General features: G+C 41.2%; 1 protein-coding gene and 1 long non-coding RNA gene across 3 annotated transcripts; one reads left to right on the top strand and one right to left on the bottom strand.

Annotated features, from left to right (window-relative positions):
- Positions 1–29,483: 29,483 nt before the first annotated feature.
- Positions 29,484–40,347, bottom strand: LOC111850274 (filamin A-interacting protein 1-like). Of its 2 annotated transcripts, none has more exons than XM_072700520.1 (2): positions 40,084–40,347; positions 29,484–32,732 (listed from the first exon to the last, which is right to left on the bottom strand). In XM_072700520.1, the coding sequence occupies exon 2, from the start codon at positions 32,491–32,493 to the stop codon at positions 30,007–30,009; it is 2,487 nt and encodes an 828-aa protein (XP_072556621.1). In that variant the 5' UTR covers positions 32,494–32,732; positions 40,084–40,347; the 3' UTR covers positions 29,484–30,006. The 2 variants fall into 2 exon arrangements, with proteins under 2 accessions (XP_072556621.1, XP_023679762.2); XM_023823994.2 differs by lacking the exon at positions 40,084–40,347 and adding an exon at positions 38,645–38,765.
- Positions 40,348–40,501: 154 nt separating this feature from the next.
- LOC111850256 (uncharacterized) lies at positions 40,502–44,258 on the top strand. The gene is made up of 3 exons (XR_002839750.2): positions 40,502–40,581; positions 40,724–40,782; positions 41,646–44,258. It is a non-coding gene; the product is annotated as an uncharacterized lncRNA (long non-coding RNA).
- Positions 44,259–72,089: the final 27,831 nt, after the last annotated feature.

The following is a 72,089-nucleotide window of genomic DNA, read 5'->3' as shown; positions in this document are numbered from 1 at the left end:
TAATACGATCAAACATTACAAATTTGTAACTCTCACCTTTCATGTGAACTTGCTAATACCGGTTGATCCATTGATTAATGTGTTTACAGTCGGTAGGCTGAATTTCCCAGCCACTAACTGTATTAATTTATTATTAATGGTAATCTTATGCACGTATGGTACGCTTTCTCTGTCTCAGGCTGCCGTGCAGTTAACCGTTAGGAGCATACTGGACTGCGAGGTCTAGCTGTGGCTGACGACATTCATTAAAGGGTTTGTAGAAAAGGACTGCTTGTTTTAGTAGTGAAACACTATAGTAGTTTTCTGTGCATCACACAAGTACATTTAGAGACACTAGGGCAGACAGCAGTAATAATTAGCCTACTGACGGGAGAGACTAGGACAGCTAAAGAACAGTTTTAAGTAAAAATTTACAATAATAATTGCAAACAAACAGGAAAGTACTTGGAGATTGCAAAAAAACTTATATGGTTAATGGTGTAGGTTACTGTACTGTAAGTGCAGTGACAGTTTATATAACTAGATAAATTTGATATATTAAAAAAAGTAGTCACTTCGGAGATAGGTACAGTAACTGGGTAAATGTGTCAATTTTTCTAATAACTTGGGACACAGGAAGAAAGATATAATGTAACAATTAATTCTTTTTGACTTATTGCCAACTCTCACATTCTCTTATGTTTTGTATGATGGCTACTCTGCCAGCAATTTCCAAGGATGCAATTACGGCCTTTACATCTAAGGTGAAGCTAAAAGCTTTGAAGTGAATTAACATGCAGTTAAACAGGTTTGTGTGCTGAATGCAGACAGGCTTTTTTCTTGCACACTATGACCAATGAAATGGCATTCAGTAGCCAATGCTGCAGTCCAGGTAGACTCTGTTTAATCAGACCAATGACGTATAGAGATCAGTGCCTACAGCGCAGACGCTCATGCCGGACCTTCGGCTGAACCTTACAATAATTTTATCCGGTGTACCAACATTGCGTTATTTCTGCAGAATTCTACATTCTCCAATAAATTCTCCAATCGGTTGCTTTACTAAATAAACAATTTAGTAGATGTAGCTCAAAATATCCAGATAAAGAGTGCAGAGTGTTCTGGAACTGAATTGTAACAACTGTAACAGGGACTTTTAAAAGTTGAGATGTCATGGCACTTTGCATGTATTTTTGTTGGGCTCTCTCTCTCTCTTTGCTCACTGAGAAACTGAAAGGATGCTTATAAGAGTAAATGTGTGTGTACCAGCATATAACATCTGCAGCTGTCAGTAGCAGCATATGAATCGTTTAGAAACACGCATTGGCAGTGCTATGTGCATGTCTGCTCTGCTGTATGTGCATTCCTGGCTGTTAGGTCCGTGTTTCCATGGAGTTAATAACCAAACAAGGAAAAAAAAAACCTCTCCCCACTTTCTCACTGTCTGTAACAGTTAGGAGAGGCGCTAAATCTTATGCTCTCCCCAAATGTTGGACAGTTATCTTAGCTCTCAAGCTGATTGGAGTTTAACCTTGATAGAATCTACCGGATACATCACCAAGGGCTGAGCACACAGTAATATGACAGTGTTTTTCTTAACAAGAACAAATGAAGGTAAAGTATCAGACAGTTTATTTTAGTGACTGCCGGCCTCATTATTTAAAAGCGATGTATGATATGAATGCATAAGTGGAAGAGGTTATTTTAAATAAACAAAAATGAAATACTTTTTGTACCAGGCCCAGGAACGTCTTGATATGTTAAAATCTGAATTCTCAGCAGCTTCGCTGGTCAGTCGGCTAAAGCACAGATATTTTAGCCACATAATACTTTTGGAAGGTTTTGCAGAAGTGTCAGCAAATCCCTAAACCAACTGGTCTGCACTTGGACGAAATATTACATAAATGGGAAAATAAACTTGGGGCAACAGACAGGCCCCCAGCTACATTATTCTGATGTTACGTAATGACTGAAAGCTGAGTGCGAGTCTCCTTTACCAGATCCTTATTTTTGCACTAGGAAGGTTTGAGTACTGACTGTCAGACGGCTCTACAGTCATTTCCCTGGGCCAAGGGAAATTGAGTGAATCTCTCCCACTCACCGTCATTTAGCATCACCTTATATCTATCATTCAGTTCTCATTTTTAATGTGACACGCACACAAGCTCAACGTGTCCATTAAAGCGCATCCTGTTTATACCCTGACGCTTCATTTAACTGCAGCATTTTCGTGATGTGAAGTGAGATGAAATCTGGTTCTTAGAAGAAACTTTTTCTATCCCCGAAGGGTTCTCTTTATCAGTTCATACCGTTTCTGTCTATCATAATTCCTCATCGGAGCTTCCGGGAACTTCATAGCTGCAGAATATAGAAACATTCAAGGATGGGGACAAAGACTAGATCTTGGTATGATCTTCTTTGTTTGGAAAACAATGTCAAAGTGCTGCACAAAGGTGCAGTCAGATAGGGAACGGAGCAACATAACAGGCGATAAAGGCTGTGCTGAAATCATAAGTTGTTGTGTAACAGTTCTTTCTCTTGAGAAGCTAAGCGGTTCCCAGTTTTCCCCAGAGTCCCATAGTTAGTGGAGGCTTCACCATGCTGAAAACCCCCCTGCAATCCACGGGCTTCCAGACTCAGCCAAGGTGCGTGGGGGATGTCCTCCTCTCGTGAGACTGAGTGATGCTCCAGAAGTTACATCACCACCTACTGGATTGGAGGCGCCATAACACAGGTGGGCGGCAATTTTACTAAGGAGTACATTTTCTAGGAGGGAAATACAGCAAGAGACAGAGAAAGGTGGTTGTACACGGAAAGGCATTTCTCATTAAAACAGCACTTTGTGCTGCAGCTGCCACTTCACCATCGGCAGCATGAAAAATAATTTGCAAGATCTAAAACAAAACACCATGCATGTAGCCTTGGTAAGGAGAAGAAATCGAGGCTGAAATATGAATATTCTTCATAATAAATGCAGTAGTTTATCTCATAAGATCTGGAAAATAAAACAACAAGCTCTAAAATGGCAGAAGACAAGGTTACGCATTCATAGGTTTTGAAGGTTTGCCAGTTAGGGTCTCAGGAGATAACCTGTCCTGACAACCTTTAGCAAGGTACTCTGCCGAAAGAGCTTCAGTAAAACGCCCACTTGGAACAAATTGGGTGCTCTGGATAAATGCAACAGCTATTCAACCTAATGTGATGTTTAAATGTAGGTGCCTTTCTTACTGTTTGAATGAAAGGGCAGTTGTAGGTGCCCTGAATTCTGCAATGACAATTATAAAGGCATCAGGAATATGCCATTAATGCAAAGCATAACCGTATTTTTACCTTGTTCTCAGGAGAGGCTTCCAATAAAAACATAATGCTCGCATGTGCAGTCATTAATCAAATCATTAATCAAAGTCAAACTCTTCCCAAAGACAACACACCATTGTGTGAGTCCAGCTATCGCTGTGCAGTGACACACCACACACACATTTTGCACAGGATGCAGAAGATTTTATTAGCCTGTCACCAGCAGACAGGGAGCCACAGTGGTGGAGAGCAGAGCAGCCCGTCCTCCCGACGCCTCTGGGGAGAGACAGACACGGGGCTGCGGTCCAGGGTGGAGAGCACACACCGATCATCTGCCCACATTCTGGATGGGGTTCTGGCATCATGTTCTAGACTGTGATTACCGCAGGAACACCGCTTCCAGAACACAAGTGCCACTTGGCAGGTGTTTAGTACTGCAACCTTTTCAGCACGAGAATAGAAATGCACGGCCCCTTACGCAGTTCCTGAGTTACACTCACCCCAGACACAGAAGCTGCTTTCAATAGTCTGGCCACTTCATGCATGTATTATGCATATTCAAACTGCATTCTAGCGGCCTCTGGAAATGCCTATTTTTTGTGCAATGCAAAAATAAAGATACATTCCTAATATTTTACAATATGGCTGTTAGGGTTTAGTTACAAATGTTCATTAAATGCATCAATAATCAGAAGATCTCATTTATATAGTGAGTGATTTAAAAAAAAATGGATAAATATGTCCCTATATCTAAGATGTAGGGTAACACTAGACCTGTCTTGGAGATAACGCGGAAAGCAGAGTCCATCCTGTATTGCACACACTGTTTTTATAACATGTTTTTGTTTGTTTGTTTACATATCCCCAGCCAGCTCACAAACAAGCACAAATACAACCAGCTCGAATAACTGGGCTTTTCTGCTCAGCTTTTTATTTTCCTAGCCAAACCAAAAGCATGACTTTTGTTTGTTTAATAGTAATTAATTGGCATCTTGTCTGAGGTCTTCCTCTGCCTTGTGCTGCCTGGTACAGTTTCCAGGTCTCCCCCCTCCCCCCCCCCCCTTGATCCTGCATTGGATACATAGTTGGAAATGGACAGTTGGATAATGATGCTCATATTGAAATGTCTCATTTATGTTTTTTTTTTCCTGGACAACAGCAGGATACTGACACCCCCCCGCATGCAGTATCCCTGCATTTCAATATGCATATATGCACTGGAAGCAAATCACACATGGAAATACAACCTCTGGCAGCTGAAGGGCTTTACACCACATACTGCTGTCCGGCACGGAAATCTTACAAGATATGAAAATGAACATCTGTCAAAGGATGGAGTCCCAAAGATCTGTACTCATAATGTAGTGAATGTGAAGTGAACAAATTAAGTTACTTTATTCAAGTGCAAATGTAAAAAGTCAGCAGTGGGTTTATAAGGTGCATGTGTTAAATAAGCCCTTCAGATTTGTCTCCTTTATTACTTCACATTTTAGTGGGTCAAACTGTGTATTTTAATAATTCTTTTTAAATGTAGATCTCTAATATCCTGCCTCACTCTCACTCCTCGCTGACTTCCACGGTCAGTGTCGCAGGCAGGGATCCACCCAGGGTGGGATACCAGTCTTTCCACGGCAAATACACTCATTCTAGAGGGAATTCAGACATTCCAATTCACTTACCCAGCATGTTTTTGGACCGTGGGAAGAAGCCCACATTAACTCAGGTGGAATAAGCAAACTGCACACTCACAGAGGTAAGGTACAGAGGTGCACTGTACCTGCACACTCACAGAGGTAAGGTACAGAGGTACACTGTACCTGCACACTCACAGAGGTAAGGTACAGAGGTTCACTGTACCTGCACACTCACAGAGGTAAGGTACAGAGGTGCACTGTACCTGCACACTCACAGAGGTAAGGTACAGAGGTACACTGTACCTGCACACTCACAGAGGTAAGGTACAGAGGTTCACTGTACCTGCACACTCACAGAGGTAAGGTACAGAGGTACACTGTACCTGCACACTCACAGAGGTAAGGTACAGAGGTGCACTGTACCTGCACACTCACAGAGGTAAGGTACAGAGGTACACTGTACCTGCACACTCACAGAGGTAAGGTACAGAGGTGCACTGTACCTGCACACTCACAGAGGTAAGGTACAGGGTCAGCACCTGTTTGTCCCAGTCGTTCGTGTCTCCTCCCCATTTGGCCAGCAGCTGTCGCAGGTGTTTCATGTCTCACTCCTCCTGTGTCGTTACCTGGTTCAGTTGTGTATTTAGGTTCCTTCCTTGGTTCAGTTCCTTAGTGAGTCATTCTATGTCAGTGGACTACTTCAGTGTATTCAGAATGTTCCCCTGTGTAGTTTTTTCTCTCTCATGTATTTTGTTCTCCGCCAGCCTGCTCCTTGCTGCCCTGAACTCCCCTTTCTTTTTAGTTTTGACCCCTCTTGGTCCATTTGATTTTGTAAGTGTTTCTAGTTCTCAGTTTAGTTAATATACCCCTGTTGTGTTCTGAGGGCCGCCAGTAGGTTGTCCACCTTCATGCCTGCTCTATGCCTCATCCCAGTGCCTTCTCCGCCCGAGTCCGTGACAGGGTCACCATACTGGATGCCCGACTCCCCTCAGCTGGCTCATTTTGATGCGGAGGAGCACCGGCTCTACTTTGAGCATCTCCTGAATGTCCGAGCTCCTCACCCTGTCTCTAAGGCTGAGCCCAGACATTTTGCAAAGGCAATTTAATTTCTGCTGCTTGTATCTGTGATCTCATTCTTCCGGTCATTACCCAAACCTCATGACCAAAGGTGAGAATATGAATGTGTGTACCAGTCGACTGGTAAATCGATTACGTCATTCCTTCTCCAGAGTATTTTGTGTGTGTATATATAGTGTTGTTTTTGCTGTTCCACTCTGACACTCTGAGCATTTGATGTATTAGGTCCTATTGTGAGAAAATCAGGGGCAATGTTCTTGCTGTATTTTTATTCTTCCCTCAACGCCAAAATGAAAGATATGTTTTGGTTTCCTTCGCAGGTCTTATACTGTCCCATCCCTGCCCTCCTCCGACCTTCTCCCGAACGGGAGACACTTAAAAGGTAGCACATGTCACATGCTTCTGTTCTTCAAGCCCACAAGGTTTTCTCACCATACTGAAATCAAGACCGTGAGGTCACCATAAACATGACACCATAATTACCTAACATTGAGCAAAGGTTTCGCTGAAACTTAGGCCATTTAAAATGTTGAAAACAGAGACACAGAGAAAATAATCTGACCATGCATAGGAATTACATTGACTTCACTGACCTCATTTCAGAAAAGTTTTACTAAGCAATAAAATATAACATCAAGTTATATAGCTGATGTCTGTCTCTTTCTAAACCCAATTTTGCATAGCACACGGCTACTTCTGGAAATGTGATGGAAAACTGATGTTCTATCTAACACTGCAATACTCATACATATGAAATAATCTGTTTATGCTTGCATGTGTAAGTTCACACACAAACATGTCTAGCTTGCATACATCAATCAAAATACATATACTGACACTTCAAGCAGTGAAACAAAAGCCTTATATGATTTTCAGATATTTTGTATTGATTTGAACTTCACAATAATGCACAGCAAATTTATGTTTAACATCTGTCTGTTGTCAGTGGCTTACTGATCCCTTCATCACATACAGTAAGTTCATCATCAAATGTAACATTAAATGAAGTTACAGAATAAAGACAAGCACGTAAAAAGTGGTTTTAGATTATTTATTTATAGCCTATTGAAGCCTGAACAGATCAGTATAAAACTAACATACAGCTAAAGATTTAGAGGGATTAAAACAAAATTATACATTAATATCTATTTTCAAATTTCAAGCATACCAGAATATCTGTATTTAAAGCACCTATCATCATGAAAATGAAAATTGTGCATAACCTTGCATCTTGTTGAAACTCAGTATCAGCAAATTCTCTGTGAGTTATGGTAGCATGTAGCTTACCGTTAATTTCCAAATAACTGATTATAGTCATACATGCCCATTAGTTAACTGTAATGTAACCACATATACTGGGGTCATGGGTGTACCTAGACATTCCTTGAATATTCTTTCTCTGTGACAGGCCCCGAGGGGGTAAACGAAAGCGTTCACTGTTCAGTCATATACTGCCGTGCAACTGCACAAAAGACAAGCACCGTCATGTCTACTACAGTGCATTTCAACTCTACACATTCTGCCTATATACTCCTTTATGCACTTTTCAAAAAAAAATGCTGTTTTCTCATTAATCCATTCTTTCTTTTTGTCGGTTTCCTAGATAAGTTCGAAAACAACAGATAATTTTTCTCAAAATACAAACCCTTCCTTCAACATAGAGAATAGTAAGAGAGTAATCTTAAACAAAATAATGGAATTGTCTAGAAAAAACCCTTAACTTATGGGGAAGCATTCAAACTTTACCCATTGAGAACAGGGGTTCGATTCCCCTACCCAATGAACCACTACAATTCAGTCATTACATATCATATAAGAAATGGTAGGGATCAGTTTATTTTCAAGAGCCAAAACCCAAGTTCTAAAATTACAGCTGTTAAACAGACTAAGGCTGATCTAAGAAATTAAATGAATTTAAGAATTTATATACTATTTAGTTTCCTTTACACAGTGCACTGGCATTGTATAATAACTGGATATTAAAATTGAATATAGGAAGTGTATATTGTGTAGGTAAACAAAGGTGTACATTTTAGGTGTACATTTAATTGTAAACCTGAGCTTGTTGTTGTTGTTCTGGTAGCAGGGAAGTAGGATTGTGGACCGAAGTTGTGGCTGAGATATAGAATGTAATCTTCAGGAGGATGGATCTGCAAGATCAGCATCAGATCCTCTGGAATATCATCATTTTTGCTGCACCATGAGATTTAATTATTCATTCCATCTTTAGGTAGAATTGCTCCCTCTCATTAAATTTTAAAATGATCAAATAAAGCTTAGGCGCAATGTTATGGACAGGAATTTTGTCACGGGTGCTCTGCAGACTTGTTCTCTCTATGTTGCCTGACATGAGTAACACAGAATGATGGATGGATGGATGTTCTGGAACACCTCTGAAGCAATTAAGTTAAATCAGGGTTACACATGTGAATGTTAAAAAATTATAACAAGCAACATTTATCACTATCTTACTAGCTTGTGCCGTGACCAGTCCTGTAATTGGTCTTTTGATCACTTTTACGGCAGTGTGGCATATGACACAATCCATGTTACGGCTTTACAACACAAGGGACTTTGCAAGAAGCAAAAGGAAACCTGAGGACTCTAACAAAAGCAGGAAGAACACAAGAACTAAAGCAGAGAGCAGCACATGGAACAAACACAGCAAAACAGGGCGCAAAGCTCAAAGCAACACCTACAGTACAACAGCAACTACTGGAACAACCACAATGACCGACTGAAGACTGAAGCAAAGGTAGGCACTTAAATACAGACATGACAAGGATTAACGAGGGACAGGTGTGGGCAGTAAAGAAAGGAAGAATTAAGCATTTTCTGTTGACTGGGTACTTGATCTTTCAGTGGAAGCTTGCTGTAGTAGACAATGGCCTCATCAGTGACGGTGACAAGGCTGCCTATACTGTAGGAAGGAGGTAAAAAAATTAACTGTATGATGCCATGACAGCAACATCTCTCTGAACATTGATCAGATAATGGAGATCATCCTTGACTTCAAAAAGACCAGTGGTCTCCACTCCCCAATATTGATCGATGGGTCGATTCGGTTGAGACAGTCAGCAGCTTCTTCCCCAAGAAGACTCAGTAGAGGCTGTTCTTCATGAGGAGGCTAAAGAGCTTTGGGTTGGCGACCAAAACTCTGGGTAACTTCTACTGCTGCCTCACTGAGAGCATCCACACTGGATCACAGTGTGGGTGGATAATCTAACAGCTCAGGACCTCAAATTACTGCAACTTTTTTGCCGAACCCAGGGGGTGCAGAAGCGAAATATTTTGGCCCATACAGTGTATTGAAACCTTCTGAATCCCAGCCGATGCAAGACTAATTCTGTAAAATTTATATCCTAAACTAGATTTATGTGACTACCCTAGAGAACAATATTGGTCAAAATGCTCATTTTAAAATTCCATTCAGTTAATGAATGGATGGATTCTGGGTGACTTGTTGTGCTGTAACACTAATCACAAATGAGTGTCATTTGCTATATTTAACAATCTGATCTAACTGAACTGGACACTGCATCGGGCAATAGGCAGTGAACCAGCTCTATCCATCTTGCAGACTATCAAAAGATGTAAAAACATCTGCATGGATGACACACAGACTGTAACTCCGGTAACAATTTGCATTTAAATATGTACTTTAGACATCTGCCTGCTAAATGGACCCAAATGATTTTTCAAAAGGTCTAGGTAACCAGAGAGCTACATTTATATGCTAATGATTTTTGACTATATATGTATGTTATTGTAATCTAACATCTAAAAAGCAACAGACAATGGACAAAATTCTTGTAAATTCTACATAAAAATAGTGTATTAGTCCTGTGGTTTAAATATTGTCTGTGCTATTCTACATTATTTGGACCCATCTTACATCTCCAATGTAGTTTATATACGGCAAATCCGTTGTGGTTCCTGATATATTTTCATGAATTGCCTCCGAATATCTAACAACACTGCAGTTCCTCCGATGGAATATTACAGCTCACCCTAACTTTGAAGTGGTCATGCTGTTATTGAAAATGGATTGATGGAATATAATATACATCATGCTGTGAGAGAGGGGTTCCAGGCTCCTGCTGGTGTGTCTTTAGCCAAAACGAACCAAAGCTGTAAATGACTCAGCAATTCTGATGATTGATGGTAAAAAGTGGCAGATGGAGGTGAGGAATATGACCCCACAGGGACAAACACATGACCAGAGGTGGCAAAAACAAACCATCTAGCAGGTGTGTTGGCATCTGAACATTTTTTTTTTCAGGTACTGTTTACACACAGCAGAGGGTAATACAGAGAAAATGTTTAAGGATATTCCTGTTTAAGGATATCTATGACTGCTAAAGTCACATAAAAAATCCATATAATTATCAGAGTCAGAATCAGAATCCTTTTTATTAGCCAAGTATGTTTCCATACAAGAAATTTGCCTTGGTGCTTTTACAAGACACTACAAAGAACATTCAAAGAACACAGTACATTGCATAAAAACATAGTACAGTATATAATGTACATATTTACATTGTGGTATAATATGATGAAGCGTGTTTCCAAACAGGAGTCAATAACGTAATCTCAAGTTCTAAATATGGCACATGATGCTTGTGTGCTGAGATCCACTCTGGCTGGTGGTCCAGCTGGTTCTCCTGCACCCTTCTTCCCTACCTGGCCAGTAGTATTAACTGCCCATGTCTGTCCCTTGTTACCCCCTTGTTAGTCGGGTATATAAATGCCTCCCTGTCCTGGGTTCCCTAGTCTGCTCATTATCCCCAGTGCGTGTTGGCTGTGTCCTATCTTGTACTTGCCTGTACCTCAAATAAAGTTCCCCTACAGGGGTGAATTGTTAAGAGCTGGGTCCCGTCTTGCTGTCCTCACCCATCAACATAACAGAATGACCGGACTCTGCAAGCTACTCAGCTCTTCCCCTGTCAACCTATGCACCAGGTATCCGGCCCAGAGAGATCAACTCCCAGCCCTGAGTGAGCCGCCTTGTCCATGTCCTAGATTCCCGGCCCAGTGAAGGCTACCAAGAGGGACCACGCCACCTGCACCCAGTCCCACAGCAGCCTTGCCGCTCGAGCGTGCCCTGAGAAACGCCATTCTACTTATGTCCATCACAATTGAGACCACGCCTCAGACCAAGACACCACTCTGGGCAGTAGCTGTGTCACAGCTGCTGTGTCTTGCCTGCCGTCATGCAGGGAACCCCAGTGGTCGCGAAAGGTGCCCCAGCTTCTTCCTGCTCACTTCCAGGTACCCCTCTTTAGCTTGCCTTGTCTCTTGGCTCCTCACTGGCGCCTGTCTTGTCTCCTGGCTCTTTGCCGGCGTTTACCTTGTCCCCAGGTTCATCACTGCCTGCTGGCTTCCCATCCACGCCTTCCTCATCTGCTCTGGCCGTGCCCTGCTTCGTCCTCCTCGCCTATTGACACCTAACCTGCGCCTTCCTTGCCTGTTGAGTGCCCTCCGTACCTGTTGGTGACTTGCTGGTGCCCGGCTAGTCTCCTGACGTCTTGTCAGAGCCAAACGCTATCTCGTCTCAGCCCACCTAGGCTGACATTCTGCCAGGTCCTCATGGATACCCTTTGGTGGCCTCCTCCCCACCTCCTAGTTCCTCGTTGGTGGCCCCTGGACTACCTCCCGATGGCCCCTTGCCCCTGACCCTGTCCTTCCAGCCGCTAGGAGTTTGGTTTGGTGTTGCATACCATCTTTCCCTGGCCTCCTGTTCCTGCCTGTCTTTGTTCCCCCAGTCTTTAGTTCTGTGTTCCTGGTCCTACCCCTCCTGTCTTGGCTGTAGCGTTGCCTCCACATGCCTGGAGCACACGCTGGTTCTCCTGCACCCTCCTTCCCTACTTGCCCAGTAGTATTAACTGCCCATGCCTGTCCCTCGTTACCCCCTCGTTAGTCAGGTATATGAATGTATCCCTGTCCTGTTTTCCCCAGTCCGGTGATTATCCCCTGTTCATGTTGGCTGTCCTGTGTTCCCCAGTCCAGTGATTATCCCCTGTTCATGTTGGCTGTCTTCCATCATGTACTTTTAGCCGGTTCCCCAAATAAAGTTCCCCCACAGGAGTGAATTGTAAAGAACTGAGTCCCTTCTCGCTGTTCTCGCCCGCCGACATAACATACAGAGAAAAGCTATGCTATATAACACGATTAAAGTAACAGATAAAGCAAAAACCATCAATATTGTGACAAACAGTTGTTGTGTGGGTGTGAATTAGCAAACACAATGCTGTAAAAAATATAAATGAACATCACATGCCTAAAAACCAGATATGCAATGAGTAAGGATTACAAGTTTATTTATATACAGTATATACATATCAGGCTCAGCTGGAGATTTTACAGGTGTGACAATTTTACGGGCGTGACACGCAAATAGTTTTTACTGCCATCTAGTGATGGCTCACACTGGTGTGCAAAATGATTCATGACGGCACAACATTGCGACCCAGAAAAAATAAGGTCCAGGCAATTACAAAGTATATACATGAGATACACCAATATTTTAATACAACACACATGGCAGATTTAGTGTGTAATAATCAGACAAAATCTGGCATCAATGTCACCCTGCAAATGCTAAAGGCTAATAGCTGGTTGCAGGCTTAACCTGTTGTGTGTAGTGAGTGAGTAACACTGTACGTCAATCATGAAATGCAGTGTGCAGCTGGTTTAGAGAGATATTTCAACTTTCTATGAAATATTATAAGCTGACATTATCACAAGTTCGAATCATGAATTAATATTTTTTTTATGCTGAATGTTAGATAGTATATAGTGAAGTTTGCATAGCATATATTTCCAAATGAAAAGGTGAAAAAATACAGTATGCAGTGCAGATAAATTCTGCAGAGCAAATGTTATATATGTAAAGTGGATTTTTATTATTATTTTTATTCATTGCTTGCACAAAGCAAGGGCATAGATTTGGTTTCAGCACTGGTTGGGACCAAATCAACCCCGAACCTCCAGTCCCCCTACACACACGGTACTCCTACAATATTGGTTGGACATGTCCCTACCATAAATACTCAAATGTACTCTCTTGGCTCAAAGTTTTGTTTTTATGTTTTCTCTTTACCAAAATGATTTACTAGGGGAAGCCACTTAGAAGGATCACTGGCGTCTGAGCATTTGACACAGAATGACAGCATGAAAATGTGTAAATATGAAAAAAGAGAATATTTCCTCACTACTATCAGTACATGCAGCTGGTTTAAAATCAACAGCAACAAACAAACCTGACACAGGCAGAGCCTCTGAAGATTACTTGAAGAGTAAGAATATTTATTTTGATACCTTTCAGTGTTATGTAGAGCACATAGAGTATACATTAAGATATATTTTAGTTTTATGCAGAGCCATCAAAGTATACATTACTATATACTACATTCTCGGGGGGGGGGGGGGGGGGGGGGATACCCTGGCAGATGTACACAGGAAATTGGGAATAGGGCAAGGTGGCATTTTGTCGGGGGGCAGTATTTCTAGATATAGTGCATATATTTGAATATTATTTAATTAAATAAATAATTTTATCATTTTATGTGAGTTAATGACTATAGAACCTATTTCAGAAACAAGAATGCTCAGCCCCACATTCCACACACAGTACCGAGCTTTAATTTACATCGTGAACTTTTGGTGAGAATGAGGTAATACATAACAAGCCTCCTGTTGATTAGTCCCACGGCTGACAAATGTTAATTTGCATGCTTAAGTTACCTATGTCAGATCTGGTTAAAATCACAGTGCAGGTGTCTCAGAAGAGATTTTGTAATTTACTTGTTAATTACCTCATTGCAGGTTCAGCGTTAAGGTTATGTTAATTTTCTTATTTATTCATTCATTTGTTCATTCACTCATTGTCATACTTTGCATTTAAATAAACTGTATCATGCTGGAAGATATATGATGTATATCTCTATAAACAGAGCACAGGAAACGATAATTTACTTATTAGGTGTAATTAGAACTGAACATGACATTTTGAGAGCTAATTATCGGAAGATGTCATGGCAATAACAATTCGGGCTGCCTTCTTAATCATGTTTTTTTAGTAACTTGATTTGAAGAAAGCAGTTTTTTAATGCAGTAGTTCTGCAGTTAAAAATATTGTCTGTGCAATTCTCCATCATCATTGCATCGCAGGATAGGATACTCATAATTTATATTTGTATTAGTTTAATTGCAATAAATGCGGCTTCTTGCCTTCATGACTTTGATCATGAAGGCCTGTAACAGAAATCCACAAATTTCTATAGAAGATGTTGCAGTCCATGGTTTCAAAAGGATAACTAATGACTGTAAACATATTTTTTTGAGTTAGCAAGCAGTAATGGTGGTTATCGTGGACTTGAAGGTTTAAAGGAGGCTCCCAGATGGCCGCACTGAGGTTCCCTGCCGGGTATCAACTGAATGGCTTCGGCAGGATAATCATTTGTGGAAATAGTTAAACATTAGTTCCTCTGGATAACAAGAGAGTGTAAATTTGTAATATTACCATTACATTCTTTTACAATGTTGTGTTTCATTTATTGCTATGTGTTAGCTGTAATTAGAACAGTTTTGTGTTGCATGTGATTCATGGAACAAACGCTAGGGAATATAATTTCCGTCTGACAATAAACATTTGAGTTCCCCCTGGTGTTCAACACTGTTACAATTCAATGTTGAATTAGCAGACAATTTAAATAAGGGAAGTGGAGGGATAGAAAACAAGGCTTGTCTGGGCATTACTGTTACTACTGTAGTTACTGTGTAGCAAGATGGTTCAGTGCCCAGTATGGTTGTCTCCCCTCTCTATCTAAGGTTGGAGGATCCTTTTGCCTTGTGTTTATGCCCCCCCCCCCCCCACTACCCACCCCGTGTTGGGTTTCCTTACACCGTCCAAAAACATGTGGCTAAGTGACTGCAAATTACCCATGATGTACGTATGGAGTGAAGAGATGTCCTAGCATCCTCTTCAGGGTGTACCCCAGCCTTGTGTCCTGTGCTGCCAGGGATTCCCCCCCCCCCATAACCCTGACTGAGGTAAGTAGTTAAAAGATGGATGGACTATTCCCAAGCTTCTTTTTCAATGTATGGCTTCCGCCTGTGAATGGGCCGTGAGGTGACTGTACCATAATAACTGAAAGCAATTTGTTCTGTGACTCTGAAAAAATGTAGCTTTTATTTGTAAAGCAAATGGCATTCATTAAAACCTCTGTACTCAATGCAACTCGTGCAATTTAAAACCCATTGTGTTAAATTGAATAATATATTGGGTACTTGCAAAGCTGCTATCATGAAATATAATTCATTTAAGAGTAACATTTGCGATAATGCACTCACCATAATGCATTATATATTACGAATAAAATACTATGACTCTTTATAGCAAAAAATAAAATAACTAATAGCCTTAGTATTCATAAACATACCAGTAAAGTTACCATACAATATTTAATTATAATTCAGCTATAATTTATAAGCATATTTGATGCAAAGTATAACAAAAATGCTTGATTTATTATGGAGTATCTAGAAGTAAATTAGAGCACATTTTTTTGTTTATTTTTTCTAAGCTGTAAAAATAACCTGCCAATTTATGCAGCTGAATTAACCATCCATCCTTCCGTTTTCCATACCAGCTTGTCCTATGTAGAACTGTGGGGGTCCAGTATCTGTTCTGGAAGCTATGGGTGCAAAGCAGGCAATAACCCAGGATGCAGCACCAATCCGTCATAGAAGCTGACTGAAACCCGTGGAAGAGTAAAGATGATTAATTGTTCTAATTAATGTCGTGGTTTATTTATGACATATTTACATCCCTGGAAGAAGATAATGATACAGCACTAGCTTTGAAAGAATAAGAGACACAAAGCAGGGTCCCAAATAAACCACCCCTAATACCCCAGTCTCTCATTCAGTGCCCCTCACTTAACCAGCTGACCTTATTTAAAACCAATATCTCCAACAGGGACCAGTTAGTCTTTATTAACTGGTAAATCTAAGCAGGTGATGATCTAATACCAGTCCTCACTGAAGTTCAGCAATAGAAACACATTATTTCTATTTTATTAAGGTTATCAGGGGAAATTTCCACCATAGAGACAAAGAGGTTTGCCTGAAATTGCTGAAAATGTTGAGGCTTTGGGCACCACCGAAGAGCACTGATGTTTCTTCAAATGGAATATATCCCTAACCCTCAAGGCATGGATAACCCAAGGTTTCACTCATAAGACAACCCTAACCCTCAAGGCATGCATAACCCAAGGTTTAACTCATAAGACAACCCTAACCCTAACCCTCAAGGCATGCATAACCCAAGGTTTAACTCATAAGACAACCCTAAACTAACCCTAACCCTAACCCTCAAGGCATGCATAACCCAAGGTTTCACTTACAGTATAAGATAACCCTAACCCTCAAGGCATGCATAACCCAAGGTTTCACTTATAAGATAACCCTAACCCTAACCCTCAAGGCATGCATAACCCAAGGTTTAACTCATAAGACAACCCTAACCAAACCCTAACCCTAACCCTCATTGGCATGCATAACCCAAGGTTTTACTCATAAGACAACCCTAACCCCAAACCTTAAGGCATTCATAACCTTAACTCTGACCCTAATAACAGCCCTAAACCTGTCCTAAATCCTAATAGCAACACCGTTCTTACCAGGTATGCTATGGTGGAACTGCAGCTCACAACAAGAAGACCACACAGAAGGTTGTAAAGTCTGTATGGATCGCAGGAATTGAACTTCCCTCCATAGACCAGCTTTACCTTTACTGCCACTCTAAGGAGGTTCAGTCTATAACTCATGACCCTTGGTGTCCCAGACACAAACTTGTCACCCCCCTGCAGTCTGGAGGATGGTTTAACAGCATCATTCAAGAACTGCTTCATTTGCCAAGCCATTCACCTTTCCAGCATTTACTGTACATTTCCTGTAACAGTCATATCCATGGCACATACACCATATAACATTATTGCTGCATTTTATCAGCCCCCGGCTGTATATTACCTAGTCTTGTATAGTTTTACATTCTCTTGTCTAGTCTTTAGTAACCAAGTGTGGCAGAATGAACAAGGATTCCAACATACCAGCTGTAAATGGTCAATAAATATCTCGAATATAAAATATATCATTCATAATCTCTGTTAAATACTGCATGTCTGCTTCTTTAGATTCATCCCTAGCAGTGTTGGATCTTGTGTCAGATGCACATTAAAGCTTCTGAATACAATTAATAAAAGAAAGAGAAAATCACCAAAAATAAGCGTTGTTTTAATTGTTTTGGGAGGGACATTTTTAAATGTCATCCAAAAAAAACAACAGACAAAAAACATGAATCTAAAACTATCTTTGTCTCGGTTCAGCTGTTTCTGACACGCAGCCGAAACCCACACTCACCAGAACACCAGAATTCAAACCCCCAACCCTGGAAGTGTGGAATAACAGTGCAACTTATTGAGGAAATATATAATAGAAATATCCATCCATCCATCCATCCCTCCATCCATCCATGTATTTTCTGTAACCACGTTCCCTATTCAGGGTCGCTGGAGGTCCGCAGTCTATCCCGGAGGCTACGGGAATAAGGCAGGAACAACTCAGGATCGGGCTAATAGAAATATACAATTTGAGAATCACATCTGTTTCAGTGATCCAATCATCCACCCATTTCCGTACCTCTTTCCTGGTGAAGGTCATGTTAGGGCTTGAAGCCCATCCCACACAGCACAGGGTACAAGGCTGGGGTACATCCTACATGTGTTACTCTATGAAATTGTAATAAATTTATAGAATAAGAAATAAAAAATATGATAACTGCAGGGAAACAATCATGAAATCAACACAATGATACACAATTGCTAAAAGGACAGATTGTCATCAGGGTTTATTGTCGCTTAATGTCCGGGTTACATTCTGTCCAATAGGACGCTAGGGGACTTGGATGCTGTGTGAACACCCGTATACCTGTATACAAACCAATACGGAATACTGCACCAGTGCTGTACCAGTACTCCATAAAAAGCCAAGGCATTTTAAATAAAAGCGGGAGACTACACATCAAAATGCCAATGAAAAGTACAGTAAAGTAAAAACATAAGTCTGCAAGAAAGGTGTTCATTATTGATGTATATGCCGTTGGACGTTGCATGGAGGGACATTAAGCTAAAATGTTGACATGTCAATCTTCTTTGTGTACTGAGAAATACACTGTAAAGTCATGTTAGATCATGTAAACTCAGAAAGAAAAATGGAAACCACTGAAGAACATTAGAGAAAACTGAATTTAGTTCATCACGCTACTGGCTCATGTTTTATGTCTGAATAGACAAAATCAGAGGTAAATATCTTAATTTCATCAAGGCCTCTTCATTCATTCAGACTCATGACAGATTCATCGCTCCTGACAAAATAGATCCAGTATTTCTCTGCTGATCGCGAGCTGTAGTAAGAGCTGGCAGAGGGGGTGTCACTCTCATAACGACCACACTGGCCCATCAATCACCACGTACCCCATAGGTCACCTTGGTGTTGCTGCGGCGGAGCGTCTCATCAGCGTCAACTGTGGGGCAGAAATATCCTTAATGCTTTCACAGGAAAGAAAGTCTTTCAGAATTAGCATTTAGATACTTTTTACTGTTGATTCATTCGATTTCAAGATTATTAAGTGATTTTTCCTGTGACTGTTTTCATCTTAACCAGAAAAGATACTTTTGTTGAAAAATTTTGTCATGAATGAATCATTAATGATTAATCAGTGCGTATGTTTGTACTTGGCAGATACATGTAGACGGATACATTCCGCACAGATTACAATAACATTAGATACCAAGTAGATTCATAAATTCTCATGCCTAGAAATAGCAAAATCACAGAGGAGTAGATAATGCAAATCATTGAGAGCTTTTTCCCAGTTTAAATCAGGAATTAATCATGATTATGTGAATTCTTTAGAACCTAGTTTATATATAGAGGTGTGTGGTAGTTGTCGTTAGAAAGATAAAATGTCTGTTTATTATAATTTATTCAGACTAAAGATAGCTATGTTTAATTTCATAATTTCATCTCTTATGAATTACAGATAAAAATGCAGATTAATAAACATGATTAATAACCCTAATCCAGCTGATGTAAAAAAGATTTTGAATGTATTCTTAGCATTGCTGGAACATGCACCATGGTTAAGTATACATTTTTCAGATGACATTTGTTGTAAAAGGAGGGAATGTTGTCTTCTATCATTAGTTGTTCCTGAAGTTTTTGTTTATTTCATGCCGTCCTCCCTTGAAATCGCAGATGTATGTGGTGTGCTGACGCAGGGATGTAAGTGGTGACATTACAGATCACATGCCTGTAGGATGGCATCGCATGCTTGTGTGTGTGAGTGTGGCAGGTGTATAGGTCTAGTCCATATTCAGTAAGGATTAGTCAACTTTCCTGTACGGTGCAGCAGTTTATCAACTTGCGTATGTTCTCTCACTGACTTACAGTCTTCTCACTTGTCTTTCTTCCCGTAAGTGAACTATTCATCTTGTAGTTGCATTAATGGATATTTGATGTAGGCTTTGTTTGCACCTTAGTCCCCCCCATTAACAGCAGGATTATAACATCTATCTATCTATCTATCTATCTATCTATCTATCTATCTATCTATCTATCTATCTATCTATCTATCTATCCATCCATCCATCCATCCATCCATCCATCCATCCATCTATCTATCTATCTATCTATCTATCTATCTATCTATCTATCTATCTATCTATCATCCGTCCATTAGTTGGTTCTGAAACAAAAAGGCAGATACAGAAGGTGAATTTCAGTTGTATCTTTAAATGAGTGATATAATGATCATCTGCACACGATCTCCCCGTGAGCTGATTCTCCTGAATATGACTACAGATTCACTACAAGCATGCAACCTCTTCACGGATATTAATAAACAGCATCTTGAAATCCTCCAACACTTTTTGTTGCTCCAGCAGGACGTTTAACTGAGTTTTATACTTATTTTGTTAAAATATAATGATTGCCAGCATTTTCCTTTTTGCTTGCTAGATTTATATGTACAGTATGTCAGTCACACTCTTACGCCATTAAGAAACAACTTGGGATAAAAATCCACCCACCCCACCCCAAAAAGTGAACAGGAAAATATGATTGAATACCAAACACATGCGACATGAGGATCTTGAAGAAGCATTTATCCAGCAAAGTCGAAAAATATATTTAGTCTGTGTACACAAATCTGGCATTTGATCTGCATAACCCATAACCAATCAAACCTATATTATCCAGTCTGAAATGTGTTTTTTTATGTAATTGTATTTACTGATGATCAGTATACTTAATTCAACAGAGCATGCTCCAGAATGTATCCAGGGATTATTTCTTTCTAATTTTATGTATATATTTTTCTGTAAACTAATTTATAGTGATTTGATTGTGAATAATTTGTTACTTGTTACATAAGTACTCGCATTTGTCCATTTCGAAGACTTATTTGATTATTTCAATAATGCACACCCTGTTATGTATGCTCTTCTAAAATGTAATATTCTTGCAGCAGTATGACTTAATTAATAATGTTTATTTTCTGGAAAGTGAAATGGTGCTCAATTATTACTGGATAGCAATTCTCTCTGACTGAAGCAAACAAAATGACAGATTTTCACCACAACTGCTCCCCAGTCAAGCATGAAAACTGCATCAGAGTTCCTCCAGCCAAACGGCACAGATGCCAGGCTATTTTCTGTTGTTTTCTCACCAGAGCAGTGACACAGTACCTTGAAAGGAGAGGAGCAAGACCCATTTCCCTTTCTCCTCATTGATTATTGTGTTGTGGGTGTTAATGACTCATTCACATTTTAGACCCATTTTAGAACCAGCATCACCATTTTCTCACCACTGTTCCCAGTGAGGATTGCAGTGACAGCATGCTGAGCAGGTGAGATCTCAGCACTTTCTCCATGGCCACAGACTCTAGCTCTTTCTGGGGGGATCTTTAGATGTTCCCAAGCCAGCTGGGAGATTTCACCCTTCCAGCCCGCACTGGGTCTTTCCCAGGGCTTACGCCCAGTGAGAAATGCCCGGAACGGTTACCTTGGGAACTGTACAGATGGCATCCATATAAGATTCCTGAACCACCTGAGTCGATCTCTGAACTCCTCACCCTTTCACAAATAGTCAATCCAACAACCCTGATGAGAACGGAACCCCCATTTCAGCAACTTGTACCGTGACCTTGTTCTTTTGGTCATTACTCACAGCTTGGGGGTAACGACTATATCGGTTGACTAGTAAACCATGAGCCTCGTCTTTGCAGAGCTCTTTGCAGCTACGGCAATGATTGAGGCCTTGAACATAATAATTTAATAAACAATGTCCTTGATGTTACTTGGCATGCAGAAGAGGTTTTTCCAGATGTGCAAAATAAATTAATCTCTCTGCCCCTATCTTCACCTAAGTCTCCAAAACAACATGGCTTCCTATCCGATAATACAATTTCAAAGTCAATCACTGACCTTTGGCCTAAAATGCCTTGGCACCTTGTACATTTATGAAAATCTCTGTGCTTGTAAAGGGATTTTCTGTTGCTCGCACAGATGTCCAGTAACAGTTCTCCACTCAGGTTTAGCTCTGAAAAGTCGTTCTTCTCAACCATGCCCTTTCAGGTGTCTCCATGGTTCCCCACATGTACATTAAGGTCTCCTGGCGTGGCAGCAGAGTTCAGAAGAGGTACCCTTATGAGCACCTCGCCCACTTTCTCTCAAAAGATACTCCAAACCTCTGGTTGGTTCTTAAACATGAACATCAGTCAGAGCTTTCCTCTCTGCAGTTTGCTGTCACATCGTGGCAACCCTCTTGTCCGCCGGGAAGAACTCCAGCTGCACAGCTTTCGGGCTGAGACTTGTAAATAAGCCCACGCCCACCAGGCGCCTTTCACTGCGCAGAGCTGCAGAGTAGGAGAGACTCCGCCCCCGATGCAGTGGTCTGGCCGCAGGGCCCACACTGCGTGGAGGTAAGGCTGCCTGTTTCTAACCAACATCTTCTTCCCTGCCCAAGAGGTAACATTTCAGTGTCCATTGTCAAGCTGTTATGCATTTCAGTCCTTTGCGCCTGTTTCCCAAATCACACTGCATCTGATCCACACACTTCATTTAGCGGGAGATGAGCCCACAAGATGGATCCATATAGCCATTTTGAAGTAATCCTGGCTGGGTTATGTGTATGGCCACCAAGCCCTTCCCGACAAACACCACCCTCAGCCTGACTCCAGAGTCGTACCCCGGTAACTATGTTTCAGGCTAGGGTATGCTTAGTACCTTTCTTCCTGATACCTTTGATTGGGGAGGTCTCTGTTCATATCCCCGTTTCTCCAAGGGAGGCTCAATCAGGAGCTGAAGATTCAGATGACAGAGCTCTGTATGTTGTTATCATTAACGCATCATGCAAAGACAATGATTCTTGATGTGGGGGGGAGTTCTCTATCTTCATCTCCTTTATGAGAGGCTGACTGCCAGAATTTAGGTTACTGACCTGTGTTTCTGCATATCATTTGATTAGCTAGTTTATTCTGGGAAGTAGTTAAGTACAACGAGCTGGTCGATCACAGCGAAGCGAGTTTGTTCCTCCTCCTGTCACGCAGCTGAACTGTCAGCATCACATGCTAATTTACTGTAGCTTTTAGCTAAGTGAATCGCAAGCACAATCTGCTTTGCAGTAAATTTCACCTCCCTCAGCGAAGCAAACCATTTGACATGGTCCCACACCAGTCGATATGCATTTAAAATCAGATCTGAAGCAAACAATTTGTTTACAGTGATCCCAATTAGATTGAGTTCTAGGTGCATGCAGAAATATGTTAAGTAAAATTTTTAGTCCCTGGCAAATAGAGTTGGCATTGGTGGCCATGAATAACCACCACACCATGCTCAGCTAGACCTCCCCTCTGAACTGCGGACGAGCCGTGCATCTTGCAAGACAGCAACAGTCTCATAACTTTGAGCATCCATGCGACATCATTTTGATAAATCCCCAGGTCAAATAAAGCAGGTGTTCATGAATAAAGACAGAATTAAAGATGCGTGACGTTGTTAATTACAAGTTTCAAATTCCTTACAAGGTTATGCTTTTCTTGTTTTTTTTCCATTTTTATGAACACATACTCACTTACCCAAGGTGGTCCTAGACACTGATGAATTAAATTTTCATCTGTCTATGAAGAGGACAATTCTGCCTGCCTTTCCCCGAAACACGATCCACATGTTAATTGTCTGATTAGACGCTGAGAATGATTTTATTGATATCCAATGTTTAATTCACCACAACCGAAGTTATTAATGAAAGGAAAGCAAATTTCACTCTTCTCCAATTTGAGTAGTGTTTTTTATCATTACTAGTAGGATATTGATTTTTGAAATCACTTTGTTACCAAAAATTTTTGCTTAAATTCTGTCTGACTTTTTAAAAAGATTGAACAGGAATGAAGAATCCCAGCTGTTGTGCCCTGCATTCCTGCTCCCTCGTTCTCTCTATAATGTGACTCTAATGAGGTAGGTGTGTTGATCATGTCTTGCCTCTCGTTTCAGCCCTTGTGTGGATCACTCCAGCTGGCCCTCGTCTGCTCCCTCGTCAGTCCAGTATAAGAGTGACTCAGTTCTGCTTGACCCCACGCGGCCCGCTTCTGTTTGCCCTGCTTCCGTTCCTTTAATAAACCCCTTATTTGTTTGTCCTCATGCCGTTCCCCTACCTCCTTCATTGCTGGATTGTGACACCAGCAAGTTATAATTTTATTAAAAGCACGAGGGAGGAATTTTGGAGCGCCGAAGAAAATGCCATTTAAAATATTTTTAAAAATTGATTTCTCAGCTGTAGACTGGAATTAATAATTAGAAATGATATAAATAGGCCTATGTTCAATGTAGCATAAGCCTCCCCCTGAAGGCAAAATAATTTTTCAGAAATCATACTTTTACTGGGCATGTGCAGCGTGATTTTTTGAAGAATAACAATAAAACAATTTCCGTGCATTTTTTGTAAAAGTACCAGGAGGCAGGATTCATAATATTATATTCTGTTCTAATTTATCATAATCTATATTACATATATTTTCACTGATATTGAATGCGAAGTGTTTTTATTTCTTATAGAGAGAAGAGTCAATATTATTAAGCTGCACTACTTTTTGTATAATTTACAAATCATAAAGAACCCTTTGCGGTCTCTGTTAGATGAGAGGTATAGAAGATGGAATGATGGATGGATGGATGGATTTTTAACATTTCCACTTATACATGGTGAACTTGTTTTAAAGGTACAGCAGCACGGACTTCCCTTGCAGCCATGGGCTCTTCCCACCTCCATGAAGACAGACATCGGCTGGCCCATCGTGAAGGTGGGAACTTCTTTCCCACAACCAGCACTCGTCATGCATCTCACCAGTGTATTTTTTTCCATACGTCAATTCAATACAATACAAAACATCAAACAGGCCCTCTCCATTGCAGTTCCCAGGTCTTCCCATGTACAGTGATACCCGAAACAATACTTGCAGCTCCCCAAGTTCAGTGCTGTTGGGGAGTCACCAAAAATGTTTAATTCTTCCTCTTGTCTCTCCCTATAAGGAGCAAGAAATGAATCCATTGCTGCTGCAGTTTGCTTTTTATTTCAGGCAGATAGAACCTCCCCAGGCAATTCCACCACCAAGTCGAAGCTCTCCAGAGCTGCTCCCTCTCGGTCAGCGCAGCATGAGCTCCCCCCACCAGCCACAGAGAGAACAGCAGCCATCAGCCAGCCCACCAATGTACACGCTGCCTGAGATTCACAGCAAGACTGCGGCAAAGATCTTCTGCTGTTCTCCTCGATTTAACTCCACAATCATCTCCATAAAAGTCATTGGGCACTGCATATTTCACACTATACTAGCATATACCATGGCTAATGCACTTATGAGCCTATGATGGGAACTAGACCAAAGGTCACTTATGTTTAGTCAAGGGTGGCAGGCTTCTACTGTAAAACATCAAGTGTGAGAATGAGCTACTTATGTTTCTGGATATCACTATTAAAGCTGGGAAGATTTTCCAGTTATTCCGGCGATTATGACAGAGGAGCAATAGGTTATTAAGTATATCTGCTTTAAAACTATCAGAAGGACAAATACAGAGAACAAATGCTTTTTATTTTCTATAAGGAATCACTCTTTGATCATTAGGACATTATTAGTTTCCATTTTGTCCTGGAGTTTTATGAAGACTATACATGAATTTTCAAAGGATATTAAATCAGACTTTCAAAGATAGAGAACTGTACTGTTAGAGCCATTTTTGTGCTGTAACTAAACATGCACATTTGACTATTTTAATTTAATATTTTATTAATAGTTCTAATAGAATTTTGAGTTATATTTTTGGTATCTGAATATTTTTATAGCTTTGTAAGAGTTAGGAACCTTAGTATGTAGTCGCCACGTGATGAGAGTCTTTTGGCTGCTGAGTTTGTTGTAAAAGCACAAGGACACATGACGGCAGAAGCCTTGAGTCTAGAAGCATCACAGTCTTTTGTCCGTCACGTCACGTCACGTCACGTAAAGTATATTCCTATCAATTAGAAATTCATCTTTTGTTTTGTACAGTTTTAAGTTTATAGTAAAGATACAAACATCAGGAAAAGATGGGATTCAAGACCTTTTTATTTATTTTTTGAAATGTGTCGAGTGCAAAAGAACTTTGAGGTCCGAGGCCAGTGACTCTGCACGTTGCACTCACATGTACACTGGGAAGGAACGTGAAAATGCCTCATTTGTTATTTAAGAAAAAGAAATAAATATTTTAGTGTACATTCCTGATGAGATAAAAAAAATAGATAATACGGAAAAAAACCTTTTACATAGATACGTTATTAATCCTGTGCACTGCAATCTAATGATGACTCTCGGAACAAAATAGTGACTCCAATTAAGTTGGAATAGTATTAGAAGACTAAATATCACATTTTTAAATTCTGTTTTAATGTGGCACCCAGGGTCCATATCTCAAGTGTGATATTCCAACAAATGGTTCCCGCTGTTAGTCTGCTGTGGCCGCCCCTTAACCAGTCCATGGAAGTCAATTAAGCAAGAAAATCTTAAGTAGAAACCATGTTCATTGCTATTCAAATAGGCCATATTACTTTCATTTAATGGACTGTTGCAACCAGAATGATTAGCAATAAATTTTGACATGATGATCACTGCTTATCTGTCCATCTGAAAGTGTTTATTGAATGCTTAGTGTATAAAATACACTATAAAAACAGCAGATATGGTGAAACACCATTTAAAGGTGTATTCACTGTCACTGGTGGTTCTCTGCAAAGGCAAAGCCAACGTTTACAAAGGCTGAGGCCCTGACTCTACTACAGCTAGTTAATCATCGTCACTTACCGGCAAACTGGAGGCACTGGCTGAGGGAATTAAGCCCAGGTAAGACCGCATCTGTAACATTGCCATGAAAATTGTTGAAAACGTTTGAACTGAGATGGCAACCTTTCACATAGGGACTGACAGAGCTACTGCTTTGTAGTCAAGATGTCTAGTTACTTACGTCTGTGTGACAGCTACGTCTAAAGGAAATTGTTTCGAATTAACTTAATTTGAACATAAAAAGTAAAAGTAAACCAGACTGCCTGCCCCTCGTGGGTTTAATTCAAACATTTTCATATTTTTAAATGAAATAATGAAGACAACGCATGTTGCAAATGCATAGGTTCTATTTCATATTGTTTATGATTTGCTTATGATCTTGACATGATTTGAGTATTATACGCTTCCACAAGAGGGCAGTACTGTATTCTTAAATTTAGTTATTTTAGCAGTTCAATATAAGAATAATGACTCTTTTATTGATCCCATGGGAAAATCAATGGGCAGCCACCTGCAGCAGCACCCACAGAGCTGGGGGTTAGGGGCCCCTGTTTAAGGGCCCACAGAGCCCCTGTTCAAGGGCCCACAGACATGCGACCATTCTGCCGAAGCCCCTATGTCTACTGATGTTACATTTAGTACAGTTTTAAGGTGTGTGTGTGTGTGTGTGTGCGTGTATTACCAGGCATAATTAAAAGTGATTTAATTTTACTATTCTACAATTTAGAAAATATGCTAATTGGGACACCGAACAAATATCCCGAGGATTCTGTTAAATAAATATTATGGTCATGCTGTACTTTTTTTCTCATTTTGCGATATTAAATCTAAATGTCATAGCCAACCTGATTAGGTAAACAGTCACTGATGTAAAGTTGAATATCTAGGTTTTGACGTTGAAGTTTCTCTGCTACAGAGACTAGATACAAATTTTCAAACAAACCACAAATGTGTCTTCATAGCTACGAAACGATAGGGTGTGGGGTTGTACTGGTACTACTGCTGGTAAACTAGCATGTGGATTACCGACCCGTGTTACCGAGCAACCAAGCGACTCCTGCATCGCCCTGATCGTCTTGCATCCTGCTACTTCTCCTTCTCTCATCAGTAGCTCCTCCCTGATGACACAATCCCAGGACTCCTGGCTCCCAGCTCGCACAGCTGCCCGTGTCTCTTCTCTGCGCTGCCAGCAAATGACCGTAGTGTTTCATACTTTTGATGTGATCTGAGCTTTTAAGGTTGGGCTTCGTATTTGGACCAGAAATTTTTAAGACAGATCAAGCACCAAGCAAAAGCTTTCTTTTAAAACGTATAGTTTTTAAGTATGAAATCAATGTAAATGCCTCTATTGGCAGGGAGGGGAAGTGAGAACAGCATAATCTTTATAATATTTGCCCTCCACCCTTCAGCGTTTGCCTCAGCCGAATCGGCCCCTGTGCCTTTTGTGTGAAAATGAGAATCGTGTGTTGAGAAGAGGAGGCGCACAGTCGTACAAGACCGGCACTCTAACTGCCTGACATGCTGCGTAAGCACACTGGACCGGATCAGCCGCCTCAGCCCAGATATGAGAGCTATCGCTCGCTAAGGAACTCTGCAGGCTGCAGGGTGACTAACATGCAGTGCGGCAAAAACAGGAAACACTGTTTACGTGAGACTATGTTATAATTCCAGTAACAACTGATTATACCTGTAGTAATTCAGTAAACTCTAGGAAATTGGAAATTACTTTCAAACTACTAACACGGGCTGGGGGGAGGGAGCTGCTATGATCTCAGGGTGTATGTAGTTTGTGTCTTTTTTTCTGTGTTGCCCTGTAGGAGGAGAAAAGGCAGAACTTATAAATGAAAGGGGTGAGGTCTGTATCTGTCTGTGTCTTTTTTTAACAGGACATGAGAAAATTTAATATTAAATTACACCCATGTGGTCTGTATTTACTGCTGCCGTTATTTATATTCCAATTTATTCCTCTCTCCTTGCTACGTCTGTCTCCGTGTCTCGCTATCTGAATTTGAGTTGCGGTAATGTCCTAATTTCCATTCAATAGAAAATCAGCTCATCTAATCCCTTGCTCTTGCTCAGATGTTTACAGCTCTGTCAGCTTGAAATGTCATTTAATATTTAGGATTAGCCTGAACTGAAAATAATGTCAGTGTTCAGGCTGGTGTCTGTCTGTTCATCTCCTCTGGGTTGGTTATTTTATGATGAGGAAACAGTCAAGATGGGGAAACGGCTGAACTGGATGCAATGCAACTAAACACAGTGTAATTCAGCAGTGTTCCTAGTCTGTAACTTTTTAATTACTGGAAACAAAAGTGAAGTGTAATATTTAAGTATCATGACAGATTGATTTTGAGAACTCGGCTTCTCAGTTCTGACAATTTGCAAACGTCTGCAGTTCAGATTCTGACCAGGTGAACATGCCCATTGTCTCAAAGCACATGTTTATTGGGAGATGATACTCTGGACATTTTAAGCAGCCATTTTGTCCGGCTGTAAGCATTTCTCTCACTGGGAGTGGCCTGCAGATAAGTCTGCAGCTCTGCACTGTCGCTATAGAAACAAAACACAGGGTTTGTTTTGGCCCTGGACGTGTAAGACACAAAACAGCTTCCGGATCTTTTTTTAAATACGTAATCTGTTTCACATAAGCACTGAAAGTTGATGCAGTTCCTTTCATTATGTTTGAAATAAAAGACAAAGCACTATGTGTATTTCAGGGCAATAAAATTATAGTCATCCTTTTTAAAAAGCGGCACAGCAGAACACAAGGGAAATTTAATGGTGGTACAGTGAGAGTTTATATTTTGTTGGTTGTGATAATGTATTACTGAAAATAACTGTAGGACTTTTTATGCTCCTCTATCAACACATTTTGCCATGCGATACTGCTAGTCTTCACCAAATAATATGTTTACTGAAGTTTATTTGAAACTGCCGATTCAGTGTGATGCCCGTTTAAGCCAAGGAATGGGTCACATTTTTATATAAATAATTACTTATTAGTAATGCAATTTTAACTCTACCATACCATTTGTGGTCTGAAGATACATAAAAATAAAACAGTGAAACATTATTCAACCTTTGCTTTTTAATGATTAGAAAGGAATCATTCACAATTAAACACATATCAGTTTGGCATTAAGCATATACAGTATGTGCACAAGAGTTTACCCAGAGTAAAATGGTTTTTGGTTAGCTGTCCTTCACAGTCTTTTCAGGCATCATTTAAAGATTTTACTGAGTTAAAAAATCATGTATTTTTCTTTGTAATACTTATACTTATTTATTTACTGCATATATAAGGATTATGGTTAATTGCATATGTGTTGTGTCTTTATTACAGCCTCTTTCATGTATCTCAAGTTCGCCACAGGTGATATACGAGTGTTTCAGCAGTAGTCAAAAATCACGATCTTTTTGTTCAGATCTCATTGCTCATAAGTTATAATTCAAAGTATATAAATAAAAGAAATAGAGAAGAAGTGCTTAATTAGATATATAGGGGGACAGCTTTTCTCTGTTCAGACTTGGGGTTTTGTTGCTGTGCAAGGGGAGGGTGATTTGATGCATGTAGGAGAAGTGAAGTCAGTCTTATAGGCTGCTAACTGTGATGTGTGGATGCCTTGAAGTTGGGGAGGTGTTAGGTGTTATAGTGAGGCTACTGGTGATTTTGCTGTCACCTTTGGTGACGGAGTTACCACTGAATATCCCTGAACTTCTATGTCTTTGCTCAGACACATAGCATGGATTTGTGGGATGAGAGGTGTTATTTATTGCCTGAATGTAAGAGTTTCCTAAATGGATGTGGATTTTGTTGTCCTCTGTGGTGATGACACTAGGGGCAGAACTGCTGGATCTCTCCAGCTGCCAATTTTGCCTCTCCTGGGCCAGACGGAACACAGCGTGGCTTCCCACCACTTCCACAAATTCTGTGGACTGGGGACGATCTGGAGATCCGGTTGTAACTGACACGATCTGAATGGGCGACAGTGCTCTCTCTGGCGTTAAGCAGACCGAAGACTCAGGGCTCATCACTCTTGAGAAAGCTGCCATGGAGACAGGTGATGTTGGTCTGTCAGGGGTGCACAACCCATCAGGAGAGGATGGAGTTTTGATTTTGGGAGGGGACACGTTAGCATTCTGAATGATGGTGATTTGTTGCTTAGGCGGGGCACCGCTTGTGGGTATCACAGCTGTGCTGGTGTAGGAGTGAGCATTTTCTGCACCAGGGCTGCTTATCTCCAACATGGCGGTGTTTAGCCCATGGTCGGGAGTCACTTTGATGTGAAGGGGCTGCCCTGGGGCATGTCTCACCACCACATCCCCTTGTTGTACATAATTCCCATTCTGTCGAGTCATTGCCTTACTGCTTACTACTGGTTTTTGCCTTTCTTTAGTTATTGGGAAGGAGTGCCTCATGGTTTTGTTTAGGGTGCTTGCGTTGTTGACAAGAGAGGTTCTGCATTTGGTAAAGGGCAGCTTGCGGTAATTTGAGTCATCCTCCACGTCGCCTTCTGTGTACACCTTTCCATTCAGCACTGGTCGTTCCAGCAAAGGTAAACTTTTGTATTCCATAGGCTGGCTGCTTGATAGAGTTGTTTGTACTTCCTTTGAGGAGACCTGCAAGTCTGTGGAATGCCTGGCATTCAGTCCTGGCCGAAGGTTTTTGCCGATGTGTCGATATCTCTCCAGCTCTGCGGCGAGCTTCTCCATCTCTCTGGCTAACTCTTTGTTCTTCATCTCTTCCTGTGTCAGTTTCTTTTGTAGTATGGAGTGGTCTTTTTTCAAGCGACAAATGGACTCTTCTGTGCCAATGAATTCATTTAACTTTTCCTTCAGGACCTCCAGTTCTCTAATCAGGTGCCTGGACTTTGCTTCTTCCTCTTTCAAACACTTATACAGAAGGTCTTCTTGGTTGTATTTTTTCTCAGCCATCTGATATTTAGACAGCTCATTTTTTGATATTTCTAACTCTTCCAGTAACTTTTTTGCCCGCTGCTGCTCATTATTGTATCTCTTTTGCAATGCTTGAAATTCATCCTCTGTCTTGAGCAGGCCGTCCTCAACCAACCTCATGTCTTTTATCTTTCGCTTGAGTCTTTCCACTTCCTGTGCCAGGTCCTTTACTTTGTTGTCTTCATGGTGGAACTGATTTGAAGACATTTTGATGTCCTCCTCTTTAGCTTTGTTTTTCAGGAATTCTCTCTCCACAACTTCCATTGATTGGAGCTTCTTCTTCATCATGTTGACTTTCATTTGAAGATCATTGCTTCTCTCCTCTTCTGCCTTTAGCTTTTCTTTAAGTTCTTCTCTATCCCTGGTCACATTCTGTATTTTCTCTTCAAGCCTAGCCTGGGGTGTTAAACCTCTTTTGTTCTCCCCAGTAAGCTTTTCAGTTACTCTTGTAACTCTGTCTTGTTCAGCCAGTACCTTGCCTGGACTCCTTTGAAGCTTTTCTTCCATTTGTTTAATTTTCTCTGCCATTGTCTTCCTCTCATCCACAAGAATTACTGTCAGCGCCTTCAGTTTTGTAAGGTCCTCTTTAAGAGTGTGCTCAGTCTTTTCCATTTGACTCTCCATGGCTTCTAACTCTTTTATCTTTGTCTTCAGCATGTCAAGTTCATCCGATAGATGTTTGCTCACACTCTTCTCTTTCTCCAGGTTGCTTCTCAGCATGCAGCACTCTTGTTTGCTCTTGCTGAATGCATCCTCCAGTTTCTCAAGCTCTATTATCCTGCAATTCAGTGTGTCCACCTCTGCTCTCAAACTCTGGCCTTTGGTTGATTCAATCTCCAGCGTTTCTGTAAGGTCCTGGCAGTGGTTCTCCAACTTGATCAACTCTTCATCTTTGCCCTCTATCTCCAAAACTCTATTTGTTAGTTCCTCTACTTCTGACATGAGGCTGGAGTTCCTGAAGTCACTGCGGCTGATTTTGTCTCGCAGATCTGGGCGTTCCTCCTCATCTCTGCGGAAGATCTTGTTTGTATTCTCCTGTTCATCTAGCTTCCGGCTCAGGGCAGAGAGCTTCTGCCGGAGTTGTCGGTTATGAGTGTCACTAGAGGTCAATTTAGCAGTCATTGCCTTATTCTTCTGATATAAGTGAGTGATTTGGTTGCGCAGCTTTCCTTCTGGACCTTGTATGGCTCCTTTTGTGACTTGTTTTAGGCAGAATGGAGCATTTACTGGGCCCGGGTACCAATCACAGTGAGCATATGTTCAGTCTTCTAGGTTAGTTACTTCATCAGGCACTTATCTGGAGCTTAGCCTCCCAGTTCTGTTTTCCATTGTGAATATTTTGAGCATTCAGAAATAAAAGCCTACAAGAAAACAAAAATATTTAATATTAATATTTATAGTCAAATTAACAGAAATCATATACCTATATAATAATAATGAATATATTACAAATACTTCTTTGGGCTAAAGACAATAAAATATAAAGCATAAATTACAATGTAGAAACGCCTAATGTTGTTTTGTTAAGATGTTAGGGTTAGGGTTATGAGGCAAACATTTGTGTGTTTGTGGCATTTCACAAGGAACATGATTTACTGTCTTCAAAACATGTTGGTTTCATAGCAACAGTTTATAGCCTTGCACATATTGCACAACATACTACATCCATCTATCTTCTAACCACTTATCTGGTCAGGGTCACAAGGGCCATGGACCCAACTCCTGTCTGCACAAGACACAAAGCTGGGGTACCCTGGGCAGGATGCCAGTTTATCACAGGACACAGATACACTATAAGTATGTAGACACCAGTTTCTCCAGTTCCTCATTCTGAAACCAAGGGAATTATTGTGAAGATTGTTGGCCCATTGTTGTTATAACAGCCTTCTACTCTTGGGAAAGCTTCCTCTCCGTTGCATTACATTACTGGTGTGATTTACTGCCATCCAGGTTGGTTATTGATGTTGATCAGGTCTTTTTCTGTCAGCTTGTTTGACCTACCACTTCACAACAGAACTTGCTCCCAGATGTTTTGACGTTCTCAGTCAGTTCTCAGTTCTCTATGAACTGACTTATTGGAAAGGTGTAATCCTATAATGGTGCCGCATCACTAAACTGCCCTTCTTCTGTTAATGTTTGAAACAGTGTAACTATGTGCTTCGTTATACACCCGTGTCAGCAATGGGTGTGGCTTAAGTTGGAAATTCCTCCACATACTTTTGGCCATACAGTGTGCACACACACTCTGGTAATTTAAAGATTCAAATCCCCAAACATCGACGTGTGAGGCAACAGTGCTACTGAATAAGGCACACAGCAAGCTCAAAACATACAAAAATACAGCTACTGTATTTGGTAATGAATTTATTGCAACTGTTACTGATATCTAACTACTACTGTCATCTAAAACACACAGACTTTTTGAATATTGTGATGTACAGTATCTCATACCCAGTAATTCAGATACATAGTTAAATGAATTAAATGTCAACAATGATTTTTCTTAAGTAAACTTTAAACATGAAGTGAACAAAATAATCATGCATGTAATTTCTCTCCACATAAAATTGGACAGATGCTTGTGTTGTTGGGACCTAGTTAACTGGGAAAAGAAGTGTGCAGCAAAAAAATTCCTTGTTGCGGACACAACTTCCATCTGTTCTGTAATGTAAATGTGAGCTTTTAATGGCTGCCTTGATTAACCATGCAAGGCAGTAGTATGTCTCCAAAATGCAGACCAGAGGAAGACTAACAAGCCAAAGGTTGAGTGATATTTAATATTTCAGTCCCTTATGAAAAGAGCTAGATGACTTTAGCAGGCGTAATGTGGATCCACACACTCAGACTAAATGCTTATAGATGGTCACCATGCATTCTGCTGCCTGGGATCGAGAACATCGGCTCATTGTTAATCGTCAGAAGAAACCACTGACATATTTCCACCCTGAATCATGGCTGCCGTTCAGGTATCCCCCACCCAAGTCTCCGCTAACTCCCACTGCACGTAAAGGAAGTCCCATCTTTCATAGGCAAGTAAAAGTTGGCTGAACAGACAGTGCTGTTCTTACAATGCTCACACATTCCACTTAGACCTTGGCGCAGGAGTGATGTCATGTCTAAGGGCCTTAACTGCTTCCTGTACTGTATGTGACCCCCCACACTTAGGAAATAAGCATGAATGTAGCTCTGTGGGTGATTTTCAATGAAGTGCAATCAGTCATGAGATGAGCAGTAGGATGAGGCCAAATTAAACAGAAAAGCAAGCCTGTTCTTTCTGCTAAACTTGGTCAGAATTCCTTCTATTTTACTTTTCCACATGGAAGGGGAATTAATTAAGTAAATGAATTAGAAAATTATCTGCTTCATTCATGAAGGATTTTATGATTTGCTTATAACTTATGTCTAAAGTCCTTCCTTAATGTAATATACATATACCATTCTGTCCAGAACATGTTTGATTTCCAAGTATAAGATTGGGAATAACCCATTAAGACAAAGTTTAATTGTTTTAAGTGTGTGCTTTTTATAGACATATGCTCTTGAGTTAAAGGGCTGAGGTCTGCTTCTGATTTTAATTAAATAGCTGGAACAAACAGGAACAGGTTCAGGGCCAAAACCAATCACTCATTAACAGCAAGATAATAAATAAATAAACAAACAGACGAACAAATGAATAATAGGTAATGTTGTACTGTATATTGTTTGTAAAAACAGGTAATGTTGTAACATTTTGAAGTTAAAGTGTCCCAACTGTTATACTCAGTGGTCAGTAATAACGGAGATAGATTCTAAAGTTGTCAGTGATATTGACATTTAAAGGACTTTTATGGCTTGATTTATTATTCTGAGTCATGGGAAATTTTTAGGGAATTTATAGGGGTCATTTATAAGGAGCGTGACAATTTCTCTGGCATGCACAGCCATTTCATTAAAGCGAACAGACCTTAATGAAAATGAGTTACTGGTACTCATTAAACATGGATATCAGGTTAATAGCTGTAAAAAAACATAGTGCTGTCTTTATTGAATTTCACTTTATTTATTTTTAGCCTAATTACATATTGATTTCCGTAAAAAAAAAATAAAGTGAAAAAGTGACAGATATGTTTCTTTTCCAATTTTTAAATTGTCATTTCTACAAAATGTCATTGTTAGTCTTGATGCCTTCAGTGATGGAGTTATAATTCCACCCTTTCTTTCGTTCTGGAGAGTTTGTGACTGTATCTGTGTCCTGCAAGGGACTGGTGTGCGCCCAGTCCTTCTGATATAGGCTCCAGGCTTTCCACTGTACTGCCAGAATAGTTGTTTTTTTTTAAATGTCCATTACCTTGACCTTTTCTAATACTGCACCCCTGATTCATTAGTTTGCAACATTATTAATCATGCAGTTAATACCACATATTGATTAGCATTTTGAATGTTGTGTTTTGTTGATGATAAATACATTATTTTAAAGATACTCTGGCTAATCATATAAAATACCCAGAAGGATTGTCACACAATGCAGGCTCTTGGGATTAGATTAAGCACAGTACCTCCCTTTATGCAGATACTAACATTTTTAATGTTACATTACTAAGGTCTTTCTAAGGGAATACTATGGTAGTTTGTTCATGTAGGGCAGAGAAAACTTTCAGTCCTTAGTACAGAACAAAGGTTTGTTCACTTTCATCTAAAATAATAACTTAAATGTATTCAATAAAAAATGCCACTTTAAAACATTAATTATAAAAGTCATCAAAATACACTGTTATGCTCTATGGTGTCATGAGTTCTTTGCCAGCAGTTATTTACTTAATGAACTGCGCAAGTGTTGAAATGACATCAGCCACCTGTCTTGTGTCACTCGGAGATTGCAAAAGAAGCCATAACTTATGTCATTTTTTTCCAAATCCAAAGCTGCAGAAGTTCGTAATGAAATAAAATGAAACCAAATCTGTAGAATCCCAAACAGAGGGTTGCACTATAACTATGATCAAAAGTGCTTCAGTTTACATTATCAGGGGCCCATTGACTTCTCTGGGGGCCCTAGACCAGCATGGCTCACAGTGACATTTGTGGAGTTGCTGGTGGATCAATTGGCCAGATTTTTAATTTATCTTGCTGGTACCTTTAACTATAGCCTAGGTTAACTGATGCATTAACCTGCCCCTTATTGTTGACTGTGGACAAATGAACATATTAAGACATTTGCCTGCTAGGTCTTTAATAATATTTGTTTAATGGGCTGGGTTGAACACTAATTTCCTAGTAGCTGTAGCTGTTGTGGTGCATAATGTCAGCCAGCTGTTCCTGAGATGTAGATGTTTCTGCTTAACACAAAATCCTTGACGTGACTGAAAAATTGAAATAAATCACTGTTGCACTTCACAAAATGTAAAAAAGTTATTTTTTACATTACAATGTTTTTAATCTATCAGAGGAAATATTTTTTTCTATAAAAGTGATAACAGTAGCCTGTAAAATAATGCATTTGTTTTAACAGAATGACACCAATACATTTATCAGAGACTAAGGTTACTACTAATTCATACTTTAGTGGATGCTGTGTTTGATTATGATGAGTCAATTTCTTATGAAACAAATGCTTTGAAACAGATCCAAGTCCCTGACAGACCTAATACATGCACACCAGTGACCAAAACTGAGGAAACACTTAGCATTTTTGGCATTATGCTTTAAGAAATTACTACACAAATATTAGCAGTAATGTTTATAAACAATTAAAGAATGTTTACAAATATCATACACTGGACGATTAAATAAGTAACTGGAGAAACTGGAATAAAGTTCTGCAATTTCTAAAAACTGGACGCCTTTCCACAACTTTGGCCACTAGTGTAAAGCAGAGTCTGCATTCTGGTGTCTGTGACAGTCCGTCATGTATGGGCTCTCTGAGCTGAAATGAGATGCCCACCTTACAAGGCTTCAGATCACAGCACATACTTTCTCTCCCGATATATGAACCTGAGCACAACATGCTCTCAGCGCAGAGGCAACATGTTCAGTGAAAGAAACCATAGAAGTCAGACTCAGTCCACACACTCGCCTCTAAGTTCGAGAACATCTCAATGCCTAATTGCATCTCAATGCCTAATTGCATCTCAATGCCTAATTGCTTGCCTGAGAATGGAGGACCACTAAATACTACAGGATTGTTATAATCAGCCACACTGCCCACCATGAAAGATACTGAAGCAATCTCTGTCTGCCACATTTACAGCCAGCCCTGTATCTTAATTAAAACAGGATGATGAATGACTTGCAATTTATTATAAGGCATATCCTAATAAATAAGGAATATCCATATTTTATGCATCTATCCTGGAGCCCATCTGAGGGAACATAGGACACGAGGCTGGGGCTGAGCCTGGGTGTGATGGAGGTCCACCACAGAGACACACATAGTCAGACTCCACACACACACATACATATATATTCCATATAGTCCTGTCATTGTGGGGACTCCATTCATTTCTATGGGGAAAACTCTCATCCCAACATGAGGACCATAACCCAACCCAGCCCTAACCTTAACCATAAGTAACCAAACAAAATACACAACTTTTGGCATTTTTAGTTTTTTGATTGCATTTTTTATATTGAGTTTTTTGATGTTTTTTTTGGTCTCCAAAAGGTCAAAATGACAGATTTTTCTCATATTTTAGGGATATTTGGTCCCCACAATATAATATATAAATGACCACACACACACACATACAGAGCAATGATTATGAAATTGAATCCCAATTCCTGCCTACAAATTACTGTAAGTACCTTAATAAAAATACAATATGTATCCCGGCTGTTAAAAAATATATGCAGATATTTCTTAAAACTGGGGCTAAAATCCAAGCAAGGGTTCCCAGGTATCTCGTAATGCACCCAACATAAGAGGCAAATGAAGAGAAATGTATCATATGCAAACATGCATAAAATATTAGTTATTGAAACACAGAACTTCTGTTTTTGAGGGTATTTCTAAATCTTCTGTAACTTTTCATTAAATATGTAGTTGAATGGAACATGAAATCATAAAAAGTTCACAAACTCATTTCAGCAGCTAATCTCCTCAATAACGGGAAGTCGTCAAATCTCATTGCCCCACAGAAAACACATGAATCAGCCCACGCTTTCCTTTTTATCACCCGTTGAGATAGCAAGTGTTAGAATTCTACAGCAACCAAAGCACACTTGAATTAAGACTCTAAGCACAATGCAGGGTTCAAAAGTTATTAAGGCTAAAGCTAGTCCCTTATAACTTTATTCTTACCTGTGACTAAATCTGTGACGTCTCAGAGATAAAGTTCACTCTTGACATATCTCTGTGTCTCCCCACACTGTGGACATTCCAGCAGGGAAACAAAATGCTAAAAGATGTCCCTGCCGCATGCTCAAAGCCTATAGAGCATTACATCATCAGCATGTCCTTATATGGAACGCTGGGTGCCGCCTCCTCTGGGTGTGTACTTGTGTGCGGGGAGGCCAGAGAGTGTGCGGGGAGGTCTGTAAAAGCACGCAGTCTGCTGGTTTGGAGTGTATATGATATGATACATAAACAGCACATTTGAAACATGGAAAGCTTGCACAACTTTGCACTTCCTTTGACGTCTGATGCCTGAAATACCTCATTATTACTCACTGGTTGATCTATGAATGTGCTGCATAACTCACACCCTTATGCACACAGTCTCTGCTGATCAATTATCTGTGAATGAAAACAGAGCTCCTTTGATGATCACATCATAAACCAGATATGCAAAGTGTCTGAGTTTCTGGAACACCATAGACGGACTATTGAGGTTGAGCATTCATGCACACCATGCTGACTATGATGACTAGTATTCACTGGTTGTTTCTGCTTCCAGATAGACAGCCAGAAGATCCGAGTACACTGAATACCCTCTCGCTATCGAGAAAGCCCAACATCAGATATTACCACATTGTAGTACAGCCAGCACAATACTATTAAAATTAGCTAAACTTCGGCAAGTTTAAAGCATATTTTAAATGCATATTTTTAATGCCAGTAGGCATTAAGAATCTTTATGGTAGTCAGATTATTTAATGCAGTACCAGTCAAAAGTTTGGACACGCAAAGCCGCCTACAAAGGAGACTGCTAGTGTCGTATCACGTGACTTGGCCACCTGACCTAAACACAGTAGAGATGATTTTGGAGAAGTTTGACCAGGGAATGAAGGAAAAGTGGCAAATGAGTGTTCAGCGTATTTGTGGGAACTCCTTTAGGACAGCCAGAAAAGCATCTCATGAAACTGTTATAGAGGAGAAAGTAGGGTAAATCAGATCCTGGAGCAATTGGGGTTAAGGACCTTGCTCAAAGGCCCAATGGTGGAATCACACTGCTTACACAGGGCTTTGAACCAGCAACCTTCTGAGTCTGAACCCACAGAATTTCCACTCCAACATATATATACAGGTATATGATGCTGAGTATATAAAGCAAGATGGCAGTGTGTAATTTTTCATTAGTATAGTTTTCTATTCCATTAAATAATAAACATACTTAACTAAATACATTATTTTCAGCTGAAATGGCAGATGACACCAGTATTACATAGTAATGCTATAGTACATATTTACTGATTCAGGGTGCTTCGAAAAAACTGATCAAAATTATACTCCTGCTTCAAACTCCACAGAGAGACCAGACCAGGTCCTTCATAAGTATGAATGACACACTGATTACTCACTGATAAGAAATCCTGCTGTGTACAAGTGAAGTTTGTGGTTCCATCAAAATTCCAGGGATGGATTTCTAAAGCTGAAGTAGACGCCCATGTGCTCAAGCTGATATAAATCGAGCAGGACCATCAGAAGTTCAAAGCTGGTCCATTAACTTGGAGAATCTTTACAGTTTCAAGGTGATACCTGAGCTTCCTGTGAAGTACCCAGCGTGGTAAAGGAAATGTATCCTTACAACAGACCAGCGGGAGCCATGCAAGCAGCTCCGTGCCTTGAACCAGAATACCTGACATGGATGATGTCATCGTGCTGTAAATCATACCCACAGTGCTATGTTTCCTTTGGGTGACATCACTACTGCAAACCACCCCCCCCCCCCAACCCTCAATTACCCCCACCCCCAAGTTCTAAACACAAAATCAGACTGCCTGAGCAAACTGATAGCTTAACCAGAGAAATGTGCACTGATACACTGTTAAGAGAAAAGAAAGAATGAAAAAACACTGGTAAGAAAGGACGCCTTTCTTTTCCTTTTTATGATCGACAACCCTGGTTAAGTAGTTTCATTGTTTCTCTTCCCGTCATTTATCATTTTAATGACAATCGCTGGCAAACGACTAAGGCATGTGTTTGGTTTGGGAAGGGCAGCTGGGACACAGGGACCGTGCTCGGGTGGGAACCTCTAAAACAGCACTGCAGGCTCACAGGTAATGATTTCCCGGTTGATTTCCCTTCACTGAGAGACTCTGTCCAGCGCTGCTTTCTCAGATCTGCTCCTGTCAATCTCCTCACCAGCACCTCTTCTCATGTGATTCTGGCTTTCAGGAGAACAGGGCAAACATCTCATGGTTTTGCACGGCCCGTTCTTCAAGCTTATTCACTATGGGCTTCCTTCAAAATCCCATTTTCCTTTTTAAAAACACAATGTAAACCAGAATCAAAGATATTCATACATTTCTTGCAATATGCACATCCTATGTAGTGAAGTATATTGCAAATAAATACATTTTGTAAGACAGTAATATACAGTAATATACAACCAGGTATGTGTTAGTCTGCCTGAGAACAGTACCAGTCAAAAGTTTGGACACACCTACCCATAAAAAACTTTGTTTTACATTTTACACAGACAAAACCATTAAAACTAAAAATACCATATATGGAATTATGTACTGACATAATCTTGTTGTATTTTATTCTTTTGTCAGCTTAAAGTCATGTAAATTGTGTTTGTGGTCATAGACTCTGTCAAAACGTTCCTGAATATACAGGCAAACCATGAAACAAAGGAGCCAATTATGGGTTTTTAAGTTTTATAATGTTGTCTTTAATTCACATATTTTGTGGATTATTAGACCCTGTAGTTTTCTAAACTAAACCAGAGAGCCCAGAAGGTATGCTTTTAAGCCGAGATCCTGTGACTATCCTTTCCCGAATGTTTTGGTTAGCCTGAGCTCTTCTCCATGTTTCAGACCTGACTGATTCCTCCAAATGAGGAACATTAATCCAGGCCAGCTGCCGGACCACTGTCTCCTTCCTGTTTTGTGTCTCATTGATTGTCTCCTCCCAGTGAGGCCCGGCCCAGAGGGTCACTGTTTCCTGTCGGATCAAGGCTGCCCATCGGAACGGCTTTGAGGGAATGATGGACACATTCCAAGCTGGGTGTATTTGGCTCACTTCCAAGATTTCTCTTACGTAAAAGTTACTCTCAGCTCCAAGGACTAAGTTAAGGATCAGCTTGAGAGACAAGCTGTTTCACTCAAAATAGATTTTCCTCAACTATACCTAAATTATATCTGTCATATAAGTATAGCCATATATAAGAATTCATTAAGAGAGATATGTTGTTTCTCACTGGTGTAACTGGACATCAATGGTTCATTTTATGAAAAAGCTTAGGTCGTTCATTTAAACAAGTACACTGTATATCTCCATGGATATTTAATTGGCACAGTACTGTATGTACAAGTCATCATATTACTATCTTCAACAGCAGCAGCCGGTAACTCCATCCATTTTCTATTCATGGAATCACAGGGGCTCTGTGAGCACCCAGGATGGGGCACCAACCCATCGCAGGGCAAACTCACACACCCAGGATGGGGCAACAACCCATCACAGGGCAAACTCACACACCCAGGATGGGGCAACAACCTATCGCAGGGCAAACTCACACACCCAGGATGGGGCAACAACCCATCGCAGGGCAAACTCACACACCCAGGATGGGGCAACAACCCATCGCAGGGCAAACTCACACACCCAGGATGGGGCAACAACCTATCGCAGGGCAAACTCACACACCCAGGATGGGGCAACAACCCATCACAGGGCACACTCACACACCCAGGATGGGGCAACAACCCATCGCAGGGCAAACTCACACACCCAGGATGGGGCAACAACCTATCGCAGGGCAAACTCACACACCCAGGATGGGGCACCAACCCATCACAGGGCAAACTCACACACCCAGGATGGGGCAACAACTTATCGCAGGGCAAACTCACACACCCAGGATGGGGCACCAACCCATCACAGGGCAAACTCACACACCCAGGATGGGGCACCTGGATGAGGTTGGAGTCATTCATTCACATAAATGTTTCCTTGGTTGATGGCAAACGCAGAACCAGAAGCAAGTAGAAAACTTCATCAATATGAAAGAAAAAACTCAGGGTGTAGGAATCAGGGGGGGCTGTACCAGCTAATATTTTATTTGGGATCCTTCCCTTTAAATACTGACCTTTGCTTTTAAATTATTAACCCCCTCCACAATATCAAGCTCTCTCCTTCTTCGATCTTGTCTCTACAAAACAAAGCAGTTACAGCAGGCTACCTACAGTATTATGTTTAATGAGAAGATTTTCCACCAGAAGGCTGAAAAGCTAAGGCTTGGTGCAAAGCTGTGCGAGCACTGTATCAGCCTCCCTTAACTCGCAACACTGTCTAACAGCCTCATGTGCGTAAATATGCATGATTCATATAGAGAAACATTTCCCTTTTGGGAAAGAATTTGAGTAGAACAATCTGATAATTTGAATCATTTTGGTCATTTAACGACAAAAAATTTAAACAAAAAAGTTCTATGGATATGTTGTCTCAATTGCATAAATAAGACCACATGAAAATTGAAATCATGCAATACTTGTGTTGAAATTAAAGATCAAGGCTTGGACTGATTCAAAAGAGCTGCTATTTTGTTCTCCATGTGTTCTGGCATACCCAGATCATTTGTGCTTTTTATTTATTTTTTTTTAATCCAAATCTGAATGAAATCCATTAACTTTAAGCTATAAATTATACTGTTGCTTTTCCAGTAACTTGTGAGTCACAGACATGATAAATTGAACCCCAAATGCAGTTACATACTGGACATACTGTAAGTACAATGAATTGGCTAATTAATAAGGTGTTTTTCATTATCTTACTTTTAATTCCCCCAGCCCCTGAAAAGAACAAAAACTCTGATCTTCATCAATCTGCTATGCTTAATTTTGGGACATTTACTCTATTTGGTTACATGAATGCTGCAAATGGAATATTGTGCAGCAACAGTGTATACAGTATGCGCTCTGCTTGTCATCTTTGGGGGGTGGCGGAGCGTATGGGGGCTGGGGAACAAAGCTTTTCCCCAAAGTAAGGAAAGTAAACTATGGAATGAGAATGAAAGAGATGAGCTATTTGGATGACCTCATTTCAGAGGGCGTTCCAGCCGTCCTGATAAAATGCCCATGCCACATCTTAATGCTGACTGTGATGTTTCCCAGCATGCACTGCTCAGGCCTGTGCTTTATGGCTTTCTGAATTAAGCAGTCTTGTTAATAACTTTTCCCAATCTCCTGTGCCTCCCCATCTTCTGAGAAAGCAGCCTATTCCTTGCCAAGCTGATTCAGTGTGGTATGTGTGAACATTCACCATTAAATTGATAATCTTGATGCTCGCTTACCCTGTTATTCCTGTACTGGCATAAAAATAATTAATAGATTAGACAAAGGTGAACGTGATTACATTACTGTATCTTTCAAGATCCACATTATACACCGATCAGCTATAACATTGTTATTAAAACCACTGACAGATGAAGTGAATAACATTGATTGTCTTATTACATTAGCAGCTGTCAAGTGTGCCATTATATATTAGACAAGTGAATAGTTGGTTCTTGAAGTTGATGTATTGGAAGCAGGTAAAATGAGTAAGCATAATGATGTCATGGATAGCACTAGGGAACCCTCTTCGTCGTCTCAGCCACGCCCCTCCGGGGATTCCAGTCGATAGGGCTTCCCCGAGGTGTTTGCGTCCTGTCAACCAGTTGTTCTGGCCGTACCGGTTGCTCCCGTTTCAGACACTCTTCTCCCAGCTGTGTCTCGTTTTCCCCAGTTTCGGTGTTACTATATCAGGCAACTCGGCTCTCTGATCAGTGCGAGATCTTCACGGTTTGCCACAACAGAAGATCTCGCCAGTAAGATGGACCCAGCGGATCAGCATTCACGCAAGACAGACACAGAACAAATGGTCTAGGTGCAGAAAGACTCAGGAGTGATTATCGCCAAAATAAGAAACAAAAACCCACCTACCAAACACAACCCAATTCTAACTTAACTAAGTGCAAAACCAACTAACGAGTGCTACTCCTCACTCCCTATCCAAAAAGCATTCACAAAAAGTTCCAAACCAAAACCGGCAATCACTCCCTATGCACCAAACAATCACACAGAACATACATACAGCAAAGCGTCAAAGTTTGAGGGGCGCGCAAAGACGTAAACCAAAAACAAGCAAAAGATCGATAACCAGGAAGTCAAGCAGATGGGGGCAAAAGTACAGAAAAGGGGTAAGGCAAAGAATCGTGAACCAAGGAATCAAAAATGTCATACACGAGTTATCCAAACCAAAGAAAGCAATCCAACAATAATCCAAGAAAATGAGCTAAGCTCCCTAAGTGTGTCTCTGTCCGGCTGTTATCCTGCGCCGGACGGAAGTGACAACGACGTACGGGAATCGAAGGCGGGGCCCGGAGGTGGAGCTAGGGCAGGCCGAGTGGGCATGGTCGTGGGCGGAGTTCGGATGTGGAGGAGGGGTAAAACAGCGGCACGTAACAGGTGTCATGGGGGAGTCAGCAGCAGTCGTTAGCTGCTCTTATTGACTCCGGGGCAGAGGACAGTTTTATTGACGCCACCCTAGTTCAGCAGTGGAGGATACCCACAACACCTATTCAAGTACCCCTGGTGGCTCAATCCCTCACGGGACGAAGAATGGCAACAGTGACCCACGCTACTGTCCCGGTGAGTCTCCGTCTATCTGGCAACCATATTGAGAAGATTTCTCCGTTTATTATTGATACGCCACAGGTTCCATTAGTATTAGGTCACCCTTGGCTCCTCAGGCATAACCCTCAGATTGATTGGGGAAGGGGTTATATCACCGCCAGGGGTCAGACGTGCTATTCCCAGTGTCTACGCTCTGCCCGGTCACCTGTGGCGTCTACAGCTCCAGGGGAGACCCCGGACCTGTCCAAGATACCCGCAGAATACCAGGACTTTCAGGAGGTGTTTAGTAAGTCCCGGGCAGCGGCCCTTCCGCCTCATCGTCCTTTCGATTGTCCCATCGAGTTGCTTCCGGGTACTAGTCCACCTAGGGGACGTCTATATTCCCTTTCTGCTCCTGAGAGGACAGCCATGGAGGAATACATAGGACAATCTTTAGCAGCTGGCATCATTTGATCATCCTCATCACCCGCGGGGGCGGGTTTCTTTTTCGTTGGCAAGAAGGACGGTTCGCTCCGCCCTTGTATTGATTATAGGGGCTTGAATGAGATCACTGTTAAGAACCGTTACCCCCTGCCGTTGTTATCTTCTGTTCTGGATCAGTTACAGGGGGCACGGTTCTTCACGAAACTGGACTTGAGGAACGCCTACCATCTTATCAGGATCAGGGAGGGTGACGAGTGGAAGACCGCATTTAACACGCCCACTGGTAACTATGAGTATCTGGTGATGCCTTTTGGGTTCGGGCTTCGTGTTCGTGTAACTGGATGACATACTGATCTTTTCCCGGAATGAGAGGGATCATGTGCAGCATGTACGCGAGGTCCTGCAGAGGCTCCTTGTGAACGGTTTATTTGTGAAAGCTGAGAAGTGTGAGTTCCATCAACGCACCATCTCTTTTTTGGGTTTCATTCTTGCAGAGGGCACGGTCAGAATGGATTCCGCCAAGGTGAGGGCGGTCAGTCAATGGCCGCAGCCTCGCACACGGAAGGATCTGCAGCGTTTTTTAGGGTTCGCTAATTTTTACCGATGTTTTATCCAGGGTTATAGTATGGTAGCTGCTCCTCTCACGGCTCTCACGTCCAAGGTTCCTTTCCAGTGGACTCCTGCTGCCCAAGACGCCTTCACTAACCTACGGAATACGTTTACATCTGCTCCCATTTTGCAGTTACCTGATCCGTCTCGCCAGTTCATCGTCGAGGTGGATGCCTCGGGTTCAGGAGTTGGGGCCATTTTATCCCAGCGCTCCGTTGAGGATAACAAGGTGCACCCCTGTGCCTTTTTTTCCCGTAAACTGTCGGCGGCCGAAAGGAATTACGACATCGGTAACCGCAACTGCTGGCGGTGAAGTTGGCTCTGGAGGAATGTAGGCACTGGTTGGAGGGGACAACGGACCCATTCCTGGTCTTGACTGACCATAAGAACCTCGCGTACTTACGCACCGCTAAACGCCTGAATGCCCGCCAGGCTAGGTGGTCTCTGTTTTTTGCTCGTTTTCACTTTCTGTTCTCATTTAGACCAGGAGCGAAGAACGGCAAGCCGGACGCACTTTCTCGTCAGTTCGAGGGGGAGACTCGTAATGACGACCCCGGTCCCATCCTGCCTCCCAGCCGTTTCATCGGAGCTGTAGCCTGGGGTATTGAGGAGACCGTCCAGGCAGTTCAGCGATTCTTCCGTCCTCCTGCAGGGGGGCCTCCAAACAGGCTCTACGTACCCAAGTTTCTACGTTCTCGAACACTCCAGTGGGGACATGCGTCTCTCTTAGCTTGCCACCCAGGAGTTCGGGGAACTGTAACCCTCCTTAAGCAACGTTTTTGGTGGCCCACAATGCTTCGGGACGTTCGGAGCTACATCGCTGCTTGCCAGGTTTGTGCACGAAACAAGACTCCGTCCCAGTCTCCAGCTGGTCTATTGCAACCCCTACCTGTTCCTCGGCGACCCTGGTCACACATTGCTGTGGATTTCGTGACTGGCCTTCCTCTATCAGCGGGGAACACAGGCATTCTTACGGTGGTTGACCGATTCTCTAAGGCTGTTCACTTTATCCCCATTCCTAAACTCCCTTCTGCAAGCGAAACTGCTCTACTACTAGTCGACAATGTATTCAAGCTTCATGGATTGCCTACTAACATTGTTTCCAACAGGGGTCCTCAGTTCGTGTCACGTTTTTCTGCAAGTTACTCGGCGCCACCGCAAGCTTGTCTTCAGGTTTTCACCCTCAGACTAACGGTCAGACGGAACGTGCCAACCAGGATTTGGAGCGCATGTTGCGCTGTCTGGCTTCTGACTCTCCCAGTTCATGGAGTAGATACCTCTCTTGGATTGAATATGCACACAATTCCCTACCTGTGTCTGCTACAGGGTTGTCTCCTTTCCAGTGCTGCCTGGGATACCAGCTTCCTCTGTTTCCGGCCCTAGAAGAAGAGGTCACGGTACCTGCGGTGCATCGGTTCCTGCAACGCTGTCATCACACGTGGCGCCTGGCCCGTTCTTCGTTGCTTCAATCCAGAGCACGGATGGAACGTTATGCGAATAAACGCCGGTCACGCGCACCTGTCTACCGGGTTAGGCAGAAGGTTTGGTTGAGCACCCGTTACCTGCCTCTACATGTCCAGTCCCATAAGCTGGCTCCTCGTTTTGTTGGTCCGTTTCCAGTCTCTAAGGTGGTTAGTCCCTCAGTGTTGCGGTTGCAGCTTCCACGCTCCATGCGGCGCATCCATCCGGCTTTTCATGTGTCTCTGCTTCGACCTCATGCAACCAGTCCTCTGGCTTCCCCGAGTCTGCCTCCGCCCCCGCCCCGGTTGGTGGATGGGGGCGAGGTGTTCACAGTCCGCCGTCTGTTGGATGCACGCCGCAGGGGACGGGTCTCCAGTACCTGGTGGACTGGGAGGATTATGGCCCAGAGGAACGCTCCTGGGTGCCGGCACGTTTTGTTCTTGATCCTTCATTGATAGCGGACCTTCATTGTCGTCGTCCTGACCTCCCGTCTCGTCCGCCTGGAGGTGGTCGTCGGGGGGGGGGGGGGGGGGTACTGTCATGGATAGCACTAGGGAACCCTCTTCGTCGTCTCAGCCACACCCCTCCGGGGATTCCGGTCGATAGGGCTTCCCCGAGGTGTTTGCGTCCTGTCAACCAGTTGTTCTGGCCGTACCGGTTGCTCCCGTTTCAGACACTCTTCTCCCAGCTGTGTCTCGTTTTCCCCAGTTTTGGTGTTACTATATCAGGCAACTCGGCTCTCTGATCAGTGCGAGATCTTCATGGTTTGCCCTGAGTTCGAGCGTTTTTTCCGGTGTGTGTTTCCCTGTGTTCTGACCTCTGCTACGTTTTCTAGACTCCGAGATTCTGCCTGCCCCCTTTCTGGACCAACGCCGATCACCCGACCACTGCCTGGACCCTTGACTGTGTTTTTCGTCTTTGCCCCTTTCTGGACCGACGCCGATCGCCCGACCCCTGCCTGGGTTCCCGACCGTGTTTTTCGCCTCTCCCCCGTCTGTACCGAAGCCGATCAACCTGCCTCCCCGCCTGAGTTTCAGCCACGCTCTCAGGCTTGGTCCTGGGAACTTCTGATCTTCCTACAAGAAGAATATAATAAACAATCAGGACTTACAGCTTGCCGCATCAGTGTCCGTCTTCTTGCATCCACAACAAATGATTTGAGTGACTCTGACAAGGGCCAAATTGTGACGGCTAGGGTCAGAGCATCTCCAGGACGGCAGACCTTGTCAGGTGTTCCCAGTATGCAGTGGTCAGTACCTACCAAAATTAGTCCAAGGAAGGCCAATGGGGTCATGGGCAGCCAAGGTTTATTGGTGCACATGGGGAGCCCAGGCTGGCCCGTTTAGTCCAATTCCACAGGAGAGCTACTCTAGCACAAATTTCTGAAAAGGTTAATGCTGGCTATGAGAGAAATGTGTCAGAAGACACAGTGCATTACAGCTTGTTGCATTTGGGGCTGCGTAGCTGCAGACCAGTCAGCAGAGGTGGAAAGTACAGGTTCAGAAAGCACAAATCCAGACCAATATTTTGTTTCAACCAACCAGTTGAGTACTCTGTGACTGTGACTCTATATACTCAACTGGTTGGTTGAAACAAAATCTTGGTCTGTATTGGTACTTTCTGAACCTGAGCTTTCCACCTCTGTCAGTCAAAGTACCCATGCTGACTCCAGCGAAAGTGCCTACAATGGAGATATGAGCATCAGAACTGGACTAAGGATCAAATGGATTAAGGTGGCCTGTTCTAATGAGTCATGTTTTTTGTTACATTATGTGGATGGCCGGGTCAATCCAATCCAGCATCTGTTGGATGTGCTGGACAAACAGGTACAATCCAGAGAGGCCCCATCTCACTACTCAGTCACATTTCATTGCAATGTTGACCCTGTGCTAACTTGCATATGACAAATAAATTAAACTGAGAACTGAGAACTAACAGGATGTAAAAGATCTGCTGCTAATGTCTTGGTGCCAGAAACCACAGGACACCTTCAGAGGTCTTGTGGAGTCCATGCTTCAGTCGGTAAGGGCTGGTTTGGTGGCATGAGGGGGAACAACAAAATATTAGCCAGGTGGTTTTAATGTCAGAGTTGATCAGTATATATCTCAAGAAGTTTTTTTCATAATTTTCTTAGTTATAAACACTAAACTGACGGCAGTACATCTACAAGTGAGAAGTTATTAATACAATGAAACTGTTGTTCTTTCAAACTGTACTGGTTTAGCGATCTGCCTTCTTTCAACAGCCCAGTCAACATTAAAACACTTCTTTTATGCTGAGGCCAAAATGATAATAGTAAACAATAATCATCCATTTAAATCAGAGGGATTGTCAGTATTGTTTAAAATCAGGAAATGATTTCTGCATCCCTTCAAATGAAAATATCTGGATTTATCTTAGGCCAGATTTTACGACATTTATTTTTTTTCTGTAGTTTTCAAATGTCATAGTGCTTTTTGAAGCACTAAACTCTTTAATTTAATACTTTTGGTCCACGTGGCCAAGTTCAAAACCATATTTATGTTATGAATACCACTTACATGTGAGTAAAATCACATCTTGATTAGTGATTTAGCGATTCTGTTCTGATGTGGTTATCTTTATGGCAGACTCTGAAGTCATATTTTTAAGGCCAGGTGTTTCTGAATGCCAACAGATGCAGTTCAAACATGAGGATTAAGCAAACTGTGCACCACCAGGCTTTTTCTTGAATATATACATACATATATGTCCACCTATCCATATATTGTCTGTACCTGCCTAATCTGTGCGTGGTTAAGGGGAACGGACTCCACCCTAGAAGCTACAGGTGCAATGCAGGAAATAACCCAAGATTTGTCAATCACAAAACAAGCATAGAGACAGGGACACCCTGGACAGGATAGCAGTTCATTGCAGGGCACATGCATATTTACACATCATGGGAGATTTGGACTATGGAAGGACATCCATGTGACAGGGGAGAACATGCACACTCCTAAAATGCAGAGCAGAAACCAGACTCAACCCCTCCCCCCCACACCCCTAGCCCTGGGGAAGTGAGGAAACAGAGAGGAAACAGAGCTACCCACTTGAAAAACCACGCTGACTAAAATGAAATGAACAAATCATAACTCACTTTGTTTCAGATGTAGCACAAAAGACACTGAGGCTCATTGTATGGAACGGGAAGTGGTGATAAAGTTCAGCAGAATTATACAGAGAATATAAACCACTTAAAAAAACTGACGCTGTTACAGGACGAGCCTTTAGCCCTCTTTGGTCCGAGTGCACGACTGGGCAGGGAGCACAGATCTGAGAAATTATATAAAAGGGCTGTCAAAGTCTTTTAAATGGCCATTAATATTATGAATGATATGTCTATGATCTATTCATGTACTGTATTGCAAACCAAAATATAAGGTACAAGCAACTTCCACTGGGTTCACCTCACATTCCAAAAAAGGTGTGTGTGTGTGTGTATTATGTTTATATTACATTGTGGGGACCAAATGTCCCCTACAATTTAATAAAAATGTGTTATTTTGACATTGTGGGGACCATTTTTCAGGTCCCTGCAAAGATCTGTGAATGCAATCAAAAAACGAAAAATGCCAAAAGTCTTGTATTTTGTTTGGTTGCTTATGGTTAGGGTTAGGGCTGGGTTGGCGTTAAGGTCGTCATGTTGGGATTAGACTTTTCCCCATAGAAATAAATGGAGAGTCCACACAAAGACATAATTACAAACCTGTGTGTGTGTGTGTGTGTGTGTGCCTATCCCAGGTTATTCCCTGCCTTGTGCACGTAGCTTCTGAGATAGGATCCAGACCCCCACAACCCTGCATAAGTTGGTATAGAAGATGGATGGATGGATGGACTAGGGAGAAGAAACCCAAAGCTCAGTACAGCTTTATGTATTTCTCTCAGCACAAATTGTTATACACAGTAACATGCCACTATATAAATGAAGACTGGCAGGTTAAATCAATGATAATGCACAGCTAGAAACCTTGGATAAAAATAACTTCTCATTGAGATTGAGGGACTAATCAACTTACTACAGAATACTTATGACAATAGATCATGATGGTGACCTACTCCAGGAAGTTAATTCATTTTTTGATACGCACTTTGCAGCAGTCCATAGATGGCTGCCTATTGAAAGACTAGCCAGAGGAAGTCGCTTCTAGACTGACTTCTAAAGCCAATAATTCCCATAATATGTTATAAGACTTTTAGAAGATCGCAGTTTCTTCTCCAGACTAGGGTCGCACAATTCTGGGTGAAATATGAATTGCTATTTTCTCTCATGATTCTTGAGCAGTACATATGTTTATTATTATTATTATTGTTGTTGTTATTGTTGTTCTTTGTTTTGCATTACATAGGACATTAACAATATAAAGTAGAGAAGCACAATGTATCAGTTATCGGTTTTGACCGATATTCATTAACAATGAAAATTTCTACATCAGTCTCATGTTTCAATCTTGGCCGATATTGCCACCCTATATTTAAACTTTATCAATATTGTACCGACGGGCAGAACGAGGCATCGCAAGCATAGTGAAGGATGAAAAGACTTGCTTGCTGGGACAGAACGCGCTCTTTGTTCTAGTCCTAAAGAGGACTGAAACAGGCACCTAACAAACACTGAACCAAATATAACCAGGGACAGCCAGGGAGGCAAGATGCTGGGCATCAAAGTACACATATGGTGTGAGATTCATACACCGCAAAGGACACGTGAGGATAGTACAGGGTGCACATAAGACATGGGTAAAATCACACGACAATAGGGAATGCAACTGTAACTATGACTAGAACATCAGGACAGACGTGGGGCTATTTACAATTACCGGCAGGGCATGCTGGGACATGCAGAGATAGCATCACCAAAGGAGCTACTTAGGACTGTAAAGACATAAGTGAAAAAATGGTGATTTATTGCATTGGACAATCAGTCATTTTCTCTATTGTCGGCTCATTCACCACTTATAAGAGGTCTCCATGTTCGGGGCCATGACATGTTCATAATTTATTATTAAATCTGGCCCACAGATCAATCTTTCATTATCCACAGAATAAAGAACGACGTAACGTACTGTAGTTCCGTTAATCCGTGCCGGGAAGCTTGGCAGGTTTCATCATCAGCAATCCACGCACCCCCGCGACTGGCGAGTGACTCTACCGAACTGAAATACAGCAAAGAGAGAATAAAGTTCCACATAGCAGTCACAATGCTGCAGAACAAACACACACACACACACACACACACACACAGGTTTGTAATTATATCTTTGTGGGGACTCTCCTTTCATTTCTATGGGGAAAATTCTAATCCCAACATGACGACCTTAATACAGTTTCTGCTGATCATTCTGGAGGCCAAGATGGAGAGCCTAAATAATAGACAGAATTAAATACTGTATTATTGGCCCTTGTTTGAAAACAAACATTTTCTAGAATCCACTGAACAAGAATGTCAGTGACTTCTAAAACCCACACATAACACATGGATCACTTTAATACTTATGTCCTCTAGCCTGGTATTTTCTGGTCTGAGTGTAACCACAGGAGAATGGCAGTTGCACCAAAACCAGCAGTATAACCAAAATAGTACTTTTTGATAAGTAACAAAAACATCCACACGCAATAAGGCATGCCGCATCATCTCAATCCAAAGAAGAGCATCAGGAATAGCTAATTTGGCCTTAATGCGTCCTATTTATAGTATGAAGGTTGGCCGTACATATGGCTCCTAAGAAGCACTTCTCTTAGCTCAACCCAGCTGGGCCCCATTTATCTATCCAATTAATGTTTTTTTCCCAGAGCCAGCTGAGATTTATTAGTAAATGTTGTATTAAAAACCTGCTGGACTCGGTTTTGTGTTTATTGCTGAGAAAATGCTAATAAAAAAATAAAAAATTTGATACGCACCAATCAGACTTGAACCACCTGCCTAATTTTTACTGACAAAACAGCTCTGACCCATTGAGGCATAGACTCCACATGACCTCTGAAGGTGTCCTGTGGTATCTGGTACCAAGACGTTAGCAGCAGATCCTCTAAGTCCGTAAGTTGTGAGGTGGAGCCTCCATGGGTTGGACTCGTTTGTCCAGCACGTCCCACAGCTGCTCGATTGGATTGAAATCTGGGGATTTTGGAGGCCAAGTCAACACCTTGAGCTCTTTTCCATGTTCCTCACACCATTCCTGAACAATTTTTGCAGTGTGACGGGGTACAATATCCTCCTGAAAGTGGCCACTGGCATCAGGGAATTCCATTGCCATGATGGAGTGTACTTGGTCTGCAGCAATGTTGAGGTAGGTGGTACGTATCAAAGTAATATGCGCATGCATGCCAGGACCCAAGCAGAACATTGCCCAGAGAGTCACACTGCTTCTGCCAGCTTGCCTTCATCCCACAGAGCACTCACATGCCCACCGTTGGCACTTCCAGCAGTGGACAGGAGTCAGCATGGGCACTCTGACTGGGCTTGGGCTAGGCAGCCCCCATGCAGCCCCTATGCAGCCTCTATGCAGCCCCTATGCAGCCTCTATGCAGCCCCCATGCAGCCCCTATGCAGCCCCCATGCAGCCCCTATGCAGCCTCCATGCAGCCCCTATGCAGCCCCCATGCAACCCCCATGCAGCCCCCATGCAGCCCCTATGCAGCCCCCATGAAGCAAGCTGCGATGTGCTGTCTGTTCTGACACCTTTCTATCTTAGCCAGCTTAATGTTTTTTCAGCAATTTGTGCTACAGCAGCTCTCCTGTGGAATTAGACCTGACAGGCCAGCCTTTGCTCCCCAAGTGTATCAACGAGCCTTGGGCACCCATGGCTCCGTCACCAGTTCATTTTTGTTAGGTACTGACCACTGCATACTGGGAACATCACACAAGACCTGTCATTTTGGAGCTGCTCTGACCCAGTGGTCCAGCCATCACAATCTGGCCCTTGGCAAAGCTGCTCAGAGCCTTATACTTGCAGAGTTGGGCTGCGCTGAACAAGGAGACACAGCTATTCTCTACCACATGGGGATGGGGTTGATGTGCTTAGTCCTTAGTGACCACCCCAGACATGCAGGGGAATCCTTGTGGGAGATGACTGCGAGACTGCTGGGTGAAGCACTGCAAGTGCCCCCACAATCCCCCCGAATGGGGACTCAGCAGCTGGTTTTTTGGGCATATGGGACAGTGATGGGGGCACTGTGTGGTGCAGCGGGTGAGGATGCTGTACCTGTGCTGGGAAGGTCGCCAGCATGAATCCCACAGACGGCAGAGTGCTGTCACTGCAGGGGCCTTAAGCAAGGACCTTATCCTCCAGCTGCTCTAGGGATGGATCCCTGCTTTCTCAGAAACGTATATCGCTTTGGATAAAAACATTTACGTCATGAAAGCAATGATGGACTGTGATGCATTTTTTAGATTTTTGTCTGGAGCGGCTGCTGACTGTGATCCAGCAGTGGAGTTTTTTATTATGATTATTTTCATTTACTTTATTATTATTATTATTATTGTTGTTATTATTATTGTTATTAATGATAATAATAATAGTAATAATAATAATAATATGTGAATTGTGACCACTGCTAATGGTAATCAGGTGGTGGGGGGGATTACAGTAGGTGTTTTATATTGCAGTTTTCTGCGCGTTTAATCACGACCGGCACCATCTGCAATGAGATGCTGGAGGAGTGTGAAACGTGGGCCGGTGGGAGTGATGAGTTCGGGGGACAAGCCCCACTACTCATCTGTAACAAATAAGGAATTTAATAAAGTCCATTCTGTGTCTTTGTGTGAGAGGCCGGACACCCCATAAATCTCCCTCTTTCTTCTGCGCTTGTGTCCCATGGGTCTGTTCACCACCCTGTAGTTCTTCACACGTTAGCTATGAAATTGCTTCCTGAGACCCAAAGTGCACCTTTCACCATTTGACTACTGACACTAACATTATGAATGATTCAAGAACTCAAGGCCTTAATGGAGACGAATCAGGATTCCTAGAATTGTCCTAGATTGGTGGCACAGTGAGGGTTTGAATCCTGCACCTGTTTTGTTCTGTAGAAGTTGCATGTTCTTCTAACATAGCTCAATACAGTTAGTGATCTGACGCCTCTCAGTCACCCATGATGAGTGTGTGTCCTGTGAGGGACTAGCATCCTATCTGAGTGTATCTGCATTGCCTTGTTCCCTCTGCTGCGTGGCATGAATAATAATAATAATAATAATAATTATACATTTTATTTGTATTGCACTTTATATTTTAGCAATCTCAAAGTGCTACAGAGTAAAAATAAAGTAATAAAACAGGAAAATCTATAAAATACTTAAAAAAAATGTCTTTCTAAAAAGATGAGTTTTTAGGTTTTGTTTAAAGCATGAGATGCAGGCAGCTACAACCCTGCAAGGGAACAGATGGAAGCGGGATGCAGATGCATCATCATCAACGTTCTACATAACATTTCTTCAGCACGTCACCAAATGTCCAGCAGAATAAATCGACTGGCTGGTATCCTTTTTAGTTTACCTTTTATAGGGATGATGCCATATTAAGTGATAACTTTAACATTTCTTTACAGTCTTTGTGGCTCTCCCTATGATTTCATAGTGCCCAAAATAGAAGCAAGCCCTCTGATGTTGCATAATGATTTAAATACTTTATTTTTCTACTTGTATATGTCTTCTGATGAAAACAGCTGCATTCAAGATACTGAATGCTTGATCACAAGATGCCTTAAATATGAAACATGCCTTCTGAAGCAAGTTGGTATCATAAACTGTTTACCAGCATTGTTCTCCTGAATACTTCCTTTCGAGACGCGTGTGGCCTCCCTTCTATGAATGGGAAATTCCACTGTTCACAGGCCATGGGTCTGGAATATGCTTTGCCATCACGTCACATGCCGTAAGGCTGTCCTGCTCAGACACAGATCTTTTATCTTGCCTTTGTCACTTAGCATGTCCGGATGCCTCTGGGTCATAAGGAGCCCCATTTCCCATAATAAGTAGGAGATTTTTTTTAACAATAGTAAGAATGCACATTGCACATAAGAAGTCCATGTGATAACCAGCTGGCCACCTAATTTCAAAGGAGGCAGAATACCTGCAGTTCAACCTCTACATTTTTGGTATCTTGACAAGGTGATACATATTATAATGGTTTATATAAAGACATTTCTAACATTTAACACATCATGTCCTTTAACAATTACAAAAGCATGCCATTTTTTAAAATTTTTTTTTTTTACAAAAAAAGCTTATTTGTAAAATCGTTTTTGGCTCACCAGTAAGATTTATTCCTGTGGGTAAAATAATTCTTAGCAGATTATTCAGTGCATTTTTAACAGTGCTGTAATCCGGTCTTTGGTTGTAATGGCTTCCTGCTTTTGTGTCGATCCCTGGAAAGTGTTTATATTTGCCAGGACTTTGCAGTATATTACAGATAAAAAATATATGACAAAATCTGCCTGCTAGGTGTGTTTTGGATGCTCTCCAAACGACAGAAGGTTAATGAGTGTTAATGACTGCTCTACACGCTCGTGTTAAGGCTCCTTGGAGTCTGCTGCAGGGCTACATTTAAAAGAATATCATACCAGCTTCTTGAGAAAAATTTAGCCCAACAGGCCAAAAAAGACTGAAGAAATTTAACCCACAAATCAACCATGTCCAGACCGTGTAAGCTCTGAAAATTGTTTGGACCGTGATAAAATCCATTATGGCTTGATGGGTGCATCATGCCACTGTGTAAAAGCTGCATCTGTATCCTGCCAGCTGCTCAAAAAGATCTGCTCTCATCTATTTAACAATGGTGTTATTTTCTGCAACACTTGTGGTTCATTGATGATGGAAGATTCAGTGCTGATACATTAAAATACAAATGGCACAAGATCCATAAATATCTCTGGCCTCACTCATAAAATTTTGATCCAGTTCTTGTAGTACAATTAGTTCTCAGTTCAAAAATTCTATTTGTTAATGTCTTTACAACTGAGAAATAAAACAATACAGTAATTAGACGTGGGCTCATAGATGAAGCATGACATATTATGGCACAAAATTCAGCAAAGTACCTCATGTGGAATTTGTGTGAGTTCCAACAATGTCAAGCACCTGTTTTCTAATATCTGCACTGTCTGCCTGATGAGCCAAGGGGAGACGCCTTCAAGTCTGATAACCGTAACCGAAATCTCCTAAATCCCTCAGTATCCCTTACAAAGCTGGTCCCTGTGCCTGAGGATGAGAACAAGGCCTCCAAGTCTGGTTTGCCTGTGGTCTGGCTGTCTAATCACTGCATTCTGACAGAGACATGTAATGACATTACACCATGAAACAATAAAGCCCAGGGACTAATCAGAACAACTTGCACAATAACTGAGAGCGATGATCACTCAGCTAGCCATGCTTACACCATAATAGTTCTATTGTTGGATTCTCATTGATTTAATCGCCATTACCAATGTGCATATGCAAGCTGCATGACCATATGTTTTAGTTAGTACTACATCAATATTTTATGATGCATTTCAGATTTGTACTTGTAATATAATTCTCAACAAATATGATCTGGTATGCACATGCAGAACACGGGTTCACTATACTACATCTACTAAAATGTAATAGTTTAATTGAATTTTCTAATTAATTAATGTTGGCAAGTTTAGATAGACAGACAGACAGACAGACAAATAAATACAAACACATAAACATGTATAACCACAGGAGCGCATGCCAGGAAACTCAAGGCAGGGAACATCCTGCACAGGATGTCGGTCCAGTACTGGGGTGGCCAAACACAAGCACTGGTTAACGGTATTTTTTAATGGTAGGAGGAAAGCTGACATGCCCAGCACGTCCTGAGGGTGTGCAGTGACAATGCCGTAATCCGAGACAATAAGCCACCATCCCTCTTTTGAAATTGTAACATTTCTTCATTTTTTAAAAAATACATAATAAATTCATATCTGCAGAGTTAATTTTGTTATATCATAATTTAAGTCAGTGCCTTCATTGCAACCAAGTTTGTTGTTTTTTTCAGTAAAAATGAGAGATGGAACCTCTTATCTGGTTTAATAATTCCAGCTGAGCTATCATTTGAACTATTTTTGAAAAGACAATACATTTTTTAAATTGGCTCATAAGACAGAAAGCAATTCATTATGTGTGTCTGCTTGCCTGATTGTTATTTTAATGATACACGTCTCTGGGTGCTTCCCAGCTTAACACTGTCTCACTCCCTCCCGTCTAGCACACCCCCTGCCTCACGCCTTCTGCTTCCTGGGCTGTGACCTGCACTCCTGCTTCACTGCGACTCCGAACTGGATTTGTAGTAGTGTAAGACTTATGGATTAAGTATTGAACTTTATCGTCATTTTTAGCAAACAGCCAGAAGTTAGCCAGAAATGTATTAGCCAGAATCACAGTTAGCTATGCATGACCATTCAGCAGGTCTCCCCCCTGCTGGTAAGATCTCCTTCAGCTCCCCATTCAACACTTCCTGTATACACTGCAGCTTCTCAGGCAGAGTCGGTCTGTAAGACTTTGGGTTAAATGCAACAGGGTGCTGTCAGGCCATTTCTGTGCTATTCTTGTCGCAGTCAGGAACAGACTCACATTTTCCAAACAGCACGGTGCCAGCCACTAATAATAATAATATGATATAAATGATATTTTTATTACGTTAAGGAACCATTTCAGTCATGGGCCATCAGGGGCCCGCTGAGCAGGCTTGTCATGGTAATCTTGCAAATTTCCAATGTTCACATGTCCTTAGTGTTACTGATATAAGCTGCAGACTCCCATCGTGTAGCAAAGCCCAAGACCATCCGGATACAACCGGGGGCATAGACCTGTTTTGAAGAGCCAGATGAAGTATATTTACGTGAAGCTAATTCATCATACATGGGCGGATTATGACCTCAGCAGAGCAGGAATTCAAGCCAAATAGCACATTTCACACAAGCTCATCATCCAGGTCGTGCAGTGTTACTATTATCTATTATCTGTCTTTCCACTGTACAAAATGTCACATGTAGGCAGACGAGGTAAGAATAGACTCTCCAGTATCGAAGTTAGATGCTTATTTATAACTTGTGGTAATGCAATTCTTATTTGATGGTATTTCCCACTAATAATAAAGATAATGATGATGATGAAGCTTTATTGATCCCCACAGGGATGTTTTCTCATTTTTCTTGAGAAAACTTTAGCCAAAAAGAGACTGAAAAAATGTGAACCGCAAATCAGCCATGTTCATGCCCCACATTTTAATTAGAGGGTTTTCTCAGTGTTTGCGTCTCTTGCCTTGCTTGCTATATAACTCCTAGCAAAGGCTGTTTGGCAAACATCTGTACTCCTTGGAACCTTTGGCTGGTTGGTAAGTGTCTGTCAATAGCTGCTACTCCATGGTCTCTGGTGATGTGTAATAAGTCAGAAGAGGAGTTTCACTTCCAGGCATAGCAGTTAGCATGTCTGGTCAGGTGAATTTTTGTTTGCATTCTGGAATCCTGAGGTTCATCATGACCTGGAACTGGATAACCAGGTATGTATATATAAACTTATTCTTTGTTTATTTGTGGTCCAACCAGTAGTTTTGGATGTGGCTCTTCTTGAGCTACATGTAGGTGAGAGCAAGCATGTCAATGAAGGGCAGACGCTTGTAGCAGCACCCAAGGAGCTGGGGGTTAGGGTCTGTGCTCCAGGGCCCACAGACGTGAGTATTCTGATGAGGCCGGGGCTCAAACCAGCAACCTTCCAATCACAGGCACAGAAGCTTAACCTACTGAGCCGCAAGTTCCCTCCATAATATCTAAAATGTTGAAAATAATCAAGATACTGCATGGGCATACTTGTGTTATATGTAAAGTAATGTACTCATTAGGCCATCATTATTTTTCATATTGGAGAGTTTACCTTAATTACCTAATTTACTTAATTAAGAGGCTGTTACATGAATGAGGTTCAGTACTGGCCCCACACAGGGTTTGATTTTGACCCTTAATAGGAAAGAATTATATGTTACTAGTCCCTCATAGACAATGCAGTCCATATCTACCAGCATGTGCTCATCTTCGGATGAAGACATATATTAGGCCCAGCATGTGTGGAGTCATTACAGACTTCAGAGGCTGACCACACTTATTTAATTTGGAGTCTAACTGAAAGCAGAGCTAATCAGCTACCCACTGGTCCACAAATGCTTTAAGTCATTAATCAAGTACACCTACATGTAGGCACGAGAGAACAAAATCTTAAATTAAAGCTCATTGTGTTACTTAAGCAAATGTTACAGTTCCAGAAATGAGACTTTAGGGGGGAAAATGAATAGAGTCCAACAAAGGTTAATACAAAAATGCATACTTCTATGGAAAGCTTTAACCAATTCGATGCACTTTCTTTAGAAAATATATAATCAAGAAAATGTGTGGGATTTTATTCTTCTCTTTCATTTAAAATCAGCTCTGCCTGACTATCAGTTCTATAAAAACCAGGATCATAATGATGGTTTCCATATCTGGGAGGCTTCTTGCTTTAACAGGAACCTTTTCACAGAAAGATTTCCAGTTATAAGTTACCTCACACCATCGAAGCAGCACAGCAGGTAAAATACAATAGGACGATAAGGACATGCAGGCAATGATGCTTAATTGTAGGGGGTTGCTGAAGGTTTAATGTCATGCACACTCATCTTCACAGAGAATCTGAAGGAGCTCGAACTGCAGAGTTGAAACATACATCCTACGTTTTAATTAAAAGTTTTTCAGAGTTCTGAAACTACAAAGGATGTATCTCTTGCCTTGTTCCTTTAACTCCTAGGAACGGTTGTAGCTTGACAAACATCTGCACCGCTTGAGCCTTTGGCTGATCGGAAAGTGTCTGTCAATAGCTGCTGCTCCATTGTCTCTGGTGATGTGCAGCAAGTTAGCTAGAGGAGTTACACTTGCAGGTATAACAGTATAACATATCTATATAAAGACATGTCTGTTCAGGTGAATTTTTGTTTTGTTTCGCTATCCTGAGGTTGATCATGACCTTGTTCTAGATAACCAGGTGGGCGGATGGTATTTATTTTATAACACGGATACCTCCAAGGTTTGTAGTTTTGATAGAGACATAGAGCCTACGTGTGAATCAAACTGGTTAGAAATTATATTATTAAAATAATGAAAAAGGAAGATCCCTGCAGGCAATGTATAGACTGTTTCTCTGTATCTTGTTGGAGCCGCACCACTCTGTCCTGGCTGATACAATGTCACATGTGGTAATCAGGCCAAAAGCATTTTGGATATCCGCAATAACTAATAAATTAGCCTGCACTGCTTTGACTCTTCAGATTAATATGTTTTTCTGGGGTTTACAGGAAAACGTCATCCTGTAGCCATTAAACTGAGGTGAAAGTGCAAAGAGTTCAGGCGCCTAATCATGACACTGATAACAAATACTGTTATCAAAGCACTAACTATCAAGGCTTTCCAGGAAATGATTCTATCCCATTATAGTGCAATGTGAAGTGCACAAATATATCATGGAGCAAGCATCAAAACAAATACAAAACTTGTTTTTCCAGCAAGCAGAATCCTAACCAACTCAGTTGTATATGTTTGTGTGTGTGTGTATGTGCATATTTGTGTGAATGTATGTATGTATATATACACTGTGTGGTACTACCAGTAGTTCTGGATGTGGCGTGATGAGAATTCTCATGTTGCTGCAGTGTTCAAGGAGACTCAAAAATGGTTTGCCGTGTAATTCCATGATAATGTGACAGTGATTCATTTATGACTCGCATCAGCACACTTATGGCGACATAGTGGTGCAGTAATTAGCACTATGTCCTTAGACCTCTGGAACCTGGGTTCAAGTATTTGCCTCTGGCTTCATGTGTGTGGCGTTTGCATATTCTCCCTGTGTTGTTGGGGAGTCTCCTCTGCCTACTCTGGCTTTCTCCCAAAGTGTAAAAACATGGTAAGGTTACTTGCCGTTACCAGATTGCTCACAGGCTTAGCGCCCTGTCTTGGGTTGTTACCTGCCTTGCACTCAAGCTTCAGGGACAGTCTGTGAGCACCCAGTCACCCTGAATAGGACAAGCAGATAGAGAGTTGATACGGGTCATAATGCTTTAAAAACAATCTGGATAAATATCTGACAGTTCAAGACACAACAATGTTTTAGTTTTATGTTACGGAATGCTGGACAGAGAATTGCTGCTTATTTGGAGAATTCCAAGTATCCAATCAAAGCAACATTTCTCTGAAGTGCTGCCTCAGTGTTTACCCTCAGCAGCCAGTGATTGTGTTGATTATGCTTTATGAGAAAAGCAGTATAAATGCGCCATTGTGTTTCTCATCTGCTTTTTGTCATTCTTTTTTTTCTCTCACAGTGTAATTAACGTGACCTTGGATCAAAAGCTATTTTTTGTGGCATCTAGCCCTTCCTGACGCACTCTGTGATTGAATGCAGTCCCCTGGATCATCAGGCCAACGCAAATACTCTGCACCGTGCAGATAAACTCGTCCTGACAATTAGAATATTTTCACCAGCCTGTCTCCAAAGACATTTCATTTTGCATTGAGGAATAAATCGGCACTTGAATAATCTGGCATTAACTTCAGCAACTGTTCCATATGAATTTCGTTTAAACAAAAGCATCTTAAAGCTTAGAGTCTAGGCTGCAAGCTTTGCCGAGGTTTACTTTATCTAAGATGTTTTGCTTTATCTAAAATGTTCTAGAAATGAGTTATTAGCACCTATAATTAGACATTCCCCCACCCCCTAAATGTGGCAGTGTGTTTCACTGCTGGCCTTGACAGTCTGCAGAAAAAGCAAAGTAAAAGTAACTGTCTGAAAGTTTCACGTTTGCTTCCTATGACTGATGCTGACAGTTTTAGTGTCTCATTATTATTATGTTTTAATCACTGTTAATTTTTTTAGCTTTTATTCTTATTTTTTTGATTGGCTATGTGTATAATGTAATTTATGAATTGTTTATCGTTCTCAGATATTGTCTTCACGGTAGTTTTGGAATGATTGTGTCAGTTTTTTTGTTCTTTTTCTAAGAAATGTTAACACCCTTGATGTCAAATGGAAGGCATTTAAACCATCGTTGTCAGTTATGTTCAGTGTAAGTTACACACGCTTTTCACTTCAGACTTTTCTAATAGCTGCGTACATTTGTGACTGCAGAGGTTAACATCCTCCAGAGATTTGAGCCAAACATCGTCAGCTTCTAGCAACCTCCAGTCATTTGATATTCTTCCTTAAATTTACACCCAATAAACCATATAATTTAGAATTTTTCTTTACAGTCACGGAGACACTGTTAGACAAAACATTAATGCGGTTAAACTGAGATAGCAGAGCGTGGTCGTCCGTCTGATTGTGCCAAACCAAAGGAGCAGGAAACAGTGATGCTGATGTGTGATTTGTGACTTAGGGGCTATGATTTTCATGGCCTTGAAATCCTTTAACCTGAGAAAATACTTTAAAGTCCAATTCTTGGAACTGGAAGATTGCTGCATTGGGAATGAGACTAAATACAATTACAGGTTTTCAATGCTGTGGGTTAAATAACTTTGATAAGCTTTTAAAGCCAACAGCCCTATGTACTGTAACTGATGTAATAATATAGTAATAATTGTGCTAAATTTTGAAGTGTCCATGTAGTACGTCTCCTGATATGCAATCTTCTGTAGTATTTGATTTATGTTTCCTGCGTTTCGACATCATATAATGGAATCTGTAGACATCATAAATTCTCTCTCACCCTCCTCACAACCTCGGTATGGTCACAACCTTGTGTTCATTAATACTTCTATTAATCCATAAGCCTGGAGTGGATGTATTCTCAGGAATTTGATCATTCAGATTCCTAGAATGTCCCTCCAGTATCTCTGAGGTTCTGTTGGTGGAGCACTGTGCATTGGTCTGCCTCGGGGTTTTGTCTCCAGCACTGTAATATTTTCCAGAGAACTTCTCATTCACACTAGAACAGTTCCAACCTCCATCTTGCCAGAACAAGAGTAAATCTTCCGACGACAGCTGGCAGTATGAAAAACACAGGGAAACCCGGTTTTACAGCCTATGTCACTGTTTGAATAGTGGAAGCTTTAAGAACACGATTTAAAAAGATACAGTGGTAGATTCCCACAATCACGACCATATCATTAGTGCTGCAAAATATCTGAAAACCACAAACAATTCACATATTAGATTGTACATATGGCTCAAACATGATAGGAATGAGTAAAGTCATTTCCACTCAAGTTACATAACAGGACACTTGCTGAAACTCATAAAGAGATGTCCTAGTCATCAGCTAAAACAGAAAAATTTCAACCGTACTTGCGTATTAGTCTTAATACCCTACTGTGAAGACAAAATTGTTTTTTAATTAAATGTTACGCACCATAAGCATTCCAAAACCATGGTTCATACATAAACCAAAGCCGTTTAGAAGAGCACAGGGTACCCTTCTCCTTGACTTCCGACTACTGATAAAGGGTGTATATGCGATTGAAATACTCAACAGTAATTTCAGTGATTTTAACAGGATCTTATTCATTTTACACAGAATAATAGCTCACTGCTATGTGATCCATGACAATTATTCATGCATCATCCAACTGCTTATACAGTCTATGGAGACAGGGCTGGAGCCGATCCCAGGCAAGACAGAGTACAATCCAGTGGTACATGCCAGGCCATAACAAAAATGACACCATTTGAGAAGTGACATGAGGCATGATAGGGAGGTAATCAAATATGAAACATCTGCATATGCAGAAAAATAAGAAAAAATAATGGGAAAAAAAAACAAGGAGGGGTGGGGGGGTAGCACGTTATGTGGATATATTAGTCTAAAGGAAAAATGACAGATATGGTAAAAAGAGAGACCAGGTATCATCAAAGGATTTAATATTACCATTCAAGGATGATGTAAGCCTGAGTAATCGGTTGGCAAATTGAGCCATTGATTTGTGGATAGTTTTTTTTTCTTGTCTTTCCAGTTGAGCAATATAATTTTTATAGTAACGGTCAATATTAATATGATGGGTTTGAGATGCTTGGGAGTTTGTAATGTAGTTTTGGAGTGTATAAGAATGACAGAACTGACAGTTTGGTCATGACCTCTTACCGAAATGTTTAAACTTGGGCATTGACATGTAACATGGAAATACTCATCTAATGAGGCTAAACATGGACATTATCTAGGGTGAAGCCCATGAGACAGAGGTTGTCATTGGTTACCTTCTACGAAGGACTGTGTTCGCAGAGAATATGTCATGGCCTAAGCCTCTCCAAATGATGGTTCTTTGTTACTATCTTACGACTAAGCACCAGGGCTCTGATTGTTAAATTTCCTAAAATTACTCATTTTCCTAATAGCTTCCTTTAGTTGGTTGTCCTGGAAAAGGCAGAGGTTTGCTATAATTCCTTTGGCTGAAGTTGAAAGTTATGAGCAAGCCATCACTGAATAATTGTCCTAGGCTGGTTGTTCACACAATGCTGAGAACAAACACGGGAGGCACATTTCATAATGTCTGGACTCTATTCTGAGGAGCTGAACTGAGCTAGCTAGCTGCCTGGTTATTACCCCCCCCCCCCCCCCCCAACCTAGTTTGAAATAAACAAACTAACTTCAGTAACCTGCTACCGAACAAACCTTACTAACAAAACAAGGAGCAAACTCAAAAATGCTTTATTTATATGTATGTTAGAATATATACTAATCAAAATCACAAAAATGAAAAAATGAAAAGACTTCACTTCCGCATGGGATTGAACTTGCTGAAGTATACTTTCAAAGCACTGTCAATCAAAAAGTGTTGCAGCCCCTTTGACAATTCGTCCAATCGTCATTCAGAGGCCCAGCATTCTGGCCCGCCCACTTTTCCATTTACTCCGAGAGAAGCTGAGCTTCGATGGAAATGACATTATGAAGCATTCCTCTAATGAACGCCTGACTTTGCTGCACTGAAAGCAGTAGCGCCATTGAAGCCCAGTGATGCTTCAGTGGGTTTTATGGGATTATGGTGCCACAGGAATGTAATGTATGGCAAAAAAAAAACACGTTAGATGACCTGCGAGAAATTATTGCTATTTCTGAACGAACTAGTGATGAAGTTGAACACGTCCTATCAGGCTCTTTGTAATAACAATGTAAACACGACAGTACATATCTGACTAAATTTTTCGTGACATTTAAGAGGAGGTGGAACTTCCCTTGTAGTCTTAGTGCAGTCGCCAATGATTGAGAAATAAATAGGTTTACTATTATTTAAAAACAACGTTATGCCATAATGGAGTACAAGAGGATGGCGAAACACTGAAAATTACAGACTTCATTAGATTTGCACTATACAGTGATCCCCCGCTATATCGCGGTTCAGCTATCGCGCCCCCGCTATATCGTGAATTTTTCCCCGACACATCACAGTTCTCTGCGATGTTTGTGTATATATATACATATACATTACATATTATTATTATTATGTTACTCATATCCTTAGCCCGACATCCACATATCATATGTGTTTACAAAGTGTGTTTTAATAAGCTTGTATGTGTTTAAAGCATGTGGGAGGGGTATTTTAAAGCTTAAACTATAAAAAATAATGTTTATTAATATGGTCTTTTTATATCACAGATTTTCACCTATCGCTGACATAACTTCCGCGATAGGCGGGGATCACTATATGGTTAAAGTTAATAGTACTGTCATTTTTATAACAATTATAGACTTTTCTATAAATGGGAGATCCAGTTCTTTAAACAAACTTTTTAGTTTTAGTTTTTAGTTGGATTATTTTTCCAGAGCAGAATGTACATCACCTGGCATGACAGAAAATAGTTTGGGGTCTTGGTTAATTTTTTTGTAGGGTGGTTAATTTGATTCAGGGACTTTCCCTTTTCCAATAAAATTCTGTGATTTGACTTTTGAGAGAGGAGAATGAGTCTGGAGTGATGTGACAGGGAATGTATAAAAGAAGTAATTTACTCTTTTACACTCTTTTTACACTGGAATTTAGAGACACAGATTCAACTATCTGCATGCGCATTGAACAGGGTTGGAATTCGAAAATCCAACTATGTTACACTGGCCACAAGAATGTAATATCTTAAAAGAGATAAAATACTCAGAATATAAGATATGATTTCCAAGAATAATTTATACTGTTTTTATTTAAGAGCAGGTAAAGTGGTGGCAAAGAAGTTGACCACTCTACCCTACACCTTGGGCCAATCGTTTCTCTTTCTTTGCACTGTGTTTATACTGAATCTGATGCAAGACCAAGCTGACCTTCAAACCTCCATCGCTCATATGACCTCATCCTGGTTGCTGCGGAGTAACAGCAGATGGAAAAGTGAGCAGTAAAGAAGCAGCAAAGTGACGACCCGGTCACACGACATCTCCTCTTGCATCATGTTAAGTCACGCTCCTTCAGATTTTCCTGGGAGTGACTGATCTTCCACTCTGTCAAGCAAGGTCACCAAGACTCGAATATCTGTCGGATGAATTAGCTGTGATGTCTTTGTTTAATTTAATACATAAGACTTGAAGAGTTCATAGTTCAGTAAAACTTTAACTGTTTGTTTAGAATCTATAGTTATGTATATTGCATTAGTTATGATGTGGTCACATGGGTGATCCTTTGCTGGATTTTGCTTTTGTCTTCAAACGCCACTGGAAATGCTGGCCTGCAGTAGCTCCTGCACAAAGTTGGACAGAAGCAGAAGGTCGTCCACCAAAAGGGCTCTAATCCTCCTTGGGAAGACACCTCTTTGCCTTCTGGTTCTTTTAGATGAGGCAGAGGTCTACAGGCCACCATGCCCTCTGCTAAGGCCAGCTATTCCTGGCAGCATTTACCGGTCGGTCACTATGGGAGTCTGACTTTGTTTATCTTAAAGAGAACTTAATTGAAATGTATGACTTCAAGGTTGCAGGGCTGACAGTCAAGCTGTGAATGACTGGAGTAATTTAGTTATAATCTGTCATTCAGGTGTTGCATAATAATGTGAAACTAGAGAGAATGACGAAGTCCCGAAGCCCGGACATTGCATAAGTGGTGCAAAGTATGATATTTAAAGAAAAGAGAGATTACAGAGCAAACTTTCATTGTACCTGCTCAATATACCTGCTACCCTGCCCAGGTCTCCATAGACCAAACCCATATGTATTCTAGTGTTAAAATGTATGTGTGTACAGAGTTCCAACTGAGTCAATATATCATTAGCCGTGCGTGTGTGTAGCAAATTATTTTAGCATGATGTCATGATGGCAGATGAACACAGAGAAGGAACCCAACCTGTGCTGTGTTCTTGCTAAAGCTATACAATTGATTCTTTTGGAGGAACAGACTTAATTGCAATACTCAATCTTCCTTCAGATTGCCAGCAACAGTTAATCTGCTGAAACGACGCTGTCCAAATATAAAGTAAGTCCAAGTCTGATATGCATGGTAAATCTTTGAACTTGATGAGATACAGGCATGCCATGGTGTCTAAACTAATCACTGTCTCCCTTGAAAAAAGAACAGAGGAAAAATTCATTTTATAAACAGAACAGTGGCCTCTCTCAGTAACACTTTCACTTAAATTCTCTGTGAAATTCAAGGCAAATTCAACTGCTTCATGTTAAATGCATTAATGCACAAATAAATTCTTGCTTTAAATATATTACTGCTTGCAGATGTGTATTAATTACTGGGTTTCATCACTAATCCAGCAGTATATTATTTAGGCTCTGAAACTGATACATATTTGCATGTATACACAGGCACAGTGTTCAGTAAATTTAGACAGTGATCAAAACAGTAACTAAATCAAATTGCCTTTATGACTGTATGTGTTTCTATATGATTTTTCTCTGCATCCCAACAGCTCAATCTGAGCGACCTCCAAATGACCCCGAAAGAATAAAACAGTGAATAATGGAGATGAAGTCGACTCGGCTCAGCATGAAACTCAAGGAGGCTGAAAGTGTTTTAACATGGTCTGTCCTACATGTGGAAATCTCATAGCTGCTGTATTAGAACATTTAATTTGGTGGCTGTCATTTTGGCACAGGAGTAAAAGAGAGTGAAAGAGACACGAGACTGTAATTAACAGATAAATGTGACGAATAGCTCACATTAGTTTTAATAATAATATTTACAGTAAATTTATATGGATACTGCCCATAATATAGCCAACCTCTTGAATAATACTAAATATTATTTGGTGAAAGGTAAATCATCATTCTACACATGCCAGACCTGCAAAAACTGATGTGTTCTTTATGAAACTGGCTAGTGAGGTGGATTTGTAACCCACCCAAGAGTACATTTCATCAGCTTTCTACCCTTACTTTAAAACAATTAAGTATATGGAATATTAATATTAAGGCTTCCCCCAAAAAATCCTTGTGAAAATCAGCTTAATGTACTTAACTGGATTATGCAGTGACACTGTGCACTGTTCTGCAGTGACAAGTCTTTCCATATGAAGCACAGTCCATTAATCTGAACAGTATGCAGTTCAGGATCCTCAGCCAATAAGTGATCTAATGGTATATAACATTTCACTTTGTTTGTGGACTCTTCAGAACTTAGGGGGGCTCCTTTTGTACACACATGTAGTTGTGAGCGTCTGCATGGTAACACAGAACATATGGCCAATAAATAAAAATAGAGGCACATGCAGATGTGTAGGAGCAAACATACATATAGAATAAGGATACAGATAAAGTCCATTTAAACTGATGTACCTTAAATTCACTAAGTTATTCCACTAAGTAAGAAATTCTGCTTCGTAAAATGGGCCCCAGTATTACAGGTGGACTATGGACTTCCTCCCAAGTATTTATCTACAAACATTGCATCATTGTCAAATAGCATGGAGCTTGTATATAGCTGAGACCGTGACGGTGGTTCTCAAAAGGACCTGTTATATTTTTCTGATAAAATTGCTATGAGTGATATAGATGTCCTGGTAAAGCTTTACTTGAGGGCATGCTAATAATACCGTGTTACACTCTTACTTATGTATTATTTAGCCGCAAACTATAAGTCTTAGTTAAATATTGTTCTCATGTTCTTTCATCATTCATGAATCGTTGTGCATCTTTTACCACATTGTTAATGTATCTGTGAATTCTGCAAAGCTGAACTACTGAAGGAATTACTGAAGGAACTACTAAAGGAACAAGTAATGAATAACACAAGTGAAATACTGATCTCAGGCCTGTTCACAGGATCGCATGGTGATGCAGTGCAGATGCAGATGCACTGTTGCCTCATGCCCCCGGGACCAGGGTTCGAGTTTCTGCTTATGGCTCCGTGTGTGTGAAGTTCCTGGTGTTTGCTACAGCTACTCTGGTTTCCCCCACACTGTCCAAAAACGTTCTGAGATGAATTTGAGTTCCTGAATTGCCCATAGGTGTGTGCTCTGTGATGGGATGGTGTCCATGCCAGCACCTTCTTCCCTGCTTTGTGCCTGTAGCATCTGGGATATTCAGGATAAGACTGGAGGTACTTTGTCAATACAACACATGCAACTTCATCTGGTAGGAGTCATAGTTTTTATAAGTTTCTATGGTGTGGAAAGTTTGGGATTCAAGCTCAGTTCGAGCCATTTCCCAGCACCCTGGAAGAGGTTACAAACCTTGCTGAAGGGTTCAGCAGAGATGTCACAATTCTGCTGAAAATGGGATTCAAGCAGGTGACCTTCCCATCACAGACACAGAGGCCTAAACCACTGAGTCTCCCATCCATAAAGATTCAGAAATATTAAATTCTGAGGTCTTCCATTTCACTCTGTTCACCATTAAAGTGAGGTTCCCTTTTCAGTGCGTAGAAACGGGACATTACAGTAGCACTGTAGCCAACATGGTTGCCTGATACCTCTGGAGACTAGGATCACTAGGGTTCTACATGTGTGGAGTTTGCACTTTCTTCCTGTGTCATCATGAGGTTTCATCCAGGTTCTCTGGATTCCCCCCACAGTCCAAAATCATGTTAAGGTGAATTGGAGCTGCCTTGCGATTGGCTGGCAGCCCATCCTGGGTTAGTCCCTGCCTTGTGCATGTAACTTCCACAAAGGGCTCTGGAACCCTGCATACAGAAAATTAATGGATGTATCATTTGATTAAACATAGTGCTTTAATCCAGGGTATGGAATTTCCAATCCCCTGCCTTGTGTTTTTCAGATTGCTATGTCTGTGAAAAGCACCCTCTGAAATGAACCTGCATAATGTGAAATATGACCTGTGCTCAGCTCTGTACTCATACCT

This window comes from Paramormyrops kingsleyae, chromosome 16, assembly GCF_048594095.1.
Source record: "Paramormyrops kingsleyae isolate MSU_618 chromosome 16, PKINGS_0.4, whole genome shotgun sequence".
NCBI lineage: Eukaryota > Metazoa > Chordata > Actinopteri > Osteoglossiformes > Mormyridae > Paramormyrops > Paramormyrops kingsleyae.
The sequence above is the reverse complement of the archived record's forward strand: the minus strand, read 5'-3'. Positions and strand labels throughout refer to the sequence as shown.

Excerpts from the sequence above, each read along its gene's own strand:
- LOC111850274 (XM_072700520.1), bottom strand. The coding sequence starts at position 32,493 with ATGACTGCTAAATTGACCTCTAGTGACACTCATAACCGACAACTCCGG.